This window comes from Gossypium hirsutum, chromosome A11 (genome assembly GCF_007990345.1).
Source record: "Gossypium hirsutum isolate 1008001.06 chromosome A11, Gossypium_hirsutum_v2.1, whole genome shotgun sequence".
Taxonomy (NCBI): domain Eukaryota; kingdom Viridiplantae; phylum Streptophyta; class Magnoliopsida; order Malvales; family Malvaceae; genus Gossypium; species Gossypium hirsutum.
Window position 1 is genome coordinate 32296604 of NC_053434.1, and position 72089 is coordinate 32368692.

At 33.9% G+C, this 72089-nt stretch overlaps 2 protein-coding genes across 3 annotated transcripts; one reads left to right on the forward strand and one right to left on the reverse strand.

Annotated features, from left to right (window-relative positions):
* Nucleotides 1–33655: 33655 nt before the first annotated feature.
* On the forward strand, nt 33656–37378 carry LOC107897900 (PI-PLC X domain-containing protein At5g67130). Of its 2 annotated transcripts, XM_016823498.2 has the most exons (9): nt 33656–33857; nt 33940–34029; nt 34127–34258; nt 34380–34517; nt 35293–35391; nt 35493–35796; nt 35957–36180; nt 36286–36372; nt 37035–37378. In XM_016823498.2, exons 1-9 carry the CDS (start codon nt 33852–33854, stop codon nt 37224–37226), a joined length of 1272 nt encoding a protein of 423 aa, XP_016678987.1. In that variant the 5' UTR covers nt 33656–33851; the 3' UTR covers nt 37227–37378. The 2 variants fall into 2 exon arrangements, with proteins under 2 accessions (XP_016678987.1, XP_040937517.1); XM_041081583.1 differs by lacking the exon at nt 33656–33857 and having other exon boundaries at nt 34444–34517.
* Nucleotides 37379–37868: 490 nt separating this feature from the next.
* LOC107897891 (probable serine/threonine-protein kinase At1g01540) lies at nt 37869–40976 on the reverse strand. Its single transcript, XM_016823486.2, has 7 exons — nt 40085–40976; nt 39891–39995; nt 39676–39798; nt 39410–39580; nt 39201–39330; nt 38853–39062; nt 37869–38347 (listed from the first exon to the last, which is right to left on the reverse strand). The coding sequence occupies exons 1-7, from the start codon at nt 40693–40695 to the stop codon at nt 38219–38221; spliced, it is 1479 nt and encodes a 492-aa protein (XP_016678975.1). The 5' UTR covers nt 40696–40976; the 3' UTR covers nt 37869–38218.
* Nucleotides 40977–72089: the final 31113 nt, after the last annotated feature.

The following is a 72089-nucleotide window of genomic DNA, read 5'->3' on the forward strand; positions in this document are numbered from 1 at the left end:
ATTATATTTTTTCTATTTTTTAATATCTAAATTTCTTATTAAAATTTAATAATATTTATATCTTTTATTGATTTAAATTTTTTATAATTTTTTCTAATTTTTAATAAAAGCAAGGGCTTAATTGCATTTCTTGAAAAAGTTTGAGGGTCTTTTTGATGTATTTTGAAAGTTCAAGTACCCAATTGAGTGCAAAAAAAGTAGGGGCTTAATTACTTTTTTTTAAAAGATTTGAGAGCCTTTTTGATGCATTTTAAAAGTTCAAGTATCCAAATGATGTAACACCCTCTAACCCATATCTGTCCCCGGAACAGGATTACAAGGCATTACCGGTCTGTACAGTTCAATTATAATCATTTATTAAAATAAATGTTTCTAACCCTGCAAATTAAAACTTCAATCAATACAATTTGCCAACATTCAAATAATCCAAATACACTTAAATATACTCAAATCTTACTAATCTAAAACATTTTATGACCTATCCAATGAATCTTTTTAAGTATATCACTTACTTTATCAATTATTTCAACTTCATACTATATACCATTGCCAACCATAATTTTCTTATTTCATCAATACTTTCACAACCTAAATAACTCTCATAAGACATCCTAGGTACATGCCATTACCATTACTCAACGTACTTTATCTCATTGAATTCGAGATCGGCCAGGGATGCTGATTCAACGGTCTAACCTTAACCTGTGCATGGAAACAAACCGGACGCTGAGTACACACTCAGTGATATTTCTATAATCTGAACACTTAAACAATTATAAAACATATTAATTTATATATATTAAACTATTCAGACTCAATGAGTATTCAAACATTCACTTTCCATGTAACAACCCGATTTTGGGCCTAGTCGGAACAGTGGTTTCGGGACCACTATTTCGAGGCCAGATAAAATTATTTTAGTATTATTTTATGTGTTATAATATAATTTTATAAGTGCATGTAAATTTTGGTAAGTTAATTTTAGCAATTTCTAGTCTAATTTCGAAAAAGGACTAAATCGCGTAAAAGGTAAAAGTTGTGTTTTAATACCTAAAGGTGTTAAATTGCCTTGTATCTTAAATTGCGGGTATTTAAAGTGAAATTAGGCCATTTAAAGTGTGATGGCCGGCCATGAGAGACAAAATTGTTGAAAAGTCAAAATTAGGTGAAATTTGGTCACCAATTTTGACTAGTTTTATTATTAACAAATCAAAAAGAAAAAGCTGTCATTTTTCTCTTCTCCTTCACCGAAATATGCAGCAAAGAAAGGGCTTTGAAGTTGGAAAATTTCAGCAACATATTTCCCTTTCTTGTAAGTGATTTTAATGTCTTTGCTTGATGATTTTTACATTTTTGGAACCCCTAAAGCATGAGCTTTCATATGAGGGGTCTATTTTGCAAAATAATGAAGAGTCTAGGGTTTTTACATGAGATTAAATGTGTTGTTTTCTGTGTTTTTATGGAAGATTATGAGTCCTAGTTGTCTAATAAACAACTTTTGTGAAAGAAATTGCATGAAAACACCTTAAAAAGGGCTAGATTGCTAAGTTGTAAAATGAGTTGTAAATGTGTGAAATAGTTGAAATTATGAGTTGGTATAGTTATGAAAATGGTTCATCTAGACTCAAGGAGTAAAGAAATGTGATAAAAATTATTTTACGAGCCTAGGGGTAATTTGGTAATTTTGGCAAAATATAGGGGCAAAATTGTAAAAATTGCCCAAGTGTGTCAATTGACTAATTTGATCAGTACATTGTTTTAATAAGTTGAATGTGATATTTTAGACGATGAAAATTGAGATTTGGACCTAGAACGAAAAGAAATCGATTAAGGGATAATTACGTCTTTTTTTCACCTTTGTGGTATCAAGGTAAGTTCATGTGTAAATAATGTAGCATAATTGTTATATTTAAGTTATTGGCGTTAAATATATGATATGCTGATTTTTATCATGAAATATATGCTTTGTGGTTATTTTCGAATAAAATACAAGTTATGTGTATTATCTGTTAAATATAAAGTGCTACCGAGTATTAGTTTCGGTATTTTACGGAAGATGGCAAGGAGATGTGTTCGAGGAAAATCCCGTTTGAACCTTAGGAATAGATTAGGATACAAGTGACATGTCACTAGGATGGTTGAGCATCCGAACTCGTTGAGTTGAGTCTGAGTTCACTTATGGATGCGAATGTTCGAACTCGTTGAGTTGAGTCCGAGTTCGTGAGATGTAACTAGGCATCCGAGCTCGTTGAGTTGAGTCCGAGTTCACTTATGGATGCGAACGCCCGAGCTCGTTGAGTTGAGTCCGAGTTCACTTATGGGCGGGTTACATGGTAGCTTGGCTACATATGTGGCACTTATGTGCAAACTTTCCATGTATCCGAATTATATTCCGATGTGTTCAACGGGTAAAATTCTACTCAAATAGAGGAATACTCGAGATAAAAGGGACGTATTGGTAAATGTTGTGAAATGGATACTTTGAACAGGTATGTACTTAACCCTTGGGTTGAAAACTCGACATAACAACAATATGGTAAGATGATAAATGAAAATGTGATATGAATGTCTCGGTGATGATTATACAAACGATATTGTATTAATTTTGTGAACAATGATCATGAATGAGTAATTTAGCCTTGACAGATTTGAGTTACTGCAGTAGTGTAACTTTAAAAATACACTAAAAATACTGGAAAATGAGTTAGAGGCAGAATAAAATATGAGATTAAAGCTTAATAGTCTATTTTCACATGAAAGAAACAGGGGAAGAAAAAGAATTCCATATTGTGTGATATTTGAATTCTTGTTGTCGAAACCATCTTCAAATCGAGTTTTGGAAAATGGGAATCGATTTTAAAAAATGAAAACCGGAGTCGCCACCAATCTTTTTAGGTGTGATTGGATCACCTTTAAAACATTTTTGTTTTAAAATCATTAGTTTTGGTCCACGAAATAAAAGAACGGGTTCGGGAGTCGGTTACGTACGAGGAAGGATTAGCACCCTCGTAACGCCCAAAAATTGGTACCTAATTAATTATCAAATGTCTTTAATGTCGAAAGAAAAAAAAATTAAGATGTAGTCCTCTTTAAAATATTTTAACTTTGAAAATTGGGATTCACTAGCGTCAAAGTATTGACATTAAGTTATCCCTTTTTTGAAATTCCTATCTCAAAACAGCAAAACGCTATATCCAATAAGTTAGGACATATTGCTTTGAAATTCCAATATAGTGGCTTGCATTTAGAAAACCTCTAAAAAAACTTAGAAGGGTACTTAATTATTCGAATTCAACGAGAAAAGTGGCAACCCAATAAGTTAGGGCACTGCTTTCTCGAAATTTTCAAACACCAAGCATTGCCTTATTTGCAAAAAATCTTATTTCGAGGTAACAAATAAATGAATAAAACGAATAAAAAGATAATAACAAATAAGCTAGGAAATATTCGGGATAAAAAAAACTAGTAATAAATAAACAATCATTATGTAAGACTAAAGTATGATAGTATAGTGAAGATAATAATAATATTAATAGTAATAATACAAATAAAAATTTTGGAATGATGTGTGAAATTATATATATGTATGTGAATATATAGATAAGTAAACAATATATATAGTGAGTGAAGAGTAAAAGGTAAAACAAGTGTATTTAAAGAGTAATGGGTAAAAATATAATAATAGTGTAATAGTAGTAATAACGTAATAGTATTAGAAATATACGATATATAATATTGAAGGTAAATACATAATATATACATATTAGAAATAATCATAATATTAGAAACAACTATTAATAATACTACATAAATAGATATATAGTAGTAGCATATACATGATATAGTTAAAAAATATATAAAGTAAGATAATATGGGAAATAAAAAAAATATATAAACAATATAATATTAGGGCATATGCAAAACAATAAAAATACAATATTAAAAGATATATATATAATGTATACATAATATAATATTAAAATATTTACATGGTATATACATAATAATGTAAAAAATAAACTATTAGTAATATTATAAATATATACATATAGTAGTAATAATAATATAAAGGTATTTCATATAAACAGGTATGCACGTGAAAAAAAAAGAGAAAAATAATAATTACAAAAGTATGAAATCAAAATAATATGTAGAAACATGTTTATTCTAAAAAGAATAACTGAAACTTAAGTGAGAGAAAAAACAAAATCCAAGAGATAACTTACAAGTAAAACAAATTATTGAAACAGAATTTTGGGCTAAAATTAATTGTGTATAAATGTCCGAGATCTAAAATTAAAAATGCCCCCAAATCTTAAAATACCTCGCAAAGGGGGCAAATTGAAATAGCATACAGACTGCAGGGCCAATTTAAAATAATATAAAACTTAAATATGACCCGATTGAAGGCTAACACAAAGGAGGGGACCAATTGCGCAAAATACCCAATTAAAGGTGACATGCATGGTCCCAAGCAAAAAAGTTGATTCCACTCCCCCATGCTACTTTGTTTTATTATTAATTAAAACTACTCCCCATACTATTTTGTTTTATTATTAATTAAAACTATTCTCCCATACTATTTTGTTTTCATTATTAATTAAAACCATTCCCCCATACTATTTTGTTTTTATTATTAATTAAAACCATACTTTATTTTCTCTTTTTTTTATCATAAAAAAAATCCTTTCTTTTTTAAGAAAAAAAAACAACAAAAAAAAGAGTTAAAACACCACCTTACCACCCTACATTCATTTTTCAAAATAAAGAGAAGGCTCTCAACTCTCTCAACCCTTCCCCTCCTCCGGTCATCGGACCAGCCATCAACCGTCATGCCGGTCACCAGCCACCGACGGCGGAGCTGTCGTCCACGGTTGGCAAAAAATCTTCCGAGGCCCTTTTTTCGCTTCTCTTCTCGAGTAGAGCCCGGATTTGGGGTTAAAACAACCCAAAAACCTTCATAAATTAATGAGAAACACCATAAAACTCAAGAATCCATTCAGATTTTGGCCACCGATCCTTGGCGGTGGCTTCCTCGGTCGTCCACAATGTTGGAAAACCGAACACCGGTAAGTTCCTTCCCTCTTTTCCTTTTTTTTATTTTTCAAGTTTTTTTGTGTTAAAATATTTGTAAAATAGATAAAATGAACGAATAGAAAGAAGATCAAAAATAAAAATAAGGACAAACACTTTTTGAACTTGTTTTCTCCTTTTGATTTCTCCCGAAAATCTCTGTAATACAACCCCCTTAATACAATCTCTTCTCTCCAAAATCAATCGATTCTTCCTCAAAATACCATCGATCCCCCCACCAACAATCGGTTCTAGTATGGCTTTTATAGCCATTTACAAACTTTATTATATATATTTGCTATCTTTTCTTCTTCTTGTATGGCAGGCAAATGGTGGTGGAGGCATGTGCCACTTGGTAGTGGTTGGAAGTGGGTGGTTGAGGCTTGCGGCTAGGGTTTCTAATTTCTGAAAATAGGTTGTGGGCTAGGGTTTCTAAGCCTTTAGGCTTCTTTTAGGTTTTAATTTTTGGGTTGTAAGCTTTGTTTGTAAATGGACTTTTAATGGGCATTTTGATTTTTTTCTTTATTTTTTTTTCAAAATTTGGTTTATTTATTTTAAGGCCCGGGCAAAATATGGGTTCTACAGCTACCCCTCTTTGCTCATTGTTGTGTTAACAGGAATAGAGCAAAGACTAAAAAGACCCATTTTTGCTCGGGCTTGCTGAGTTTTGAGTTCTTCGATCTGCTTCTTCGATCTGTTCCCTATAAACACAAGGATGCCAAATCTGCTATCTTCAACTTGTTCCCTATAAACACAGGGATGCCATGCTGAAATCTTCGATCTGCTTCATTGTAACTCAGGAAGGCGATATCTGCTATCTTTGATCTGCCCCTCGTCTACTACAGAGACGCCAAATCTATTTCTTCGATTTGTTCCCTGACGATACAGAGACGACAAATCATCTTAGATTTGCTTTCTCATAATCACGTGAAAGCCAAATCAGCTATGTCTTCGATTTGTTCCTTGTAAACACAAGGATTCCAAACCATCTTGGATCTGCTTCAGTGAAATCATCTGAAGGCGAGATCTGCTATGTGTCTGCTCTCCATCAAAGTGAAGATGCCAAACTTCGATTCGTTCTTTGACGATACAGAGACGACAAATCATCTTAGATTTGCTTTCTCGTAATCACGTGAAAGCCAAATCAGCTATGTCTTCGATTTGTTCCTTGTAAACACAAGGATGCCAAACCATCTTGGATCTGCTTCAGTGAAATCATCTGAAGGCGAGATCTGCTATGTGTCTGCTCTCCATCAAAGTGAAGATGGCAAACTTCGATTCATTCTCTAACGATACAGAGACGACAAATCATCTTAGATTTGCTCCATCGTAATCACGTGAAAGCCAAATCAGCTATGTCTTCGATTTGCTCCTTGTAAACACAAGGATGCCAAACTATCTTGGGTCTGCTTCAGTATAACATTTGAAGGCCAGATCTGTTATGCTGCGGCCTATTACCCTACTGCTTAAGGGATTAAGGCGCATCATCTTGTAGAATGATTATGCCTGATAATTAGGATGTCATGCTCGAAGTGAGTTAAATGTTCCTAATTAAACATGTTATGATGCAAAATGTCATGAAAATGACCCCTATCCTAGACGTCATCATTCATTCTTTCATTTGCCTTTCTTTTCTCAAAGCTTCTTTCACGCTCAGCCCGTAGGCCTGTACCCTTCCTCCAATGCTACGATCCGCTGAGGATTTTGTAAAACAATCTTTTCTTAAAATTGAATCATTGATTTTGTTCATTTTCCCTTTAGACTGGATGAAAGAAATTCCTTGAGTTCCTTCATCCTTTACTTACGTGAATTTATCGAACAATTGTCCTGTTTTAGTTTCTTGTATTGTCTAGAAATTTCAGAGTAATGCGCAAAAATTCGTTTGTAAACATATTTAATTCATCTATCATTATTTCAATGTAACATGGAAGATGAATAAATCTTTAAGAATAATTGGATTTGAATGAATTAAGAAGAAAGAATACAAAGGAAATTAATCTGAAGGTCTATCTTTAGGAAGGAATAGAATCTAAAGATGGAAAACAAGATAGAAGTTAGATCCTCCAGATATCACCGCTTGAGTGCCTATACACCAGCTCTATGAAGTCTTTCTTGAGTTCAAAATGTGTTTAAAAGATCCCAAGTACTCTGTTGATGCCCCAGTTTGTAGCATTCTTTGCTCTTTGTAACAAGATTACTGTGTACTCTTCAAAATTTGAGCTGCCCTTACAAGTTTTCAACTCAAAAACCTTTTGGTCACAAGGTGCCTTTTGCGGGTTTTCACCTTGGCCTCTCTGTTTTTAATTTTTTTTCTCAAGGTGCCCTTTGCGGGTTTTCACCTTAGATTCTCTTCTTCTTTAGACAAAGTATTTTTTAACTGAGTCTGAGTTCACTGGATTAGGTAAACTTTTCCCATCCATTTCTGCTAAGATCAATGCACCACCGGAGAAAGCTTTCTTCACAACATACGGCCCTTCCCAATTCAGCATCCATTTTCCTCTAAAATCTTTTTGTATAGGAAGGATCTTTTTCAGTACAAGGTCTCCCTCATGGAATTCTCTTGGTCGAACTTTCTTGTCATAAGCTCGCATCATTCGCTTCTGATACATCTGACCATGTCGAATGGCTTTTAGCCTCTTTTCTTCAATCAAGTTCAACTGGTCATACCGGGATTGAACCCACTCAGCTTCATCTAACTTTACTTCTGTCAAAATTCGAAGAGAAGGTATTTTTACTTCAATAGGTAATACTGCTTCCATCCCGTAAACTAACGAGAATGGAGTTGCCCCAGTAGAGGTTCTGACAGATGTTCGATAGGCCAGGAGTGCAAACGGTAACTTCCCATGCCAATCTCTATAGGTTTCAGTCATCTTCCCCATTATTTTCTTAATATTCTTGTTGGCAGCTTCTACCGCCCCATTCATTTTTGGACGATAGGGGGAAGAATTGTGATGCTTAATCTTGAACTGGTCGCAAACTTCTGCTATCGTTTTGTTGTTTAGGTTCAATGCATTGTCGGATATGATCTTCTCAGGCATTCCATACCGACAAATGATCTCCTTCTTCAAGAATCGACTCATAGCTGACTTAGTAACATTCGCATAAGAAGCAGCCTCTACCCATTTTGTGAAGTAGTCAATTACTACAAAGATAAACCAATGTCCATTCGAAGCTCTCAGTGATATTGGTCCAATAACATCCATGCCCCATATGGAAAAGGGCCATAGAGAAGTCATAACATGCAAAGGTGAAGGTGGTACATGAATTTTATCCTCATAAATCTGGCACTTATGGCATTTCTTGGTGTAACTAATGCAATCCCCTTCCATAGTGGCCCAATAATAGCCAAACCTCTTGATTTGCCTTGCCATCGTGAACCCATTTGCATGCATCCCGCATACACCTTCGTGAACTTCTTCTAGAATAAACTTAGCTTCCACAGCATCGACACATCTCAAAAGTACTTGGTCTTTTCGTCTTTTGTACAGGATATCTTCGTCTAAAACATAGTCGCAAGCTAACCTCCTCAAGGTTCGTTTGTCATTTTCATTGGCCTGTTCAGGGTATTTACGATCTCTCACGTATCGTAATATATCTTGATACCAGGGTTTATTGTCATTTCCCTCCCTCTCAATGTTACAACAATGAGCTGGAGCCTCGTAAACACTCATTTGAATTGGCTTCATTTCTTCTTCTTTATTTGCCTTGATCATTAAAGCCAAGGTTGCTAAAGCATCTGTCATCTGATTTTTGTCTCGTGGGAGATAATTGAAGGTAATGTTATCAAATTCCTCAAGTAACCCCAAAACTACCTTTCGGTAACTAATCAATTTAGGGTCCCTTGTCTCCCATTCACATCTAAGCTGATAAACAACCAACGCCGAATCCCCATATACTTCTAGAGTTTTTATACCTCGCTCTATAGCTGCTTGAAGTCCCATGATGCATGCTTCATATTCAGCCATATTGTTTGTGCAATCAAAGTCCAACTTGCACATAAAAGGATAATGATCGCCATTCGGAGATACCAAGACTGCCCCAATTCCATTTCTGACTGCATTAGAAGCCCCATCAAAATTGAGCCTCCAAGAAGAATTTTCAGTCATTGCTATACACATCAACTCCTCATTTGGAAAATCGAAGTGTAGTGGCTCATAATCCTCTAGAGCCCTACTAGCCAAGAAGTCCGCTACCGCACTTCCTTTTATAGCCTTCTGACTTATGTAGACTATATCAAACTCCGAAAGTAAAATTTGCCATCTCGCCATTCTCCCATTTAGAGCTGTTGACTCCATCATGTATTTCAACGGATCAAGTTTTGAGATGAGCCAAGTGGTATGGTATAGCATGTACTGTCTTAATCTTCGAGTTGTCCAAATCAACGCACAACACAACTTTTCGATTGGTGAATATCTCATCTCACAGCCAGTGAACTTCTTACTGAGATAATAAATTGCCTTCTCCTTTTTCCCTGACTCATCATACTGGCCAAGCACACATCCCATAAAATTACTGAACACTGATAAGTACAGTATTAATGGTTTATCTGGGCTAGGTGGAGACAATACCGGAGCATTCAACAAATACTGCTTGACCTTTTCAAAAGAATTCTGGCATTCCCCATCCCAAATACATTGATTGTGCTTTCTGAGGAGGCGAAAGATAGGATCACATTTCTCGGTTAGTTGTGAAATGAACCGAGCAATGTAATTCAACCTTCCTAGGAATCCTCGAACTTCTTTTTGAGTACGTGGTGGAGGTAATTCTCGTATGGCTCTGACCTTGTCTGAGTCGACTTCAATTCCTTTTTCACTGACTACGAAGCCTAACAACTTTCCGGTTTTGGCTCTAAAGGTACACTTTGTTGGATTGAGCTTCAACTGAAATTTTCTCAACCTTACAAACAATCTTCTCAAGACCTCAATAACTTGGCAATCATATCATCGACGTATACCTCAATATCCTTATGCATCATGTCATGGAACAAGTTCACCATGGCCTTTTGGTACGTTGCCCCTGCATTTTTTAGTCCAAATGGCATTACTTTATAGCAAAATGTGCCCCACAAGGTTATAAAGGTGGTTTTATCCATGTCCTCTGGATGCATCTTTATCTGATTGTATCCAGAGAAACCATCCATAATGGAGAACAATGAATATCCCGCTGTGTTATCTACTAAAGTGTCAATGTGGGGTAAAGGAAAATTATCTTTTGGGCTTGCTTTGTTCAAGTCTCTGTAACCAACACACATTCGTACTTTTCCATCCTTCTTGGGGACTGGCACAATGTTAGCTACCCATTCGGAGTACTTCACTTCTTGCAAGAATCCTGGATCAAACTGTTTCTTGACTTCATCCTTTATCTTCAAAACGATATCTGGCCTCATTCTTCGCAACTTCTGTTGGACTGGCTTACAATCTTGTTTTATCGGAAGACGATGTACCACAATGTCAGTACTCAATCCAGGCATATCCTGATATGACCAGGCGAAGATATCCTTGAACTCTCGAAGCAACTCAATCAGACCATGCCTTGTGTCCACGCCAATTAGGGTTCTGATTTTCAACTCCTTCCCTTCCTCTAGGGCTATATTCTCTATTGCCTATTTCTCATGTGGCATGATTTGTTTCTCCTCCTACTTAACCATTCTTAACAGATCGAGAGATACGTCACAATCCTAAACATTTTCAAAATCCTGAGGTTCCTCTAAACACATGTCTTGCTCGCCAGAGAAATTATGAGCTGTAGTATCAGCGCTCACATCATTGATATCTAAGGACCTGTGGGGGTATAAAAGAATATAGAAAGAATGAATGAATCAAAGAATGATTGTTTATGTGCTATGAATAAAAGAATAAGAATTGCTAGAATTTGGAGGAATATTGGTCGATAAAAATAGAATGATACTCGTTTAAATTGATAAGAAGTTGATGAACATAAGCCTATTTCACGAATATAATCTTACTACTCCTAGGCCCTAGAGTAACAGACATGTTTTGAGAATTACTCTGAAAAATTCCTAAAGACTACAAGAAGGTCTTCCGCAGTCCAATTATTCAGAGAGCTCCCATGTTCGTAAGAACGAATGCCCTTGAGGCTTCCTTGCTCCAATCCTTCATTGTGTACAGCATTAACTTGATGACTTTCCTTTATCAGCAATCCTCTTGATTTGAAGGATTTGGATATAGGTGGGAATGTCATCGGTTCCCACTCCACTTCTCTTCCATTCAAACGCACCTTTCTTCTCGCTTGGCGCTTCTCTATTTCCTGCCTCTTGTGCTTGTGGTCTGGCGTGAAGCCCAAGCCAAAGCGGTCCTTCTTCTCAATCATTTTTGGGATTTGAACCTCTCCCTGCAACTGTCTTCCTAGCCTTTTTCCTGGCAATGCTCCTTTCCCCATCATCATTTGTAGGGTCATCCTTGTGGCTCCAAACATTTTGGGTACCAGCACTTTGCTTCCCTCCAAAATAAAGGTGGCATTAATGACCTCTAAAGAGCGGAAAGAACATTCAATAGCCTCTTTATTTGCCTCAACATAAGGGGCCTTGCTGGTAACTGCTGCTATGATGTCCTCTTCCGCATTGATGGTTATTAAGCGACCATCCATCACTAACTTTAATTTTTGGTGCAATAAAGAGGGCACTGCTCCTGCCGAGTGTATCCATGGTCTCCCCAATAAACAATTGTAGGAGGGCTTGATATCCATTACTAGGAAATCAACTTCATATGTATTCGACCCAATCTCCAGAGGGATGTCAATTCGTCCCATTACTTTTCTTTCAGTTCCATCGAAGGCTCTTACCACATTATGACACGTTTTCATATGCGAACTGTCAATGGGCAATCTGTTCAGGGTGGATAGCGGCAGGACGTTCAAAGCAGACCCATTATCCACGAGTACACTTAGAAGTGTGTATCCTTCGCACCGAGTAGTGATCTGTAGGGCTTTGGTTGACCCTATGCCCCCAGGTGGAATTTCATCATCATTAAAATAAATGACATTGTTAGCACTAATGTTGTTTACTAACCGGTCTAGCTTGTTAACGGATATGTCATGGGTAACATATGTTTCGTTAAGCACCTTTAACAATGCATCTCGATGCACCTCAGAATTCAAGAGTAGGCTAACACTGATATACGCACCGACTGCTTGTGCAACTACTCGACCATGCTATACTCGCTATGTTTCAGGAATTTTAGAAACTATTTAGCCTCTTCCTCCTTTACTGGCTCATTGATGAGTACTTCAGTCTCCTTCTCCCTTTCAGCCTCGACATCTTTCGTCTTTGCGGGCTCTACTATGATATTCCCCCCGTCATAAAGTTTCTCACTTCGTGTATGAGAACCTTTATTTTGCGTGCCCCTGGATGCGCTAGCTATACTCTCCCCCTCAGGTATTGTTATATTGCAGTCATAGCTCTATGGCACCCTCCTGTCATCCTTATAAGGGAAAGGATTGGGTTTACGGATGACTATTTTGGGCCTAATTTGTGACCCTTCCTCATTATTCCCTGGCAAGGAAATAATAATTCTCGGTTGGTTGGTTCTTTGTCGTTCATTCTCCAGCACACATATTTGTCTTTCATAAAAACTACCTTCAGAAACTTGCAACTCTTTGTTAACTATAAGGCCTTGTACCATGACCTTGAACTTTTCACAATTTTGGATCATATGACCCACTTCCCCATGGAACTCACAATGGTTCTCTATTCCATCTCCTCCTTTTCTAGAGGTCTGTATACCTCTCTTCACCATCTCCTCCCATATTACCTTCATAGGTGTCTTCACCTCAGAAATGTCTTCCTTGATTTTTCTTTTCTTTGTTTCATCAATGGCATTCACTCCTTGATTGCCATGATCTGGTAACGGATTTTTGGCATTAGGGGTACTGTCAAATTTCACAACCCCCATCTTGATAAGCCTCTCCATGGCCTTCTTGAATCCTGTGCAGTTTTCGATCAAATACCCCGGTATTCCCGCATGATATTCGCACTTAGCATTTGCATCATACCATCTGGGGTACGGTGGCTGTAGTGGTTTCAAATGAAATGGAGCAATGGCATGTGCATCATACAAGCTTTGATAAAGCTCATGATACGTCACAGGGATAGGCGTAAATTGCATTCTTTCCGAATTCTGTCTTATGCCCAATTCCTGTCTTTGGGTATTTTGTTGTTCGACCATAGTTGCTTTGGGTTGACCAACTGTGATTGCCCTCGAGTTGAAACTATTCACCTCATTATCCTTTCTCTTTGGGGCCGATCTTTTAGCCACTTCCGCCTCGATTTTACCGCCTCTCACGGCATTCTCAATCATCTCACCCGCCATAACTATATCCACGAAACTTTTTGTGGTACTTCCAATCATATGTGTGATGAATGGCGCCTTCAAAGTATTAATAAATAACATGGTGGTTTCCTTTTCTAACAATGGTGGTTGTACTTGCATTGCCACTTCCTTCCATCGTTGTGCATATTGCCTAAAACTTTCATTAGGTTTTTTCTCCATGTTTTGAAGTGTGATCCTATCTGGCGTCATATCAGTCACATGGTTATACTGTTGCATGAAAGCCTGTGCAAGATCTCTCCATGAACTGATTCTTGCACGGCTCAACTGATTGTACCACCTAGCCGCCGCTCCCACTAGGCTGTCTTGAAAACAATGGATCAATAGTTGATCGTTGTTCACATAACCAGTCATTCTTCTACAAAACATTGTTATGTGTGCCTCTGGACAAGTAGTCCCATTGTACTTTTCAAACTCTGGCATCTTAAATTTATGAGGAAGCACCAAATTTGGAACCAAACTTAAGTCTTTGGCATCAATCCCATGATGATTGCCAGTGCCTTCTAAAACCCTAAACTTCTCCTCTAACCACCTGCAACGATCTTCCAATTGTTTTGAGGATTCAGTGGCCATTCTTTCCTTCTCCATTAAATCCAGATCAAGAGTAATAGGGTTGATCGAGCTATCACCCAAATTATTTCCCAACCCAGATGGGAAATTTATGGGGATTTTAGCATCCACTGGCCCATATTGAGGCCTTACTGTGACAGATGGCCTTCTAGGGGGTGCCTCGGTTTGTAGGGGCACATGAGGTGGAGTAAAACCCAGAGGAGGACCTTCATTATCCTCTTCAATGATCGCCATGGGAGCTTTTCCTTTATCAGTGGCTCTTAGCAGCTGAGCCATTTCGACCATCATGTTTCTCTGAGCCTCTAGCATCTGCTCCCTCATTTCATTCTGTATTTTGGCTAACTGCTCTTGCATTTGATCTTGCATATCTTTTTGTAATTGCTCAAACCTTTGATCCATGTTCTTAGTTTTAGTACGAATGCCGTAAGGATGTGTGATTTCCAGATTTTCTTTTCTACCTCTCTCTTTTCTACCTCTCTGGAAAGTAAACTTTAACTAATTAGGGTCTTTTTATAACTTTGAATGCAAATGATGTGATGAAATGTTATGAGATGCAAATGCATGAATGCAAAAAGAATATCGATTCTGGTTCAACTTCATTTAGAAAATTTTATTTAGAAAAAGAATATCTTTACATATAAGAGGATTACAAATACGATTTCGCCCTAAGGCCCAAAGTTTTAACTCTATCTAATAAAAGGGCTAACTTTCATCCTACATCCGACGATGATGAATACATCAGACTCAATACGTCAGCTCGAATTGCCAAGTCTTACACATACTCAGCAACCTCTCGAATCTGAGCTATGGCTTCACCAATGACATGATCCCTTTTTCTGACCTATTCTTTAGCCTGATGTAGCTCTCCCCTCAGATAATCCTTTTGCGCCTTGAGCTGCTCAACCCGGAGTTCACCGTCATGTAATGCCACCTCCAAATCTTCAACCTTGCTTCTTAGCTCCTTTAACTTGACCGTAGAATTATGGTTTTGGTGCCAACGCAGTGATCTTTCAAGTTCCATTACCTTGGTCTTTAATCCTTTATTCTCTTCCTCTAATGCCAAATTCTTCCCCCGCATTTCTTGGAATTTCCTCTCCCAGTACTCGGCTTTATCCTTTTCTTCTTGAACCTCCTTCTGCCACTGATTCGAAGATCCTCCTACTCTCGCCCTCCTTAAGGCTACTTGTGCCCTTTTGTAATGCTCCCTTAGATCATCTCGATCTTCCTCAATCTTCCTTTTTTCTTTCCTCTCTTTCTCGACTTCCATCTTTTGAAGATCAACGTCCAAACTTAAGTACATCTTTTCTTCTTTGAGCTTTGCTATCCTCCTCTCGAACTCCAAGCTTTGTCTCTCGAACTCCTGTTTCATAATTTCTAACTTTGAGGGCCTTACTTGCAAATATTCCTCCATTGGTCGAGCTCCTTCCATACTTGGCTTAGGGATATTATCATTAACTCTTCTACCTCTCCATTCTATGTATTCCGGTGTCGTAGCGGGGCTAATAGCTTTTCCTCTCAATCGACAAGTCTTCTTCCAAGCACTAGAAACTTCACTAACCCTCCTCTTGTAATCGGCTTCTCTATATACAAACTCGCTTTGAGCCAAACCCTGAGTCGCTGGTATGAACTGTCTCAATCCATGCTGCCTCAGTACGAGCAAAGGGGCATAGCCAATGGCACCCCAAATCCCCAATAAGGGTACCCAATCAAAACTAGCGCATCGGTAAAGAACCTCAACAGGCATCATCCAGGGAGCCCTCCACTCGACATCTTTCGACTGAAGGTTCTGAAGTAACGCTATCCAATTCTCTTCTGGAACATCAACTCTCCTGGTTGAAACTACTATATCTTTCAACGGTGAATAATCCTCAAAGTAAACCCGACAAACCACCCTATCTATCAACCGGAAATGACTGTAAAACCAAGCCAAAAGCAGCTGAGCACACCCTATAAACCTGCCAGCACCAACCCTCCTACATGCACCTAAAGACCTAAATGTTTCCGCCAAAATTGCAGGGACAGAAGTGACCTTTTTACTGAGTCAATGAAAAAGATCCGTGGTTGCCTCATCCACATATCCCAAAGCCCTAGGGAAGACCATCAATCCATATAAACTTAGGGCAAAAACATCTATCTTCTTTGTCTCATCAGGGTGTGTCAAAATCAAATCTTTCAAAGCATCCCACGAAATGCACTTGCACTCACCCTTTTCTTTAATTCGGGCTGTGGCCCACTGCTCGCTCATCCCCGTAATAATTATCAATTTCTTCCAAAAGGTAGGGACACAAGGAGCTCGGGAATAGATCCTATCATTTTGAAACCGGGGACAATGAAGTAAAGTAGTGTACTCTTCCACAGTAGGTACCATGTCTACTTCCCCAAAAGTGAAGCAACTGTACGCCAGGTTCCAAAACTGAGCAAGGGCTCTGAATAAGTGCTCGTCTATCTGAACATCAAGCAAGTAAGGTAAGTCTCCATAGTTACCGTAGAATAATTGCTTAGTCTCTTTGCCCCACTGATCCCAAATTTCCTTGAGCTCTTGGAGATTATTCTGTGTGACACTTATACGAGTATAATCTGGCAGTTCCGACACATATCCTATAGCTATACTGTCTCCCTTTTCTAGTTGAGTTTGCTCGGACCATCTGTGGACGTTAACGTTTCCTTCCACTTTATCAAGAAGTTCGTTCTCCATAATAAAACTTCCTAATTTAGAAACTGACCATGAACCGATATCTTTGTAAATGTAAAATGACATGCAAGCAAAAGAAAAGAGATAGTCAGTATCACATAATATCAATAAATTTCAACGATAACTTATAAGGGTAATGTCTAAGTTGGGCTTATACGGTCCTTCGACATGGGTTGGTTCTAAAGTTTGAGGTACCCGAACCAGCAGATTCATCGATCCTCACCCATTATAGGCTCATTTGAATCGAGTTCAGTTCAGGGGAATACATTTCCCTATGGCTACACGGAGATGAAAATCTCACGAAACCATAGGTACGGATGTATCCCGAAAGTGATCCACTATCCTGCACGGAGGCGAAAACCTCACGAAGGCGTAGCTTCTCACTCCCACTTAAGGGTGTGACCACAACGGTCATGCAAAATGCAATGCGATCAAAATATAGCATGTAATAATACAAACACATGTAATGCAAAGAGGATTAAATTTTAAAGTTTTTAATTTCCGACATTAAGACGAGAGATAATCAACTACATGGTCTGACTCTCTTATTACGTCCCCAGTGGAGTCGCCAAGCTGTCGAAACCATCTTCAAATCGAGTTTTGGAAAATGGGAATCGATTTTAAAAAACGAAAACGGGAATCGCCACCAATCTTTTTAGGTGTGATTGGATCACCTTTAAAACATTTTTGTTTTAAAATCATTAGTTTTGGTCCATGAAATAAAAGAACCGGTTCGGGAGTCGGTTACATACGAGGAAGGATTAGCACCCTCGTAACTCCCAAAAATTGGTACCTAATTGATTATCAAATGTCTTTAATGTCGAAAGAAAAAAAATTTAAGATGTAGTCCTCTTTAAAATATTTTAACTTTGAAAATTGGGATTCACTAGCGTCAAAGTATTGACATTAAGTTATCCCTTTTTTGAAATTCCTATCTCGAAACAGCAAAACGCTATATCCAATAAGTTAGGACATATTGCTTTGAAATTCCAAGATAGTGGCTTGCATTTAGAAAACCTCTAAAAAAACTTAAAAGGGTACTTAATTATTCGAATTCAACGAGAAAAGTGGTAACCCAATAAGTTAGGGCACTGCTTTCTCGAAATTTCCAAACACCAAGCATTGCCTTATTTGCAAAAAATCTTATTTCGAGATAACAAATAAATGAATAAAACGAATAAAAAGATAATAATAAATAAGCTAGGAAATATTCGGGATAAAAAAAACTAGTAATAAATAAACAATCATTATGTAAGACTAAAGAATGATAGTATAGTGAAGATAATAATAATATTAATAGTAATAATACAAAGAAAAATTTTGGAATGATGTGTGAAATTATATATATGTATGTGAATATATAGATAAGTAAACAATATATATAGTGAGTGAAGAGTAAAAGGTAAAACAAGTGTATTTAAAGAGTAATGGGTAAAAATATAATAATAGTGTAATAGTAGTAATAACGTAATAGTATTAGAAATATACGATATATAATATTGAAGGTAAATACATAATATATACATATTAGAAATAATCATAATATTAGAAACAACTATTAATAATACTACATAAATAGATATATAGTAGTAGCATATACATGATATAGTTAAAAAATATATAAAGTAAGATAATATGGGAAATAAAAAAAATATATAAACGATATAATATTAGGGCATATGCAAAACAATAAAAATACAATATTAAAAGATATATATATATAATGTATGCAAAATATAATATTAAAATATTTACATGGTATATACATAATAATGTAAAAAATAAACTATTAGTAATATTATAAATATATACATTAGTAGTAATAATAATATAAAGGTATTTCATATAAACAGGTATGCACGTGAAAAAAAAAAAGAAAAGAGAAAAATAATAATTACAAAAGTATGAAATCAAAATAATATGAAGAAACATGTTTATTCTAAAAAGAATAACTGAAACTTAATTGAGAGAAGAAACAAAATCCAAGAGATAACTTACAAGTAAAACAAATTATTGAATCAGAATTTTGGGCTAAAATTAATTGCATATAAATGTCCGAGATCTAAAATTAAAAATGCCTCCAAATCTTAAAATACCGCGTAAATGGGGCAAATTGAAATAGCATACAGACTGCAGGGCCAATTTAAAATAATATAAAACTTAAATATGGCCCGATTGAAGGCTAACACAAAGGAGGGGACCAATTGCGCAAATTACCCAATTAAAGGTGACATGCATGGTCCCAAGCAAAAAAGTTGATTCCACTCCCCCATGTTACTTTGTTTTATTATTAATTAAAACTACTCCCCCATACTATTTTGTTTTATTATTAATTAAAATTATTCCCCCATATTATTTTGTTTTCATTATTAATTAAAACTATTCCCCCATACTATTTTGTTTTTATTATTAATTAAAAACATACTTTATTTTCTCTTTTTTTTATCATAAAAAAAATCCTTTCTCTTTTAAGAAAAAAAAACAACAAAAAAAAGAGTTAAAACACCACATTACCACCCTACATTCATTTTTCAAAATAAAGAGAAGGCTCTCAACTCTCTCAACCCTTCCCCTCCTCCGGTCATCGGACCGGTCATCGGACCGGCCATCAACCGTCACGCCGGTCACCGGCCACCGACGGCGGCGCCACCGTCCACGGTGGGCAAAAAATCTTCCAAGGCCCTTTTTTCGCTTCTCTTCTCGAGTAGAGCCTGGATTTGGGGTTAAAACAACCCAAAAACCTTCATAAATTAATGAGAAACACCATAAAACTCAAGAATCCATTCGGATTCCGGCCACCGATCCTTGGCGGTGGCTTCCTCGGTCGTCTACAATGTTGGAAAACCGAACACCGGTAAGTTCCTTCCCTCTTTTCCTTTTTTTTTTATTTTTCAAGTTTTTTTTGTGTTAAAATATTTGTAAAATAGATAAAATGAACGAATAGAAAGAAGATCAAAAATAAAAATAAGGACAAACACCTTTTGAACTTGTTTTCTCCTTTTGATTTCTCCCGAAAATCTCTGTAATACAACCCCCCTTAATACAATCTCTTCTCTCCAAAAATCAATCGATTCTTCCTCAAAATACCATCGATCCCCCCACCAACAATCGGTTCTAGTATGGCTTTTATAGCCATTTACAAACTTTATTATATATATTTGCTATCTTTTCTTCTTCTTGTATGGCACGCAAACGGTGGTGGAGGCATGTGCCACTTGGTAGTGGTTGGAAGTGGGTGGTTGAGCCTTGCGGCTAGGGTTTCTAATTTCTGAAAATAGGTTGTGGGCTAGGGTTTCTAAGCCTTTGGGCTTCTTTTAGGTTTTAATTTTTGGGTTGTAAGCTTTGTTTGTAAATGGACTTTTAATGGGCATTTTGATTTTTTTCTTTATTTTTTTTCAAAATTTGGTTTATTTATTTTAAGGCCCGAGCAAAATATGGGTTCTACACTTGTGAAACAGGGTCTGAATGAATTCGATATCCCCTGTTCTGACTTTAGAAATTCACCAAAAATTGTAAAAAAATTATTAAGAGTCATACCTTACATGCATGGATTTCTTATTGATTTTATTTTAGGGGAAATAAACTCCATGGTCGTTGGAATTTTGTACAGGGAGAAATTTGGTTTGTAGGGCACAGTGGTCAGAGTGGTCATACCCTGAGACAGGGGAGACTTTAACTAATAAACTGTACTAATTGGCAAACCAAAAATTCTAGAAAAAAATTAGTAAGTAGACATATGAGTCTAGTTTCAAGATAAATAGACGAGAACATTATTCGAGTCTTGTACTATGAGATAATTGAACTTTAGTACAGAAGGGTCAGAACTGTCAGACAGTGAATCAGGGGTAACTTTGAGGAATAAAATGCGTTATTTGGCTTAACAAAAAATTCTGAAAATTTTATGGAAGAAAGGAAAATAAGTCTAGTTTCAGGAAAAATTAACGTAACTTAATTCGGAGTTTCGTAGCTCCAGATATAAATAATTTAGCGACTGTTGCTCAGAAAGACAACTTGTAGTAAACTTGAGAATATATTGTAAACATTGATAAAACAAGTGAATGAGTGCTTATTGTTTTCATATGAACTTACTAAGCGAAAGCTTACCCCCCTCTTCTTTCCCATGTTTTCTAGAGTTTCCAGGTTAGCTCGGGTTGGAGGCCGTCAGAGTTATTATCACACTGTCAAGCTAACGCTATTGGTGTAGTGATTTCAAGTACTTTGAGCCTATAGCATGTATAGGAGTTTAAATATTAGAGTATGTGATATGGCTTTAACCATATGTGTTGGCCTATTTTAATTATGGGGTTGTAAATCTATTTTAATTATGCATGCATGTGTTATGGTATTATGTGATGAGTTTATAATGATTATAGTATGAATGTGGTAAAGATGTGAGTAAAATCTATGATATCTATTGCATGTGAAATTGCCATAATCATTACATGTTAGGAATGTTTAAGTACCTAATTTTGCCATGTTGTATGTTATTGTATAAGTATGCGTGTATCTATTGTGAGTGTGACAAAATGGCTTGGAAAATAGCCTTATATTTGTCCAGGTTTTTGGACACGGGTTTGGGACACGGGCGTGTCCCTAGCACACTGGCGTGTGCTCTATACCCACACGGGCGTATGAAGCCTTGATGTAAGAGATTTTCTAAGTTTTTCATGAGTTCTCGGTTGGGTCCCGAACCACTCCGGATGTATGTTTTGGGCCTCATAAGCCCGTATATGGGACAGATTGTATGTGAAAATAAAATTTTTTAATTATTTGAGATTTCATGGCCCTGCTTAGTATAGAAGTGTTAGTAAAAGTCAGGTAGCACCTCGAACCCCGTCCCGACGTCGGATGCGGGCGAGGGGTGTTACATTCCAACCAATGTTTTGGTCTACTTTAAATTCAAAATCATTTATTATTTTTCAATAGCAATTAATCAATCAGTAATATTCATTAACAATCAGTCAATCAGAACAATTATTTATTCAGTAACAGTCAGTTATTCGGTAACAATCAATTATTCAATAATAATCAGTTATTTAGTATCAATCAATTGATCGATTATCCAGTAACAGTCAATTATTCAGTAAAAATCAGATATACAGTAACAATTAAATTATTCAGTAATAGTCGATCTTTCCAGTTCCTTTATTTACCCCTATTAACATGACTCGGACCTAGACGGATACACGGATCCAACCAACACACCAGTATGGCACATAGCGCCTCATCGGCCGAAGTCGGAACAGTAACAGTAGCAGTGTGTACCTCATCGAAACAAATCTGAAACAATAACAGTAACGATAACAGTAACAATATTCGACACACAAAGTGCCGAATCGGTAACAGTAACGATAATAGTAACAGTAGTCGGCACATAAGTGCCTGATCAGTAAGCTGGAAAAACCCGTACTCTTCCGTTTCTTATGGCATGCCAACTATATCCGACTAGCCCGACTAGTTAATAGGGTATCTAATTCACTGTTCAGTTTTCAATTAATTCATATTTTAATTAATTAACTATATATTTTCAATTCAATATAATTTCATTCACTTTTCACTAATAAATATTCAATTTCCCAATAATCACATTTTTCTATCAATTTCATCACACTTCCAACCACATATATTTTCCATTATAACAAATATTTATTATTCAATTTCCACATCAATATTCATTTCAATTCAAACATTCACATATATTCATAAATCAATTCAATATAATCAATATTCAATCCAATTCAAACAGTCATCTCAAAACACCTACTACATATATATATATTAAATAATAAATCCAAAAATTTAAGTATTAAGTTCGGATTATAGAAATACAAACCGCAATTTTCGAGCTAACTCCCGTTGTCTTTGTCTTTTTCCTTGCTTAGCCGAGATTTCTTGAGACAACATTAGCTACGGGAATTAAATTAATTATACCATTAATTTTCAGCAGTCATTATAACAAATAATTGAATTTCTATTCAATTTACACCTTATTTTCAATTAGGTCCTAACTAATTCATTCACTTTACTAACTTAATTCATACTCTATTTCTATTCAAGTTCCATCCAAACTCAAATTTAACTACTAAATTTTCAGCTCATTTCACTAGTTTCTAAATTTCCTCAAATTAGCCCTTCAACATAAAACTTATGAATTACTTTACAATTCAATCCTTATTTCATTTCTAACTTGAATTTCTATCAATTTAACCCTTATTTCATCATTTTACTCAACATGAACATTACCTAGAAATCTAATAACTTTCAAAATATCAACTTAATTTCATCAAAATCTTGTTCAAAAGCTTCTAAAACATTAAAATTAAGTAAAAAAGGCTAAATTGACTTACCTATTAAACTTCCAAGCTTTAAAATCTCTATTTCTCCTTTTTCCTTTCTTTCCTTCCCCTGCTTTTCGTTCCACATTCTGTTTCATTCTCTTTATTTCCTTTATTTCATTTGTTTTGTTTATATATATATATATATAATATAATAACATTAATAAATATCTATTTAATAATCAATTATTTCTTTTACATTTGTATACATATATATTAAGACACTTGTATCAATTTATTTCTATAGACTTGTCTTTATTTAATTTATTTATCATATTAATATCTTATAACATAATTATTTAATTAATAAATATCTTTTATAAATAATAAATATCTATTAATACTTAAATACAAGTATTACAAGTGTATGTATTTTTATTAATACATTTGTATCCAATCATTACCATACATTTGTCTTACTTTTATTTATTTATCATATAATATCAATTTAATAATAATAAATACATTAATACTTACTTAAATAATAAGTAAATACGTACATGTATTACAAATGTATGTACATTATTTATCACACATGTATTTTATTTTTATCACACACTTAATCCCCTCAATTTTCTTTATTCTATAATTAAACTTTCACACTTCATTCAATTTAATTCTTTTATCCATTTATCCTTAATTAAGCTAAATTCACTTCATTAAACTTTAATTAACCACTCACTTAACTTCGTAAATATTTTTAATAAATATTTACGAATCCATTTCAGAAATGAAGACCCGAAAATACACTTTTCCTGTAACTGTAAAGTTCAGGTCATTACAATGAGTGCAAAAAAAGCAGGGTTTAATTACTTTTTTGAAAAAATTTAAGGGTTTTTTGCACCTTCAAAACTATATATGTAAGTGCGATTAGTGCATGTTTTCAATACGTGTTTTGTTAAATTAAAAAAAAAGAGTTAATGTTTAGTTTAAAAAAAAGATATAAAAAAAGGTCAGTGGAAAGAGAATATTGTATTCATTCTCATCTTCCACCGTTCGAAGCCATTGAAGGGGAATTTGGAAGGTCCAAAATTTTTACAAGTTTTTGGACTTTGCATGTAGTGTAATTGAGTTTTGTTTTTCGTAATTTTTATATTTTTGAGATCGTTGTAGTTTAATATAACTAGTTCAGGTACTAAATCGTAAAATTGTTAAAATTTTGAAAAGTTACCATTATTGAATTTTGAGGTTCTTGATGTTATATGGTTGGGTTTAAAGCTTTGGTGGAAAATAAGACTATTTTATAAAGTGATTTTTGTTAGTTTTGTGTTTAGGGACTAAAATTAGAATATATTGAAATTGACATGAAATCTTTATAAAATATAGATGTTGGAGTATAAGGATATTGAAATTGACATGAGTATAAGGATGTGTTTGAAGTAGGATTTAAAGTTTGGGGATTAAAAATGAATTATATGCTTATTTCGATTTTAGGAACTAAATTGAACAAAAAGTAAAACTTTAGAGAAATTATGAAAAATGAATAAAAGATGTCATATTCATGAAAGAGATGATTTAAAGTGTTTGAAACTAATAATTGGAAATATATTATTGTATAGATCAAGAATCGATACATAATCGAAGAAAAGGTAAAATTACAAATTAGTCCTTGACACTTCTACTTTTGTTGTTAATCCTTGGTAAGTTCATACAGTTTAATCATTATATATGTTAACTAATTGTGTTATAAATACTTATATATATACTTAATGAATCTTGAATGAAATAACATTAATATAAAAGTTGAGTTTGGACTTAAATGAAAGGTATTTAGATATGTATGAGATAATTAAACTTTGTGTAGAGTATTGCACGATTTTGAGATGAATTTAATACATGTTTTAGCACTGGAAGTGTTGTGATAACATGTGTAACACCCCTAACCCGTCTCTGTCGTCGGATTAGGGTTATGAAGCATTACTGTACAAAACAGAATATTTAACACCGAAATATAATTTACATGAAATTTATATATTAACATTTGATAACATAATTAAATTATAGCATAATTACTTTTGGGGGCCTATAACAAATCATAAATTTCAGGCTAAACTTGAGAATTTTCAAAAATAAGGGTCACATGGCCATGTGACATAGCTCAGGCCGTGTGGACATTCAAACTATGGGACACACGGTCGTGTCCCAGCCCGTATGTCAAACCGTGTAACTCACTGACTTGGGTCACACGACTGTATGCTAGACCATGTAAAACATGCACCTAAATTAATATGACACACAGTTGTGTGATAGTCTGTATGCAGCAAAAAGTGCCCCTTAAACAAGACTTTTCAAATTCAATTACTTGCATACCAATGCACACCATATCTAACCTATTTCACATGGTTATAAGTACATTCAAAGCATAAAAAAACATGTCAAATTCTCATCCAACCTATGACTAACCAATATTTCATCAATAGACTCTCAAATTCACACTCCAAAACCATTCATGAGCTAAATTACAATATCATATCTCAATCATAAATCATGAATACCAAAAGACCTTTTCTTTTCAAATTTTACCATCAAAACTAACCATTTTAGATAGGTAAAATTAAAATGACCATATCCATAAAAGTTTAAACATATACAAGCCAAATCAAACTATATATATATATACTACTAGACACAAGAAGAGCCAAAATACACCATGTGATCAAACTAGATAAGCGTTTATTACATGCCAAAGCACATATATCATTTAATCACTTCAATGAACCAAACACATATCAATCAACCATTTCTTTCCTAATTTTAAAAGACCATGCCCAACCAATAACAAAAGATATTAAAACATACCAAAGCTTGACACAACCCTACGCATACCAATTTAACATACAACATATACATACCATTTATAACCATAGGTTAAAACATTTAAAAACCACCAAAATGGATAGATGGATAGTGAAATCGTGCTCTGACGATGTTCCCAACTGATTGAGCTTTTTGATGACCGACAAAGAAATGAAATACCTAACATAAGCATTTAGCTTAGTAAGCTCATATAACATGAACTTAGTCTTACCAAACATACAAAATTTAAACCATTCAAACATGAATTCATTTATATGCCAATTGTACATCTATCATTTCTATACCATTTCTATACACACACGTTTCAAAGGTTAGCAAATGAATCAATAAGACATATAAATACAACCAATCTTGAACGTGCGTAATAAGCTTTACCTTCCAAATTCCATTCAACACTTAATTCACCATCATCAAATTCTATATCAATTCTTCACAACATTAATTTTTAATTTACAAATTATAACCTTGTAACCTTCCATACATATATTTATATTCATTCCATTAATCCTTGCTTACCCGATGTACCTAATTAAATAACATCGAATACTTAGAAAATACTCATATATCCATTTTACTCTTTAAACCCACCACAAACATAACTAATTAACATATTTAAAAACTCATGAAACATATAATTACAACAATGCATTTATATTCATCACAACTATATTGGTCAAACATTCATCTAATATTCCTACTTGTGATACATATCTCACACAAAACATGTTACCTGAATAGTGAACGATTGAAGGATGAGATATTGACCTTTACGTTGATATCCTTTTCGACCTTTTCATTTATATCATTTTCAACCTTCTTTGATGAATCATTTATACATCATCAACATGGATGAATCTGTTATTGGCACCCAGTGCCCAACGGATAAGTCATAACAAAATTTTTACGCCTAGCGCTAGTCGGATAAACCGACGATAGGTGTGCCCTACACTAGTTAGATAAACCGACAATATTTTGCGTCCAGTGCTAGTCGGATAAATTGACAATATCAAATGTGTGCCCAACACTAGTCGGATAAACTGATGATATCAAATGTGTGCCCAGCACTAGTTGGATAAACCAACAATGATTTGAACCTAGCGCTAGTCGGATAAACCGACAATATCAAATGTGTGCCCAGAACTAGTCAGATAAACCGAAAATGATTTGCACCCAATGCTAGTTGGATAAACCAACAAATACATACGTAATTTCATCATTTCACAATCCTTCAATTCATAATTTAAATCCTTTACATTGACCTTCTATATTAAATTTCTATAATCCATTCCATAATCATTTGCATATATATATTTCCATAACATTACATTTAAAATACTAATCATTTGAATACATATAATTGACTATCAAATTAACTAATAATCAGACTAATTAAATAAACAAAGTTTGAGTTTAAGGACTACGAACTTACCTAAACTCAAAAATGACTTTTAACATGAACCGACTACTATTTCGCTACTTTGGCTTTTTTGCGATTTGTGCCCATTCGAGTTGTTTCTTAATCTAGATAAATATTTTTATTCAATTAATCTCATTCTAGTATTTAAAATAATTAATTCAAGCCTATAACCCTTATCTTTATGAATTTACTAAATTACCTCCAATATTTTAATCTTTTTTACAATTTAATCCTAAATCTCGAAATTCATGAATTATCTACATTTAATCAAAATACCAGCTAGCCCAGTTTCATATGATTTATAATGAGCTCATATTCATTATCAATTCCCAATATTTACATGAAGTTTTACTATTTTAATAAATTAATCCTTAAACATTAAAATCATTAAAAATCACTTCACAGAATAAGCATATCTAACAATAAAGCTTCCAACAAAACCAATAAGCATTAAAGACATTCAAAATCATCGATGGTAAATTTCTAAATGTTTGACGGTTTCACAAATTAATCCTTAATTTAGCTAGATATCAAAACAACCATCACAAATACATAAAATTCATGAAAAACAAGTCAAGAAATATTTGCATGCAAAGAAAAATAGAAAAACCAAAGCTCTCTCCTTCCTTCAATGGTGTTCAGCTAAGGAAATAAAAGAAAGAAGAGGATGGACGCTTTTGGTTGTTTTATTTTATTACTTTAACTTTTGTTTTATTAATAAACATATATTAAATTATTAGATTTTTTCTCAATTCCTAGATCCACTAACCGGCCATAATTCATTATTATGGTCTAATTGCAACATAAATCTCCCAAATTTAATTATCTAATTTATTTAGTTAAGATAAATCTATAATATGTTACCTTTTACTTTAATTAAATAAACATATTTTAAATTTAAAAATCAAAAGCCAACCACACTTACCAAATAATTATGGCTTAATTGCCACATAAACTCTTGTAACTTTAATAATTTACCAATTAACACCTTTTTAAATAATAAAACTCACTTTTACAATCTTTACGATTTAGTCCTTTTTAATTAATTAACTAATTAAATGATAAAATCTCTTAACAAAACTGTAATATGACTTTAATAACACTCCGTAAATATTTTATTAAATATTTACGGGCTCGTTTTATAAAAAAAAGGTCTCGATACCTCTTTTTTTAAAACCACTTGACTTTAGGATTTACCACTTGAACCTAATTATTCGTTCAAATAATATAAATTATCAAATAAAAATTTATTATAATACTATATTTGGCTCGTAATTATTAAATAATAATATTTATGAACCCACTCGTCGAATTTGTGGCCTCGAAACCACTATTTCTGATACCACCAAAAAACGAGTCATTATAACATGAATGTCCTAAATTTGAATAAGTGCTCTTGATAGTACTTTTGTACTGCACATTTGTGCTTTTGTTAGCACTATGGTGCTCCTATAGCACATTTGTGCTTTTGTTGGCACTATGGTGCTCCTATAGCACATTTGTACTCTTGTTAACACTACGATGCTCCTAATAGCATATTCATGATCTTATTTTCATTATGATGTACTGACTCTACATTTGTGCCCAGTTATGCACTCTAGTGCCCTGTTTGTACTCTGATGCTTCTATATGCACTTTCGTATTCTATTTATCACCTCGGTGTATCTTAATACTATAACCGGTGTATCTGAACTCTTTTACTATTGTTCTTCAAGTTGTCTTGATTAATAAAAGAAGTGAATAACTTAACGACTTGAATATGTATTGAATACTTGGATTAATTTGATTAAAATATGTTATCAATTGTCCTGCTACGTAAGTATATGAAAGACTCACATCTTTCTTGTGAAATGAAATATCAGGATTGGAAATGTCATATATACATAGTTATATAACTATATTTTTGGTTGGTAAGGTAAGTTAATGTACATGTTAATTTATGAACTTACTAAGCTTTCGTAAAGCTTACTTGGTTTTGTTTCTTGTTTCTTGTAGTTCATATTTTGTGGAAAAAAGCTATTGAATCAAATATAGAGCTCACTCTATCAAGCTTTAGTATATGTAAACTTTGGGATTGTTTTTATTTTGGTTATGTGGCATGTATATAGTCTTGGTTGTGGTCATATGTTTTAAGTTCAAGTGATGATATTACAAAGGTTAAGAAATGGTTATTATGTAAATGTTGGTTTTGAAAGTGCATATGGTATACTTGGTTGAAATAAATGGTGTATGTATGTCTAGTGGTTGTTGTTGATGGTGTTGGTATATTTATTTGGTATATGTTCAATCTTGAATCATGTATAAGTTTGACAATTGGTAATGTTTGAATGATAGCTTGAAACATAGGTGGTAAATGATAGTTGAAATGTTTGGATCTATTAGGTTAAGTTGGATTTGTTATATGGTAAGTTTTGGCATGTTTAAAGGTAGTTGTATGCTTAAGGCTTAAAGATCAATTTTGGTTTGTGTAATGGTAAACATAGGCAAGTTTACTTTGATGTTATGTGAGATTGAATTAGAAGCACTATGTTTTGTAATTGAAATGATGTTTGGAAATGTTTTACAACTTGGTTGTGATGGTGCCAAAATGACATATTAGTTAGGCACTATTAGGAAGCTTTTGTGATATGTTTTGGTTGCAGCATTGTGGTGTTTTGAACATGGTTCCAAGTGTTTACAATGCATTTGAAGTTACATTAATGGTAGGTTAGAATTAAACTTATAAATGACATGTTTTGGGTTCACATGATTGAAGACACGACCGTGTGCCACTAGAAAAAAGGTTGTAATTAGGTTACATGGTCACAGTTGGTTACTGGCCCATTCGCATGGTCTTGTGACTTATGTTGGCTTTTTATACTTTGATCCACATGGTCTTAGTAAGTTACACGGCCTAACCACATGATTTACTCAATGTTACATGGCTTCAACCTGTCACATGGGTGTGTGACCCTTGTTTCACAATTTTACCTTTTTTTTAGAAATATTTAAATCTAGTCCTTAATCGTTTTCAGATTGATTTTAGAGCTTTTGTAAGCTCGATTTAGTCTCGATCTTATTGGAAATGCATAATTTATATGATGTATGAGAATTAATGATTATAACAAAAAGTTTGATGTAAAAATCTCTAGTTCTTGTTCTGTTGTTTACTGTAGCATCTTGTAATCCGTTTCCAATGACGGAGATGAGTGAGGGGTGTTACAGAAAGAATGAGTACAAACTATTAAGTAAGTAACTAATATTCCATTCGGTTGGGTTAAACTGGCATAAAAGTATTTAGGCAACAATGTTTCATTAAAAGCATGTATGAAAAGATCTTCGAGAATCTATCATAATTCAAAAATTAAATTTCATATCATAAACATATATAAGCAAAAACAAAATTTCTAAGTGTATATACATAATTATATGTGATACAACTTCTTTTACAAGCTATGGTTATCTTTACCTCGGTGACAAAGGTCGAAAACCACAATTACCCTAATGGCATGGGTCGAAATTATACAACTGTTCTAAATTGATGGTGCGATTAAAACCGATTTCTAAAAATGGAATGTATGTTAACATGACCATCATTTAACCTCCACTTGCAGGACCAGAGCATAACATATCAAGAGAAAATTTCTAAATACAGAAAGATTACACGTATCTTAACTTATACGAAACATATGCTACGTACAAAACATATTTTCAAAAGACATAATGACTTGTTTGACCCTCCAATTTTACAAAAAAAAAGTTATTTTAGCCATTCATTTAATTTTTCTCCTCTTTTAGCTTTTGGATTTGCATTGTTTGTTAAATTACCCCCAAAATGAAGAGAAATGTTAACGTATGTTAACTTTACTAACGTGGCATCCAATGTGGTGGCCCACATGTATCACATGTATTCCTCGTTTGCAATTAATTAATTTTAAAAAATAAACATATTTAAAATATTTTTAATAATTTATAATTTATAAAATTATTTTTATATTTTTTGAATTTTTAAATTTTATAAAATTAATTAATTGGCAATCCATATGTATTCCATGTCAGTAAAGTTAACAAATGTTAAATTTTCCATTTATTTTGGAGTGATTTGACAAACAACATTTCCAATTTAAAGGTTAAAATAAGTAAAAAATAAAATGGATAAATAAAATAACTTGTTTATAAAAAAGGTCAAACAAGTCATTATGACTTTCCAAAAGCATATTTCTTAATACATGCTCCACATGCCAAAACATACTACAATAGCATACGTGTTCCTAAAGGTTAAAGTTTACTACAAGTCCTTGTATTATATCATAAAGTTCATTTTAGTCATTATATTATAAAAAGGAACACTTTAGTCCCTGCACATCTGGAATGCTAATATTTTAGTCCCTACACATTAACTTATTATTAATGGGATGGTGTGGCTTAATGGTGGTTAATGTGGCATTAAAAAAATTAAATCAAATTAAAAAGCTAAATATTAGTTCCTATTAAAACAATTCATACCATTTAAAGCAAAAAGAATATTTTGTTATCAAAGAATATAACTTGCATCTCATATTACTAATTATCAATATAAAATAAAATTATATAAAAAATAATTACAAACTAACCTTACAAAATTCAAACTTGATTTTTAAAATCTAAAAGGAAAAGCAAATATGTTGATCTTCAATTTTGATTTCTAAGAGCTCTTTTTTTCTTAATCTTTTTGTTAAATCAATTTTATCTCTTCCGTATTGCTAAACAATTTTTTTCTCTCTATATTTATGTTATCTCTTGTTTTGCTAAACACAATTTTATTTCTCTTTTTTTTCTCTTAAATAGACGAAAATAATATTTTGGTCGGGGCTGCAACATTATATAAGGGGTTGGTGCCACCAAACAATTTAGCGGAACCCAGATTTTCAAATCGGTGCCGCCGGACACACCAGCAACATCTTCTAACATCGTCAAATTTTTTTTTGTTTTTTTAACTTTTTTTTCTGACAGGCTATTTAAAAAAAAATTAAAGTGGTGCAATTGACACACTAACGGCACCAATAATTTTTTTTCTTTTTTTCCCACCATAAAAATACATGTATTTTCAAAAATACATATCGGTATTACATGACACAATGGCGGCACTAATAAAAAGTTATTATTTTTTAAAAATGTTATGATAGTAGCATGATTGGAGAAAAGGTTAGGTGGTGCTGCCAATGTGTAAGGTGGTAACAAACACCATATTTTCGTAATTAATTTATTCTCTATCCCATCCTTATATTTTATTAATTTTAAATATTATTTATATATATATAAAAAAAGCCCCTTTCTCATTCATACATTAACACACTCATCAAAAGTTGCACAATAAAATTAACTTTTCAAACAAAACCAAAATTGAATGTCAACACATTTGTTAAACATTTTTATCTTGCTTTATTCCTCATTTAATAAATAATTAAAAAGATTAGTATTCTACGAGTAGATTTAAAAAAAATCATAATTTATCTTTTTTTTCTAATATTGTATTATACTAACTTCAATATGACAAACTTTATTATAAAATCTAAAAACTTACTAACAGTATTTCAATTAAAAATATAAAATTAAAAAAAACCCTAAAAACTCCGAATGGGGGAATACAGAAGTTTTGTAGAGAACGTCTCCATGGGAATTTTCTATGCTTTCTAGAAAGGTTGAATAAATGGAATTCCAAATTAATTTTCTAAACTGGAATCCAAAACTCCTTCCCTTAATTTTAATTGAGGTGATATATCATGTCATTAAAGTTTAAAAATATATTATTTTTCACTATTTTTTGATAATTTAAAAATTAAAAAATGTGAAAAATTAATTTGGGATTTAAAAAAATATTATTACGCCTTCTAAAATATATTGGTTATCTTTTATTAATGGACAAATTTTAAAATTATAAATTAGCTTTAATTTATTGTATAATTTGATACATGAGTTTAGATTTAATATAATTATACACATAAAATTTTAAATGTGATTCAAATGTATAAATAAAACTTTAATTTAATTTAATTGTACACATTTAAATATATAAATATACCAATTCATTTTTATTTTAAATAAATATAATTATTTGTATACATTATATAAATAGAAAATAAAATTATATAAATAATTATGTTAGTAATTTTTTAAAATTAAATCAAATCAAAATTTTATGTATAAAATTACGTAAAATCAAAGTTGATATATAAAATTAAAAAATTTACTTGTAATTTCATTATGAAATATTTGGTCAATAAAATAGTAATTTATGTGTGAATTATTTTATAAATTTATTTTAATTAATTTAGTATAAAATAATCATCAGGATTGAAATAGTTTTATAACTATAAAACTTAAATGTTCGAGAACATTAGGAAGTTTTTTTTTTTTTTTTTTACTATTTTTTTAAAAACTTTAGCTTAAATTGCAAAAGAAAAGAAACAGAAGGAGATACATTGACAAATAAAAAGAACCCCCGCCTACTGCTGTAGGCATCATTCAATAAACTTCCTTCAACGTCCTTTACTGTTTCTTCTTGTATTCGGTTTCTCCATTGCCAAACTCTCCCTCAAAGCTCAATCACTTTTTTCTTTTTCTTTTTCTTTCAAACGACAGAAATGAAGGTATGTAGTTCTAATACCCTTCTTTTGCATAAACCCTTTTTTAGCTGACGATCTTCTTCTCTTTTTTCAATCTTATTTGCAGAGTTTGAGTCCTTCAAATAATTTATATTTCTTCCTCCTCCATTTTTTTATTATCACAGTTTATTTCGCCTCATTGTCTTTCAGTCTCAAGGTAATCAAATCAAATACTTTGATTTAACATTTTTCTTTTTTCTTTTTTATTTTCATAAACCATGAATTTTAACATTTTGTTTATAAACTTTAAACAGATCGGGGAAACATGTTCTTCTTCTGGTAGTAGTAGTTCATGCGACTCCGGCTTAACATGTCAAACTTGCGCCGCAAATGGAAATACCCGACCCAGATGCACTCGGATTCAACCACTCAGCCCTACATCAAAGGTAAAGGCAGCCCTCAATTTCGTGTTATGACTTGTTCCTTTCTCTCTCTCTTTTTCTTTCTTTTTTTTAATGTTTAATTTTATTGAGTTTTTACATTTATTTGGATTTGGTAAATGGTTAGGTAAAAGGTTTGCCATTTAACAAATATTCTTGGCTCACAACTCACAACTCTTTTGCACTCAAAGGGGTAAAGTCTGAAACTGGATCCTCTATTATTGCACCCACTAACCAGGAAGACACCATCACCAATCAACTTAAGGTAAGACTTAGTAAATTATTTATTTTTTATTATTTTTTTCATGATTTTCTCCTTGTTTCAAAACATCAGTTTTTTTTAATGAAAATAAATGTGTCATGTTGCATTGGTCCATAGGTTACTTTCAATGACATATTGTTTTTCGGTTATTTTATTAAATGACTGAAATACCCTTGATAATAATAGATTATTGCTCTTTGGTTTAATTATTGTGAACTGTGTTTATAAGGGTATTTTCGTCTCTTAGTGTAGATAGCAACAGAAAGATAGGAAAAAGAAATAGAATGACTATTAATGTAAATATAAATTTAATATAAGAATGATATATTGATGATGTATTATGCCAATTTTTACACACTGGTTAATTTGTGTTGTGGCAGTGTAAAGTGTATACCCAGCTGTGCCTGTGCTTTGATTGAAAATTAAGCATAATTTTATATGATTGATGAGTTGTTAAATGTCTTTTGATTAAAATATAAGCTTTCCAGCTAAATCCTTCCCCCTGCATTTCACATTTAACATGCACTATGATTAGTAAGGACCCCAGAGCATAAAATTCCCCACCATCACGTCACGACAGATTATTTTGCTTTTTTATTTTAAATTTATTTAGTTTTATTTCTTTGGACTGAATCATCAATTTGTTTTCTAATAGACTTGATTTGAAAGTCCAAGAAGATTTAACTTAGATTTTGGTACCCTTTTCTAGCATTGCTTTTATTTGATTAAAGATTGGATTGAATTGGTTTAATTTACTAAGAAATGGATCTTCTTCTAGAATGGGGTTCGTGGACTTATGCTGGATATGTATGACTTCAATGGTGATATATGGTTATGTCACTCCTTTGGTGGCCAATGCTTCAATGCCACAGCATTTGTAAGTTCGATTGGTGCTTAAATTTCTTATATATTTCTAGAAAAAAATAGTTTATAACTTTTTTAGCTGATTGTCAATGATTTGTTTTTTATTACCTCCAGCAACCTGCCATTAATGTGCTCAAAGAGATACAGGCGTTTCTAGAGGCAAATCCATCTGAGATTATCACCATATTTATTGAGGACTATGTGGTATCCCCACAAGGCTTAACAAAGGTTTTCAATGCATCTGGTTTGAGGCAGTACTGGTTCCCTGTTTCAAAGATGCCTAAGAATGGTGAAGATTGGCCCACAGTGGACGAAATGGTCAAGCAGAACCAACGACTTGTAGTTTTCACTTCCAAATCAGCTAAAGAGGCTTCTGAGGGGATTGCTTATGAATGGAGATATGTTGTAGAAAACCAATGTGAGTTCCACTTCTATTTCACTTTCACTGAATCGGGATTTAGTTCAGTTGGTTCATGCAGGTACTCATAAGAGCTGACATTCAGCAAGTTTAGGTTCGAATCTTAGCAAATTTTACGTTGTGATTAGATGTAAAAGGTCGTTTTGATGTGAAATTGCAGATGGAGATGATGGGATGAAGGCTGGTTCCTGCCCAAACCGTGCTGAGTCATCTCCTATGAATACAAAATCAAGATCATTGATTCTTCAAAACTATTTTCCTACTAATCCGAACGAGACAGCAGCTTGCGCAGAAAATTCAGCTCCACTGGTAAAGATGCTGGACACTTGTCATAAAGCAGCTGGAGATCGCTGGCCAAACTTCATTGCTGTTGATTTTTACCAGGTTCTTCAACTGAAACCTAATCTTTTACAACCTCTTTACTAATGATTCAGTAAGTTGTATCTGTCTTCAAAACCGGGTTTAGGAACTTCATTGATTTTGTTGCAGAGGAATGATGGTGGAGGAGCCTCGGAAGCTTTAGATGTCGCCAATGGTCATCTCACTTGTGGCTGTGACAATATAGCCTATTGCAAGGTATGTAAACAATTTAATAAAGCGATGTCAAGGTGAGTGCCTAGGCAGGGCAAAAAGCCATTACTGCTTCAGTCACCTTAGGCAAGGTGACTTCAATCAGGCTTTTTGGGCGCCTTTGCTGCAAAGCCAAGCGCAAGAAAAGCTCACTTCACTAAAGAGTCGTTCTATTCTCCTGTATATTGCGACTTTTAAAAGAAAATTATAATAAATTGCTTTTTTCATTAACTAGTGATCTAATTTTGTTATATAAAAACCTAGTTAACTCTAAAAACTTTTCAATATAACCTTGCAAACAAACAAATCCTTCTTATACTGTTTTATTTTACATTACATTAAGTAAATTATTAAACTTATACTATTAAACAATGTTTTGAAATTTATAAATTGAACTATATTAAAATTTATCCCTTTTTACTGATTAATTAATACTTATTAGGTACATGTGTTTTTGTATATATATACACACTTGCGCCTTGGCTTACTAGGGCAAGTGTTCTTTTGCACCTTGCGCCTCCGGTTATATAAAGGTCCTAATGCTTCGAGTTCGCCCAGCACACTAGACAGCATAAATGCAGCTTAACTGATGATTCTGAATACACTCTTTGTTCCTTTATCAACCCTTTTTATCATGCACTTAGACCATTGATTGTTGTATTTGGCAGGCCAATGCTACATCCGGCACCTGTGAAGTCCCTCCAATGTCACCTCCTCCACCGGCTGCCACCACTCAAACCACCACAGAAAATCCTTCAGCGTCTAACTCCAACATTGCTAACACGGATGCCAGACCTCTCCAATTGCGGTGGTTATTGGCCACAATTTTGACCAAACTCCTATTGTTACAGTTATGGTAAATCACCAGTTTGCCTGTTTAAAATTTATTTTTAGTTTGTAAGATTCGAGTCACACGGCTGTTGTTTCACAGAGCAACTCCTGAGCGTCTTCTTTAGGTTCTTGTTGTTAATGCACCTCTGCTTCTCATTTGTTATATAAAATAATATTAATATATTGCTCCAATTTCATTTGACATTTTTATTAGCTTTGTTTGACTTCTTAATTCACCATACCAACAATGCGACCAAAAGATACAGGGTCCAGCTGTAGGAAGAAATTCAGGCTTGTAAACATGTGGACTGTCTGAGAAGCATATATATGAAACCATTATAATGTTTTGTCCCACCATTATTAAGGCAATGCTGCATTTTTGGCTGCATATATGAATATAAACAATACTTTAAACGCTATTATGGCATGGGACAATAACACCTATAGGATCGCCTGAGCTAATAGGTGGTCCGGCTATAGGCTACAGTTTTCTTAGGTTCCCTCTATTCATGAAGATTGGAGTAATAAGATGTGTTAATGTAGGGACCTTAGTTGTATTAATGATAGGACCATCCAACTACTGCGACTCAATGTGCAAAGCCTATGGTCATACTTCATAAATGGGCTCAAATAGCTAACAAAATGGCAGTAATGATTTGGTAGATGGGTGCTGATAATAATCATCCAGAATTCAATTTGTATTGTTGAAAATTCAATCGTTCAACAGCAATTTGATTCTGAATAACATGCTTAAACTTAATGTTCACTGCCCCTCCTACAAAACAAACTTGATCAAAATGATTGATTTGGACATCCTTCAATTTAATATCGGTTATCGCACGGAAGCCATTCACAGGGCAAGAAACATAGAAGAGCAATTTACCAAAAAACAAAAAACAAAATGGATCATGTAATTGCCATTTCAATATATAAAACAAGCAACTTAGAATCTGCGATTCACCTGAAATGGTTTCAGATTATATTCAGGGCTTTTCTTCTTTACATTCCCAATGCCACGAACTCATGATTGTGCACTGTTAGGATGTATTGCATCTTCATGGCCATCTGAGTTGGCTACCTTTTTCTCGTTGGATTCATTCTTCGTACTGTTACAATGTGCCTGTCCTGCATCCCTTCCGGCTCTACTATCCTGAAATAAGTTGCTTAGACAAATGAATCAAAAGGGTTCCTTTAGCTTCAAAATTCAATTTGAATCAGGTGACCATGTTCCTCTCTACATCTAACGGTCACAACTTTCAGCATCATGAAAAAATGCGTTATAGTTCATGATCGCAGACCAGAAAATATAAGCTGTATGAAGAGGGAAATTATAAAATATATCCATAGCAAGGAAAAAGGAGCAACTGTTCACTAAACATACATTCTGCCCTTCCAAAGCCGATTTCACATGAACTCTGCAGCCACCTTTGATGTTTGTATTACTCATATTGTGAATTTTAGAGAACACTTCTTCAACAGTTTACTACACATGCATTTTGCTCAAAATTCTTTTATGGAAATAATCACATTCGCTATATTTTAAAACTTTTAAGATGCGACTAAATTCATTAAATTTGTTACGACTGCATTCCTTATATGCAGAAAGTGCTACACTGAACTCGCTTGAAACATATTTGCAGATATTGTGCACTTACATCTTTGAAGGGGGATTCTTCAGCTTCGAGCATATGTATGATATGGCCCATCTTTGGTCGCTTTTGCGCATTTGCATCTACACAACGTAAAGCTACAAGTAGAGCTCGCTTCAGTGCTCTAGAAGTGGGTTTCTCAGGTAGCTTGGGATCCAATACTCCCTCTGGATTCCTGTTAGCAACCATCTTCTTAAGCCATTCAATTAAGTTCACCTGGAAATTCTTGACTTTCAATCAAAAAGCAACATGGGAAAGCAAGAAGGAAGCCTAAATAGCATTTCTTTTTTCTGATAAAACAATCATCTTTTGCATATTCAACCAACAAAATGATATAGGATACATGGTACAAACCTCTTCTGGAGGCCGGCTGTAATCAACTGGGTTCCTCCCGGTAATTATTTCCATAATAAGAATCCCAAAGCTATACACATCACTTCTTTCGTTCAGCATGCCGGTGCTAGCATATTCAGGAGCTACATAGCTACAAAAACCAAAACTATGTGACCAAATACACAAAAATCACACCAGCAGGCAGAATGAAAGGGAAGCATTTTACAAACCCAAATGTCCCCATGACTCGAGTTGTAATGTAGCTGCTCTCAGAGCCCAAGAGCTTGGCTAGGCCAAAGTCTGAAACCTTGGGGTTCCAACCCTTGTCGAGTAGGATGTTGCTTGATTTAATATCACGGTGAACAACTTTAGGCTCAAGTCCCTCATGAAGGTAAGCTAACCTAATAAACAATTCAGTCAGAAGAAATTAAACAATGTAAGAAGAAAACAGCATAAATAAAGCGGAAATGAAGGTTTCATTAGATCTCGATCAAACCCTTTCGCTGTTCCCAGGATGATATTCATCCGAATGTCCCAAGTAAGAGGGCTGCAAGGTCCTACATCCCCATGAAGCCACTGCTCTAAATTTCCATTATTTACATACTCGTATACCAGCATCCTAACAATAAGGCAAACGAAAAGGTAAATGCCATTTAGTTACAGAGTTATAGAAAGGGATGCCGAAGCACTGATAGGCAAAAACAGACTTACCTGTGAGCTCCTTCAGCACAGTAACCTAGCAACCTGACTAAATTCTTATGCCTAACTCGTCCAATTGCCTCTACTTCAACTTTAAACTCCTTCTCAGCTTGTCCCCTGCACATTACCACATGCTTCATTTCACTAACAATGCCACTAATTTCTCCAATACGTAGGGATACAAACAATTGATTAAATAAAATCACCTGTTGTTGAGCAAGTTCTTGACAGCAACCTGAGTGTTATCCTCCAAAATACCATGGTAAACAATCCCATACCCACCCTCACCTATCACTTTCTCATCTGCAAACCCATTTGTTGAAACCTCAAGCTCTCTCAGGGTATACCAATGTCCCCATCCCAAATGTGAAACTTCAGGCGCCGCTCCTGCCACGTAATCAGCACGTGCCTCGCCACTTGTCTGTGGAGATAAACCTGGGTAGGAAATTCTATGATCTTTTCCAATCTCAATGTGAATTCCATGATAACCAGTTGGACTCTCCTCTTCAAGAGGCAGAAGCAAGGCCTGTCTCTCAATACCAGTACTTGGGTCAGGGTCGGCTTGAATTTGAGTCCTGTGAGGCTTGGGTGGGTCGATTTTGATCTCCTGGATCTCTTTGGAAACAACTGGGATTCCTGGTTTCGAACAAGGCTTACGTTTAGTTCGTTTAGAAGCAAGCCAAAGTGAAATTAGGAAAAGGAAGAGAACAAAAGCTGCTCCTACACAGACACCAAGAACTACCCATAATCGTAAACCGAAAATCGAGGTTGTCTTGGATAGTTGGTCGGCCATAAACCCAGTTTTCCGACCAGACATCTGAGACTGATCCTACGTTCAAGAGAACAAATGTTGCAAACAAATCCGATGCATGTTAAAGTCACTTATAGGGGCTATAGCAAAGTGGCTACAGAGGGGGAGAGAGAGAGTAAAGGGAATGAAAAAGATTAGTAGCAGGTGGCATGATGGAACCTTTTACATAGTGGAATCGAATAAAATGAAAAAGGAGCCGGTTATATAGGTAAATAAATTTTGGGATGAGGTTGATTTTAAGTGTGTTAGAACTAGGAAGTACTGCAAGAAGTGGTAGTCCAAAAAGGAGAGTAAACCCTCAGGATGAACAACGCGTTTAAGTAATAATTTTGTACATAAAGATTTTCGCTTTTTCTGAATCTTTGCTAACGTTCTACTAAAAATACATCAGTTTCAAATCAATGGGGGTTAAATTTAGGAAATGAAGGTCAGTTTTATTGCTTTTTAAGCATTTTTTATCCAATAAAAGAAAATAATGTATTTGTCTAATTTAAATTTAGATAATACTTATCCAATAAAGCATATCTTCCTTTCCATAGTTTTCATATGCGAGCTAAGGTGAAACTTTAACATCTATAATCCAAATAAGTGTCTAGATTATGTTGTAATATAGTAGTTTAAATCTATTGGTTTAGGAAAGCAAAAGATTACCATGTCTGGTTACTATCCAACAACATTAAATATTGGTTGAAATGAGGGTGTGGGTGGTTAGATTTTGGACACACTTGACTAGCACAGCATTGTCTGAGACTTGTGGAACTGTGCTCCATGGGTTGTCCAGCCATCCCATCAGTAATCAATATACTAAGAAGGAACCTGCTTCTCCAATAGTAAGATGATTTTGGAGCCATAATCTTGGATCTTTATCTTATTTCTGCTACTAATAGAATCTTACCGTTTAAGATCTCGTCTGTTGTTTTTCACGCCCTTTCGGCGGAATCTCTATTTACTATGTTACTATTTTTGGCAACCATCAAACAATGTAATACACCCAACGCAACTTCAGCTTAGCCCAAAGCTTCCAACTACAGCCAATCATCTTAACTCGTAGTAGGGCTATTGTCAAAGCCCAATCGCAAATATTTACAACAGTTTGGTTCACCTGAATAGTACAGTAAAACCAATGTTTGGTTGGAATGAATCTCATTCCATGGAATGACCTATTCCCACTTTATTACATGCAGTGTTGTAATAGTCATTCTTTCGAGGATATCTAAGAATGGCTATTATAGGTCTCCACCGAATAGAAAAATATATATACAATTTTATCCTCATAAAAACCAATCACAAGCCCAACAAAAAAGATAGAGAAAAGGATGAAGAAGAGAAGAGAGGCTGACTCTGACATTGGAGACAAAATTCACAGGAGAAAATAATAATAATAAAGTTTTAAACTCCCAAAAAAATCATAAAAATTACCATGCTCTTCAAAACACAAGCATGCAAACATCTCAAAAACATGCATGTTCCTCAAAACACAAACTCTCGTATGGTGTTATTACAACCGACGGTCATGTGGATCTTGTAGATGAAAGAAAAACAAAGATAGAAAAAGAGGGAAATCTTCATGGATTTTGGTTGGATTATTCAAAAATAATGGGGTAATAGATTTCTAGATTTTTTCGAAAAGGAGATTATGGGTGAGTTTGGATGAGCGATTGAGTGTGGCACGTTTAGCTTAATTTTGTGTAACACCTCAAAAATTTGAATATTTGGTTTGTTAAATTTTGTCATAAGTGTCTGTTTTAGTGGTTAAGGGCCAGGATTGTGTGTTAGAGGTCTTGGGTTTAAATCTATCTTTTGAGAAAATTCAGTTATTTTTGCTCATAGTTTTACCTTTGTTTATTCGGCTTAAATATTATTTTCCTTCAACTTGTGATAAAATGATATTGTTTTAACTGGTAAGGTATTAGTTTACCTTTTGGTCTTAAGTTCAAATCCTTATAAGAGCAAGCAAAAATAATTATTGTTATTATTCAATCTGTTTCACATGGTTAAATTTGTTTGGTTGACTTTTTTCTTTTGCTTTGCTGCAAAGCAAGATCTTTCTTAATGATGAATAAGATTCTGAGATGGTTGTTTTGTTGGATTTGTAATGTGAAGTGAAAGCTTTATTGTTATAAAGTGGGATTGTCAAATGGTTGCTACTTTTGGTTGGTTTTCTGGTACGAAATAAAAAACTTTCTTATTGTAAAACAGGATTGTGAGTTAGTTGCTACTTTTGTTGGTTTTCTTATATAAGACCAAAGCTTTCTTGTTATAAGATAGGATAATGAACGATTAATCTTAATTGTTTAGTTTGTTTTCATGTATGGATCCAAAGCTTTATTCATGCAAAGAAGGATTATGAACTAGTTACTTGATTGGTTATGCTTAAGCTTGAGTAAGTTACAAGATTTCCTGTTGCATTTAATTTGAGACTTTTGGCTCAAAATATTATAAGGCATCCACGAAGGTGGATATCATTGTGGCAAAAATAAAAAACCATAACTTAAGTTTATTGAAATATTCTAAAAGTTCTAGCTAGAGCTTGACATGTTAAGGTGGTTGAGTTATGATTTTTACTCAATTCCCACGAATGATGCTAATTATGTTGGAAAAATCTGATTATGAATATGGTTTATTGTTAGAATAGACTTTACAAATTTTCAAAACTGATTTAGTTTGTGATATTTATAGTATTAAACATTCTTGAAACACCCCTTACACGACTTGACCGTCGGGTCCGAACTACAGGATGTCACATTCGTTGTTGGATAAACTACCGTCAAACACACCGTAAATAAATCATTCAAACATTCAATCATATCATAAACACGTTCACATTATGTTACACAGTTAAATTTGAACCTTAATTGTAACACCTTATACTCGATCTGGTCACCTGAGCTATAAGGTATTACAATTGTTAAACATCATTATCATACAATAAATCAACATAAATAATCAACTACATCATAAAACATTAATAATACAAGTAATATATCATTTTTAAGCAAAGACCTAGCCTTAATTGAGCTTATAAAGCTCTTAAACCAACTTGGGAACAAATTTGGACTAATCTAAAAATTTTATGAAAAGATACGTGAAAAGCGAAAACAAAGGTCACATAGCCATGTGGCTAGGCCGTGTGGTGCTATGACATGGTCTTGTTGCCTAACCGTGTAACAGACTGATGCCGTGTAATCCTGAGTCACATGGTCGTGTAACAGACTATGGCCATATGGATCAACCTGCACCTAAATTCAACAGACGACATGGTCGTGCCCTGCACCTGTGTATGGCACACAGCTGTGTGGTAAGCCGTGCCACAAATCATGTGCACCTAAACATGCCTTCTAAACTAAGCAATCACACCTAGGTTTACTTATGCCATATGTCATGCAATACCAATCATTTTAACCTATTCAAATGCACCAAGAACCTGCCAAAATATACTAAATAACATACAAGAAACATCCAACCTAAGTGCCTAACCAATATACTGTCATTGGCACCACAATTCAAACATTTTCATTAACTAATCAAGCATAAACATACCTAACATTTCATACTTATTAAATCATCAAATCAACATCACTTTCTCATGACCACATTCATCAAACAAAGATCACCTATTAAGCAAATACACAAGCAATGATTCATAACCAAGATAACATGATAGATACCAAATAGGCTTATACCAACACAAGCTACCAAAACAATCATTATAACTTACAAACTTGTACACTTAGTTCATATACCAAATGGCACAAAACATAAACAAGTACTTGTAAACATACATTTCCAAAACCCTATTTATATGCCACTTATAATTGGGCCAAAATAAGTAAATAGCTACCAAAAGAGTTGGTGAATAATGTGGTCCCCAAAGACGATTCAATCGATAGCTCGAATATGACAATCTACATGGAAGAAAACAAAATGAGGTAAGCTTACTTAAAGCTTAGTAAGTTCATAAAAATAAACATCACTTGCCTGTCATCTAAGGCATACCGTTTAAAATTTACATATAGCTAGTATTCCTTGTTTCACATTTCCTACCATATCAAATGGTTAGATATGAACATATAACATCATCAAGATCTTAAGCTAGCATCACTCACATGCCAAATAACCATCAATAAGAATATAACTTTTCATACTATAGGATTTCATTTCTATTCATTTCATTAATTATTTTACCTGGAGAACTATAGTAAATTAACTTTGGATACACGAGAAATAATGCTCACACAAGCTGCCAATGGGGACATTAACCATTACTCGATGTTGCTCACACAAGTTATTAAGAATATGCAACAAATGCTAGATTCTAGCATCAGTGTGGTATATTGCTTGATAGTATAACATCGGCACAAAGTGTATGATAACTGTAACATCGGCACAAAGTACCTAATAACCATAATCACCAGCACATAGTGTCTGAAACACCCTAATAACATGTCATTTGTATCCTAATCATTCACTAAGATCACACGGGCCTTAACTTATATATCACAATCTTTTCATCTTTATAACATAATACCATGTTCAACTTAATCATATACACTTCATATGTTTATACAATTCAATTCATACATATACATTTACCATGCTTTACAAATCAATCTTTCATTTTCCATTTTCATTACTTACCTGAAAACACCATGTCAAATATATGTATATTCACGTATGAAATTTGAATTCAAACAATCAATAACCTAATAAACCTAATACAAACTTACCTAAACAAAACAGCAACAAAAACCACACTGGGGATTACTCGACAACTGTCCTTTATTTGATGCTATCAACTAGTTGATTTATTTCTTGATCTATATATAATAATTTAGCGCAATTAACCAATTAAAATATTTTAAAATATCCAAATTCATATATTTAACCCTTTAACAACATTTTACATTATTACCCTAAATGTTTGCCTTTTATTCAATTTAGTCTCTAAAACCAAAACTTACACATTTATTAAAATTAAGCCCAAAACTCTTGTGTCAAATTCTATATAGTCCCTTAACAACTTATAAATAATTAAATTTTACAATAATTACATGTAAAATTAAATATTTATCAATTTAGTACTTGAACTCAAAACTACCTAAAATTTATTTACAAATAGTCCTATTTAGCAACCAAACTCTTAGATTTGTCATTCAACTTCATAAACATCTAAAAACCCTTAATGAAAATTTTCAAAACCTTTAACAATTTTACAAAATAGTCCCTCAGTTAGCTAGATTAAGCTATAAAAATCTCAAAAACATAAAAAATTACTAAAAACGAGCTTCAAAAACATACCATGCAAGATGTAAAAGCTTGGCCGAAACCTAGTGTTCTTTATCAATAGAGAAAACGGTGGTAAAAGGTTAAAGAGGATGAAAATAAAATGGCTACTAAACTTTATTTTAGTCTTATTACATATTAACATTATTTTAATATAAATTAACTTAAAATTTTATGTAAAAATTAATTAATAGCCATCCACTTAAATTACTTAAGGTTTAATTACCTTTTAAAGCCCTCACTTAATGTTTTTTATAACCATTAGGCTCATATAAACTAATAGTATTTAACTTTTTCATCTTTTTATGATTTAGTCCTTTTTACTTAATTAACTATTCAAACACCAAAATTATTAGACCAAATTTTAATATGACACCCTAATGACCTAAAAAATATTAAATAAATAATATTTACTAACTCACTAGTCAGAATTGTGGTCTTGAAACCACTGTTTTCGACACCACTACAAATAGGTTGTTACATTAATTGAGCTTACGAAAGCTCATTTATTGAACTGAGCATGAAATAGGACCAAATTGTAAAGTTTTGAATGTTAAGGGTCAATGTCGTGACGTCAAGTCCTCTACGTCGTGATATCGCCAAACAGTTTGTCACGTCGTGACCTAAGGACACTTGACGTCATGACGTGACTCACTATCGACCGACCTTATGACAAAGAATGTCGCTCGTTGGGACGTGGACTCTGTATTTGGTAGAAATGAATCATTTGGTACCTATTTCAAAACTCACAACTAAACCTATTAAAGAACATCTCATTTGATCACTCAAGAACATGCCAAATACATACATTTCCTACTGAAACATGTCATTTACCAATTCAAAATGAGTTCAACTATTACAAATCATATAAATGTCTTCCAAACCAACCAACACGAAACTTATCTATGCCAAATTCATATTCAAACATGCCTAATAGTTCAAGCGTCATTGTTCATATCCTTAACAAGTGAATCATCACATTGCTCACCATTCAAACCTAAACAATTCGATATCATTTCATCTAACAATTTGGCTATGAAACTCCAAGCATTACCAATGCTACACCCTATCAAAACATGTCATTTCAAACACCATACATTTCTCAAACATATCAACAAAAAATATGCCATTTCAAATAGGCACCGACCATTGCCAAATCATTCCTTTGAATCATATATCAAGGTAACATTTAAACTTCAGTTCAAACATACTAGGTACTGGTAAAAAAAGCTTACACAAGTATACATATTCACATATAGATACATACACTTCAAGACACCTAAATACATGCGACAACTCGGGACTTAAAATGATAAAAAAAACTACCGGTTCAAAAACGAGATAGTGTGAGCTTCAATGTCGATCCGACTTGACTTGTTCCACAAGGTGATCTACGAAAAAAAAAAGGAAGACAACAAGGTAAGCATATATGGTGCTTAGTAAGTTCATATAGGAGCTAAAACTTATTTTGATCAATTAAACATAATAATTATTCAATAAGCTATCAAATTGTCTTTCCTTAGCACTTGAGTATATATCTATACATGTAACAACATTTCAAATCGAAAATGTTAGATACAATCTCAAATCATAATACCATCAACATTTAAAACATAATCACTTAGCAATCTGTATATCAAATTACATCAATACCATTTCATTTTCAATTCATAATCTAATTTCCATTTTCAATCATTTTGTCACATCCCAAAATTCGACCTTGTAGTTTTAGGTTAGTGAACTGGGTTTTGTCGATTTGGGGAGAGATTAATTCTCAAAAAGTATATCTAAAATTAGGTTCAGGAATTCAAAATTAAGTAACCAGAAAATATTTTCCTTAAAATGGCTTTCAAAATAAAAAATAAATTTTAAAATGAAATGAGGAAAAAGCTTTTAATTAAAAAGGACTAATTTGAAAATAAGGCAAAGTTGGGAGTTGCCCACAAGTAATTTGACCAAAAATTAAAAGAGTTGGGATTTGGCAGAATTTTTACGCGTGAGCCACCGTTCTTCCCTCTTCATTGTTTGATATTTGAAAATTTTGCAAACACCAAAATTTTCTATTCACTCTCAATTTTAACGAAAGTTATAAAAAATGTCACCAATTTCTTCATTATTTTTCTATTGGATTGTCAAAAAATTCAATCTTCGGTTCATTTTTCTTCACCAAGCAAGGTAAGACTTTGTTTCTTGACTACGTTTTCGTGTATCATGTTTTTACAAATAAAGGTTTGATTCTTTGGAATGAGTTTTTATTAGTTTAATGGATTATATCAAAAATTGAAGTCAATAATGGTGAAATTCAAAATTCCAAACTAAAATTTGGTTTCTAAGTGATTTTTAACTTATTTGATTTGATTAAAAGGTTTCTAATCTTACTTTTACCAATCATTAAGAGATTTGAAAGATTAACGATTTTTCTTCAAGATGTTCATGAATGTCGAATTTTTTGAAAATTTTAAATATAGATTTCTAGGTATTTTAATGGTTTGGATTTGTTCTAAAGTGACTAATTAGATATATAGAATCGATTTCAAGCAACGAAAACAATATTGAATTAAGAAATAAAAGTTTTAGCTTAACTAGTCAAAATCTTTGGATTAAGAGGAGCTAGATCGTATCTGCGTTTTTATTTTATTTTGTGGTGTTCGTGGCTACTAATGACATATATGTAATTTGTGTATTATGTATGAGAAGTATCAGATCTGTCGAAGCCCTCTACGAGCAAGTCAAAAGGCAAGGCAAAGCTTATTTAAGCTTTCAGCTAGCAAGTGAAAGCAAGATCGGTGAGTGTTCCAGAGTCACTGCTAGTATGTGCAATTCATAGTGTTAATCGGCGGACTTAAGATTACCTTAAACCCCTATCCTAAATTCTGAAAGTAAGTCTTTCCTATACATTTTTCCTTATTTGTAAAATCATGCCTAAGTAGGATGAGTTGTGATATATGATGCTAATGTAAAAAGTAATATGTGAAAATATATTAATCTGATATGTGAACTACTGATTTTTAGTGCACACCTATGAGGTTTGATATATGATAGCTCAATGAGCACTACTGTGGCACTTGTGAGTGCAATTAAATGTGTACCCGATAAGCATGTGTTGTGTATGAGGTTGTGATGTGAAACTGATGAATATGAACAGAGGTTATGTGTATTAAAAAAGTAAATAAATATGTGTAATTTTGGATATTTTGGCATTGTGATCTCTTGAAGCCATTAGGTATAGTTGGCATGTCATAAGATTGTAAGTACTCACCTTTGTGTTTTGTGATCAAGCGATTGAGGCCTTGGGATAGGATAGAGAGATGAGGCCATGTTGAGTTATGCTTCATTCAACTGGACATGTTTGGTTTGTTGGAGAGTGTTTAGCTTAATGCTACACTTATTGAGACATGTTAGACTCTTTGAGTGATTGGTGTGATGGAGATCTGTTTATCCAATATGTGGTGATTGAGTCCACATATATGTTTCATAGTCTCAAGATGTCAATTTATCATTATTTGAAATATATGAGCTATGACGTGTGTGATTATATGTAAAAATATATTCTAACCTCGTGAGATAATGAAGCATGAAAATGATTTTTTGACTTGATGAAAATGAATTTACGAATGTGGCTTAGTATACTCTTGCTTAACTTATGCTATTGTGTACACTTAGTAATAGTTCTGAACATTCACTAAGCTTGTTTAAGCTCACACTCTTAACTTAAATTCTGATGATAGGTAGCACATTCGAGGAGTGTGAAGCGGCTAAGAAAGTGATCCATTCAAGGCATAGCATTTGAATATGTTTTTTTTGGTTCAAACACTTGAAAATAAATGCAACTAGACCTTTTGAACTGTTATTTTGGATTTGGAACTAAGATTTGTGTTTATTTTTGTTATGGATGATGCACATTATGCTTGCTTGATATACTTATTTTTAAGGAGGCTGTGAAGTGGTTGAAATGTGATTTAATGGATAGAATAATATACTACAACTTTTAGCATGTTTCAATTGACCAAATAGTTCAATTTGTGCATATAGGTTCTTTAGAAAAGCATGGTATGTCAGTTTGGTAAGTTGAGTATTTGCTTTTGAGCCTAAAGATATATGCAAGTATGTATTGTTTCTTGGTATGTCAAATTATGCTAATATATGATATAGTATGTTTAAACCTATTTAGAATATTGATTGAAACGCAATATGACTTGTGTGGACTGAGTTTAGACCTTCAATACACGAAATGGTAAGTGAGGAACCTATCCCAGATCACGTCATGGCGAGGTAAATCACATGTTCACGACGCGACTCATTGTTTGTTTTGGGTTATTTTGCTTTCTTTGCAATCTAGTCCTAAACTTTATGTTATGAAATTGGATGGCCAAAATGCTATAAAATTCTTTGAAAATATGCATGATTGAGATTTATATGCTTAATTTCATAAATTTATGTTTAATTTTATGTAAAGATGTTCCAGATATTTCACCAAATTTACTAATTAGTCCTTAAATCTTCGTTTAAAAATCAAATGAGCTTTAGTTGACGGGTTTAACTGATTCTTTTAATTTTGTCTCTGTTAAAACTCGATTGTAAGTATGAATGTCTAGTTTGATGTTTTCCGAGCAATCACATGATAAATGTAAAATGAAGGAATTACCCCTGATTGATGTATTTATGTTTGTGTTAAAGAGCATGACTCTAAGTTTACTTTCTATTGACGACTAATTGTTAAGCATCTATTTGTATGGTGTGATTGATGGTTTTATGATATGATTGATGGTTGGTGAAGAGACTCACGCAAGTGGTTAATGTGACGTTTCGGATTCGGGCCGAACTATCCCAATCGGATTTCGGGCGCAACACATTTAAACTTCGTCCAGTGGAACTATAGTAAAACAGAATCAGATACACGAGAATATAATGCTCACACAAGCTGACATTCTCACACAAGCTAATAGTATAATATCGAGATTGTAACACCCCTTACCTGTGTCCGAGGCCGGGACAAGATACGAGGCATTGCCGGACTAAAACATACACAATCACATAAAATCGGGCCATAAAATTTCATTCAAATCAAAAATATCCATACTTATGTATAACATCCCTTAAACGGGCTTACGAGGCCCTAGACATGCATCGGAGATGATTCGAGACTAAACCGGATACTTTGAAAACTTTTGGGAAAACTTAGAAAATTTCATCATGAAACAAGGTCACACGCCCGTGTGGGTAGGCCGTATGGTCACACACGCCCATGTGGCTCGAGACATGCCTATGTCCTCAGCTCGTGTAACTCTCTATTTATGATGTCAGCAACAAAATAGATTCACACGGCCAAGTCACACGCCCAGGTGCTAGGCCGTGCCCTCCACACGGCTGAGAACACGGCTGTGTCCCTGCTCGTGTGGCCAAGAAAGTGGCTATTTACCAAGCCATTTGGCACCCTCATTTGCACATACTTAAACATAACTTTAATGGCACTTATCATGGCATAATTGAGCATTTAAACATCATCAAATAAGTCATGATCATGACAATTTCATATCAATTTATTCATGCATAAGGTACCATACTTTGCCTAGTTTAAACTTATCAAACTTTCATGCCATGACTATCATTAACCCATTCTCTTATTTCATACTTATGCCAATTATGTCATCAACCAATTATCAAGCACCTAAACCATAGCCACACACCCATCCATATTAAACAACATTATCACACCACATGACCTTTGGCACATGCAAGTACATATAATTAGGCATTACAACCCAAATAGTCAATATAAGCCACATCTCATGGCTATATATACAAAATGAATCAATATATCATCATAAGCCAATACATTTGACCAAATCAAATGACACATACACAATTGGCTAAGCCCCTATACATGCCATAAACTCAAGTGCTTGAATACTTATACCCCAAATGGTAGCTTGATAGTGTGATTGAATCTCCAGCGATCTCTAACCCGAGCTAGCTAAATAAACCTATAAGAGATGGGAAAGGAAGGGGAGTAAGCTATATAGCTTAGTAAGTCCATATGAAAATAATAAGAAACTTATTAACATGCTTTTGCCAAATTCTAACAACATGTTTTCAAGGTAGCACAATCATAATTGAACATAATTCAGTCAAGCTGTCTACTCGAGTAACAGTCACTAAATTATTTCTAACTTGAGTTAAATATTTCTAAATTAAGATCTGTTAATGTTTTTTGAAACTAGGCTCATATATATTTCTACCATAAAATTTTCAAAATTTATGGATTATCCAATAAATACAGTTTATTATTCAAATTTACCCCTATTCTACTATTTGACAGCTTCAACCTTTCTTTACTTAAAATTAATTATCTCCACATAAGAGATTCGGATGATGTTCCCATTTGTTTCTTTTGAAAATAGACTCATTAAGAATTTTAAGAATATAAATTATGACTCATAATCATTTTTTTAAAATTTTTAATGATTTTCCTAAATCAGAATAGGGGATTTCGAAATCATTCTAACTCTGTCTCACATAAATTCAAATATCTCATAATATAAAATTCTTTTGCTTACACCGTTTCCTTTATATGAAAATAGACTCAATAAGATTTATTTTCATATCTTATTCAACCATTAATTCGATTTCTACCATTTTTATGAATTTTCAAAGCCGGACTGCTACAACTGTCCAAAACTGTTTTAGTGTAAAATAATGATAACAAAGTTAGTAACACATTTACAAATCATTTCAACCATCATGGTATAAATACATTTTATACAACATAAGCATGGAACCAAAATCACAACGTCATCACAAAATCATTCTCATAGGCATGACTTACTTATTTACTTCGTTACAAAGATGCATCATAAACCGAAATCGTTTCTCATGAGTTTTGCATACATACCTGTACCGATCCTTACCATTTCATACATACACGTAATGCCGTTGCATCTTCGCTATCTCGCACACTAAGTGCCTTACTTAATATCTCGTACACCAAGTTCCATTCTCAATATTTCGCACACTAAGTGCCACATATATAAATAGCCGAAGCTATCACAAATTGCACACCAAGTGCCACATTTACCCGAAGCTCAAATCGCACACTAAGTGTCATTCTTAGCCGATATGTCGTTAAACATAACAAGAATCATGTATATACAATTTATACGATACCAAAGCATTAAAAGCATAAATTTAACAATGCTTATTACATATGAACTTACCTTGGTCGTTAAAACAACGGAACGGATCGATTAGTCCGATACTTTGTTTTCCCCCGTTCTAGATCCAATTCTCGATTATCTCAATCTAAATAATATCAAATTTTACTTATTTAATCAAAATTTCATTCAATTAAACACAATTTACACATTATGGTAAAATTACATTTTTACCCCTATTATTTCATATTTTTGCAATTTAGTCCCTAGACTCGTAAAACAAAATTCATTAAAATTTATCACAACCCAAGCCTAGCCGAATATTTATCATGCTTATAGCAGCCCTCAATTTTCATTTATTTGTACTTTTAACCACAAAATTTCATAATTTCACAAATTAGCCATAATTTGCATTTTTACTCAAAATCACTTTGTAAAATATGTAAAACTATCTTCTAACTTCCATATTTCATCATCAATCATAAAAAAGCATGAATATTCATCAATGAAATCTCACAAAATCATGAAAAATTTTGAAATTAAAGGTACGGGCTAGCTAGTACTCAAAGTAACGATCATAAAAACGTAAAAATCATCAAAAACCGAGTCAAAACACTTACCAAATTAATCATGCAAGTGCCGAACCCTTAAGCAGCAAATATGGATTTATTCTTTCTCAATATTCAGCCAAATGCAAATAAAATGGACAAAATCCCTTTTTTGTTTTTATTTAATACATCATTTATTAACCATTTACCAAATACCATATTTAACCTTAAAACATTAAAACACATAATGGTTGTCCATTATTGTCCACTCATGTTACTAATGGAATATTTACCATTCAAGGCCACTATATTATAAAGCCAAGGCTATATAACTCCTTTAACTAATAGAATGCAACTTTTACATTTTACGCGATTTAGTCCTTTTTGCTGAATTAAGCATTGAAACGGTAAAATTTCTTTATGAAACTTTCACGTAATTAATCTATCATGCTGTACACCTTATTAAAATAATAAAATAAATATTTTGACTTCGGATTGTGGTCTCAAAACCACTGTTCCGGTTAGCTCCAAAAACGGGTTGTTACAGTGGGCTAAATCTACAATATATATAAAACTTGAGAATCTAAAACAAAATCTAGATATCATTATAACACATAAAATCCCTGATTTACTACATGTATAACCTTAATGGTATGTTATACTTATTTTAACCTTTTAATAAATTTACACGAGCATCATTTTTGTATTATATCATTACCAATCTCTATAATTATTCACAATTTAATCATATATTGTAAAATATCATAATATTCATTTATGAATTATAAAATAAATCATTGTTCGTATTTACTCTTGGTCCATTTCAATATAGTCAAAATTTATATCATTTACAATTCAATCCATTTTAATACCTAATTGCCAAATTTGCTAATTCTATCCAATTTGAATATATAAATAAATTAAAACCCAAATCAACATAAAATAAAATAAAATTATAAGTTCCATATGAATTTACTTGGCAAAACAACAAACAAACAAGTTTTTAAGGACTACTAAGCATTTTTGCCTTTTCCTCGATTATCTTCGGTTTGGTTCAATTCCCGATCTATACAATAATTCGGTTCAATTTATAAATTCCAAAAAATTTATAACATCTTATTATATACTTGAATTAGTACAATTTCATTTTTTGAATGCCCCTAAAGTTTTACATTTTAATTAGTTTAGTCCCTAAAACTGAAATTCTTATATCTTTCAATTTTGAACTTCGGTTTCAAAACTGATCTCAATTACATCCTTTTATGTCCTTCTATTATCTATTATTACAGAAATTTCACATCAATTTTATAATTTATACACTTTGGTCCTTTTGAAAAAAACTAACAATTAAACTTTACAATCTAATTCTTTTTCACATCTAAGCTTAAAATCTATCATTTTAACACAAATTTCTTTAAGAACTCATCAATGGCAACTTTCAGAACCTTTAACAGTTTTCCAAATTGGTACATAAGCTAACTAAATCAAACTCGTTAGACCTCAAAAACAAAAAAATTACAAGAAACTAACTTAATTGAACATACCAATTTGTTGCAGAAAGTTTGAAAGCTTGAAACCTTATTTTCTTTCTTTTAGAATCAACATAGAAGATGAATAAAAAATGACATTTGTTTTTATTTAATTTATTTATATATTTTATCTATAAGTTAATTAACTATAATTAATTAATTTAAACTATAATGGAATAGTCTTAATCAAGATTTGGATTTTCATTAACATCTACCATCGTTTGAAGCAATTAAAAAGTAACACCCTATACTAGACTTTATCGCTAGGTCTGGGTACCAAATGTCACAATCAAACCATATCACTTAACAACCTTTCTAACTTGATTATTTACAACTTAAACAACGCTAAATTTCAATCCTTATTTACCATACAACTTTTTTTTTATTTCTTAGATAACAACATGTTTCAACAATTAAACTTCAAATAAACTTTCTATTATACAACTATTAAGGTTCTTACAAACATTCTGCCTTATTGAGTATGTATATATATTTATAGAGACCTGGAACTTAAAATTTGTATAAAATTTCGCTTATTCGAACCCTGAGGCATAGCCTCTAAGGGTGCCCCTCTACATACATGATATAGCTACGACACCATTTGCATGGACTTGGCAGTGTCTGGCTTGGTCCCTCTACATGATCTTTGAGTCATTCATTGACCTTGCAATCAAGGTAAGAATTTGACCACCTCTGGACATACCAAAGTTCAGAATAGAAATCCAGTACAAAAGATGTGAAAAAGCGGCATCCACAAGTATATGGGTCAGGTTGTAATATAGTTTCAATGGAGTAGGTAAGTACTCCGAGAATCGTACCCAAAGGAGACGAGCACTAAATTAATCCTAATCTAAGCATAAATAGATCTAATTAATACTCTAATTGAATTATAGTACAAAGAAGTAAAAGAAGGGTTTTTGAATAAATTATAAAATAATAAGAAAGGAAATAAAAGTAAATAGATGAAAACAACAAATCAAATAATCAAATATGAATCAAATTTGGGCATGGGTGATTATCTCGCTTTGGTAGTCATAGTCAACTATTGTCTCGGGATCTTCTTGTTCAATCAAGTAGTTAATACCCCAGCTGTAACACCCTAGACCCGGCCTAGAAATTTATACTGAATCACGAATGTTACATTGATCATCGAAATGATCATAGGTAAATTTTTACAAATGAGTTATCACATCAAATCAAAACATTTAATCGTTTAAATTCAGTCAGTAAAAATTATAGTTAAGTTTATTATAAAACTGGAATTAAATGAACAAATAAAAATTTGAAACGGAGCTTGTACCACGGTTTTATAAAATCTTATAGTCCAAAAACCGATTAACAAATAGAAACTAGAAATACAAACTGATAATTTATTTTTCCTCGAGACTGTTTGAGACCTCCGCATACCGAGCCCCAGCATCAGAATTTAGAAAAAGGTACCTAAAAGGGGAAACACTAAGAGGGAGTGAGCAACATGAGCTCAGTGTGAGTTCGAATCAAAATTAAAAACAGAATTACAGAATTCAATTCAATGGCGCAACAGATCTACAAATATTCACTGAGTCAGAAAGTAAACTTGGAACTAACGTCCCAATAGAACATAACACTCAAGTACATCAAATCACACACAGACAGACAAAATACATTCAAATAGTCTATCACCTAAAACACACAAATAGATGCGTATGAAATGCGCTCAAGTAATAAAACCCACCCATCCAACCAACACATCTCTCCATCCCCCGATCACCCCCTATAAGAGCTATTTAAGCTCATCCAACCAAAACATACCACATAGGACCTCGAGGGCCTATCTAACCCTACACGCCATATATGTGGACTAATTCACTTAGCTATTAATACATAACAGAGCTGGCGTATATGCTGTACAGTGCAATGTGGTAATTCACTGTATAGGCACGTTGTAGTTTTAATTGCCAGACCAGATAATAGTACGCAGCAAAGCTGACGCACATGCAGTACAGTGTGATAAATTGCTGTACAAGTAAATTGCAGTAGAACTACCAGATCAAATCAGAATCAGAATCCCTTCTCTTTGCAAACCCACCCAAAACTTTACTTTATGTAAGTGGCTCCTTCGGGTTAGGGTATTGTTTTCTCATAGCTTCCTTGGGTTCCCACGTGGCTTTTTGGACCCCGTGACGTTGCCACAACACTTTCACTAAAGCTATGCATTTATTTCTCAATTCTTTAACCTCCCGAGCTAAAATTCTAGTCAGTTCTTCGTTATACGACATACCAGGTTGAATTTCAATCTCTGCCAGGGAAATTACATTCGATGGATCTGATCGATACCGTCGCGACATCGATACATGAAATACATTGTGGATCTTTTCTAACTCTAACGGTAAAGCTAACCGATACGCCACTGGCCTTATTCATTCAATAATCTCATACTGCCCGATAAATTGCGGACTTAATTTACTTTTGCAACCAAATCGAAGAATCTTTTTCCACGGAGATACTTTCAGAAATACTTTGTTGCCAATCAAAAATTCAATGTCTTTTCATTTCAAATCTGCATACGATTTCTGTCGATCTAAAGCTGCTTTCAGACTATTTCAAATTACTTTCACTTTATCTTTAGTCTCTCTAATTAAATCAACCCCGTGAATCTTTTTCTCACTAAGTTTGGTCCAGTACAGAGGAGCTCGGCATTTACAACATATAAAGCTTTGTACGGTGCCATTTTTATACTCGATTGAAAATTATTGTTATATGAGAATTCAACCAATGGTAAGTATTTCTCCTAGTTGCCTTCAAACTCTAAAACACAACAACAAAGCATATCTTCGAGAATCTGAATTACTCTCTCAGACTGACCGTCAGTTTGCGATGAAATGCAGTACTAAAATGCAGCTGCGAACCTAAAGATTCTTGCAATTTCTTCCAAAATTATGACGTAAACCTCGGATCTCTATCCGAAATAATCAAAACTGGCACCCCGTGCAATCTAACAATATTTGAAATGTACAATTCAGCCAATTTATCAAGCGAATAGTCTGTATGTACAGGAATGAAATGTGTTGATTTCGTCAGTCGGTCAACGACAACCCAAATAGCCTATTTCTTTTTAGAAGACAAGGGAAATCCCTATACGAAATCCATCGTAACAGTAATGCCTCTAGTTTTTAAATATGTTTCTATAATTTATTGTCACAACTGTGTATCTGCTTTAGTGGTTAAGTGTTCTGGGTGTGTGTGTGAGGTCCCAAGTTCAAGCCTTAGTTTGGGCAAATTTTGACTTTTTAATAAATAAAGTCCCACTCTAGTTCAGTAGGTTTATGACTAAAGGTTGGTAAAATTTTACCAGAATGGGCTTGCTGGTCTAGTGGTTGAGTAGAGTGTTTGATTGCATAAGGTCCTGAGATCGATTCCTGGCTTTGACTTTATTTTTGCACGATTATGGGGAGGAGTTTGAGTCGCGATAGAATTCTGAGTAGTGGGAATTTGGTGTTACACCTCCTACCCGTATTCGTTGTTGGAATAAGGTACGAGGCATTACTAGAGTTTACGAATTAATTTTTTAACTCAACATAACCTTTATAAATACCTAACCTTCCCTGCAATTTTAAACCGAGACCAATCCATATCAACCAATCCAATTCAACATATTTTTAAGATAGATTCATGCATATTCATAAGATAACCTGATCACATACCAAAACCAGGATTTGTTAGCCATACCAATGGCTTACTTTACATTCATTGCACCTTAAATTTTACTTTATTAACTTATACATGCCATTGATTTCCAAAATAAATTTTCTTAATATTCCAAAATATTGAGGTTGATAGTGTGATGTGTCTCTGACCGAATCCAACCTCCGAGCTCTTAATACTACAAAACAAGGAAAAAAGGAACAGGGTAAGCACTTTGTGCTTAGTAAGCTCATGTAACAAGAATCATACTTACCTAATATTTTCAATACAATGCAAGAACATTCAAATATCCATTCAATGCATTATTATCCTAACATGCACAAACTCAATATTCAAGTTTGTACAATAATTTCCATGTATCAATAATATATACCATGATTGATGAGCTCATAAATACCATGATTTCCATTCCCTTGTTATTTTTTCCATATTTATCCCATTGAATTTCTCAGAATTTCGATGGATTTTACAATTCCAGGTCTGTCAATTCATATTCATGTGTGCACATTTCCATTTCTGAGAGCACACTCATGCTAACCTCATCCTTACAGCGGGATCACCAGTCTAGGCTAAATCCCCTGTAACGACAATTACTCTAATGAGCTTGGATCTGAATTACCAGTCCAGGCTAAATTCAGACCCTAATTCGGATTACCCATCCGAGCTAAATCCATTTTACACATATTCTTCGGGAGGGCTATATCAGGATAGGATCACCCGTCCGCGCTAGATCCTTTTTACCGTCAATTCTTTTTCAGAGATCCATCGAATTTTTCTTTCATTCAACCGGGATTTCTTCCCCTTTTATCAAATATATCAATATTTCATCAATTTTCATACAATGAACATTCAAGTCATATTCACATCAATAACATACATTTCAAGCATTTAAGAATATAATTCAAGTTACACGAACTTACCTCGATACTTGTTTGTATACAAAAATATACTAATCCTGAACTTTTTTCTTTTCCTCGATCTAGCTTTGTATTTGAATTTTCTGGATCTAAATAAATAAATTTAATCATCAATTTAATACATTTCATGTTCATATCTAACATTCTCTATAATTCTACTATTATTTATAGTTCATTCAAAGTTGTCTACTTGAGTCGTAGTCACTAAATTATTTATATTTTAAGATACAAAACTCCAAAATAAGATCCGCTAATTTTCCCTGAAACTAGACTCACGTATCTTCTTACCAAAAAATTTTTAGTATTTTTGGTTTAACCAATAAGTACAGTTTATTTTGTAAAGTCACTCCTATTTTGCTGTCTGACAGTTCCGACCCTTCTTCACTAAAAATTAATTATCTTTTCATACAAGATTCGAATGATGTTCCCATTTGTTTCTCTTGAAAATAGAAAATAGACTCATTCAGGATTCTAAAAATATAGATTTAAGCCCCTAATTATTTTTATTAAATTTTTTATGATTTTTCAAAGTCATAACAAGGGAACCCGAATTCATTCTGACCTTGTCTCACAAAATTTATTATATCTCATGATTTACAATTCGATTGCATACACCGTTTCTTTTATAAGAAATTAGACTCAATAAAATTTTATTTTATTTTTTTTCATCTTCTAATTCAATTTCCAAAATTTATGGTGATTTTTCAAAATTAGTCTACTGTTTTCGTCCAAAACTATTTTAGTGCAAGATGTTTATTACCGTTTTTCCCCTAAGCTTTTAATAAATAATAATTTCGTCCCTACTCAATTAGTCTCTCAATTGAGTTGATTTTTCTCAATTAACACTTTATTCTATCACTTTAAACTACTTTATAATCTTTGGGAATCAGAATTTCAACACTAGACTTTAATTCCAAATATTTTCACAATTAGGTCCTAAAAATCAATTTTTATTAAAATTACCTAATAAAATCATCTCATAAACAAATTAAAGATTCGATTTTATGTTATTTCATCATAAACTTACAGCACTAAGCCATGGTGACTTTCAATTTCATCCATGAAATAAAAAACTAATGAATTTAATAGTAGGACCTTGTTGTAAAAGTCTTAAAAATACAAAGATTATAAGAAAAAGGCAAGGATTAACTCAGTTGGTGAAAAAACTATGAAATACCAGCTTGAATAAACCCTTAGGACATTTTTTGCTGATGATAATGAAGAGAATTCTAGATATTCCAATTTGGTCCCATTTTTATTTTAGTAAATTTTGTTATTTTCCAATTTTGACCTTATTTCACCATTTCTCCTAATTTTTCTCAGCTTATGCTGCCCAAAATATATCCTTTTGGGCTTATTTGCAATTTATGTCCTTTTAGTAACTTTTACACCCTTTTCAATTTAGTCCTTTTTACTGAATTAACTACCCAAACGTAAAAAATTTCTAACGAAATTTTAATACCATATTACTAACATTTGATAGATATTTATAAAAAAATTTTTGACTTAGTTTTACGAGATCAAGGTCTCGATACCTGGGTTTTACCTAATTTTTTCAATAATTTCTTTTTCTAACTAACCACAAAATCGGTAAAATTTTTCTATCGATATTTTCATACGATTTTCTTTTCATATCAATATTCATGCAAAAATATTAAAATAAATTTTCTTTAAATTGGATTTGTGGTTACGAAACCACTGTTCCGATAACCTTGAATTTAGGCCATTACATTTGGTAGAGAGAATTAAAAGGGAAAAGGTTAGGGGGCTATCAGAATATCCCATTTGTTTTCTTTTTGGGAAATTTTGGTAAAGAACTCTTCTCTCCCTTTCCTCCATTCTGCTGAAACTCTGCCCTTCTCTTATCTTTTTCTTCTTTCATTCTTTTCCTTTCGATTCCCTTGTGCATCATAGACTACACATTTTGGTATGTAAGTTTTGTGCTTTGTAAGTTGTAAAATACTAAGTGTTTGATTGGGGAAAATTATGGACGTTTTGATAGCAGCATATTGTAAGAATCGAGGTTCTTCTCGTGCTGATTTGTAATCGACTGATTCGAGGTGTTGTGGGTAAGTCTTCGTCGCTTTAATGATGGGTATCCCAATTCAGGTTCGATTTTAAGTTCAATGATTAAGTGATTAATGTAATGAAATTGGTCAATTATAGGTTCTCGAGTGCTCGGGGATCGCTTTAGCATCAATCGATACTAGGTGTGTACTCGAAAACACAGAAAATGATTTTGTCGATGCCATACGAGCGTGTGGTCGCCCGTGTGGTAGGTCGTGTGGCAGTATACGAGCGTGTGATCGATGAGCCAAGCCATGCACGCAAGACATGGGCGCATGACACGGGCGCATGACACGGTCGTGTGACGGCCAGTGAGGCCGTGTGCGAGACACGGGCTTTACTAATTGGGCCATGTGGGCCACAAGCGTAACAGCTGATTTAAACCCTATTCAGAATGGTGTTTCGGGACCATGAATTCGAGTCAGGTAAATATTTTAAAATTATTTATGTGTTTATTATGTGTGAATTTATATCTTTGAAATTTTCGTGTTTTAATTTTATCGTTTGAGTGCCCGATTTAATAAAAAGGGTTTAATCGCGTAAAATGAAAATTTGATGGTTTAATGTGTAAGGGTCGAATTGTGGTTGTATTTATAATTGGAAGTGTTTAAGTTGTAATTAGACCATAGTTAAATGTGATGGACAGTTGTGGCCTTAATGTATAGGTTTTATTTATAAAATTATAAAGGTTAAAAATGTAAAATGTAAAATAATATGTATTATAATAAAACATAAATTAAAAGGCATTGTGTTCATCTTTTTGGTGTTGACCGAATAACAAAATAAAGAAAGAAAAATAAATCTTTTAAGGGTTCGACCAAAGACTAGCTTGATTAAGGTTTGTAACTAGCTCGATTTTTGATAATTTTTACGTTTTTGAGATCGTTGCAGTGTAATGTACAAAACTCATGCTTGAATTTCTGATTTTGATGAATATTTTGAGTTATGCCATTGATGAATAATTGAGCTTTATGATGTTAGATGCTGAATTATGAAAGATATGTTTTGGATTTATAAGTTTTATATTGGAATTTTTGATGATTTTGAGTAATTAGGGCTAAATTGCAAAAATAATAAATTGAGGGACTAAAATGTGAAATAAATGAAATGTATGGACTTTTATGGGCATAAGGAAGATTCGTCTAAGCATGGTGTGTGCAAATTTTGCATGTTTTGTGTTTTGTACAATTAGGACTAAATTGTAAAAAGTGTAAAATGTCAGAGGCAAAATAATAATTTTTCAATTTTTGTGTTTTTGGACTAAATTGAATGGAATTATGTTTGAATTAGTTTAATTTGAATATGTTTAGATCAAGAATTAAAGAAATCAGATTTGGATCAGGGGAAAACCAAAGTTGTTGAATAGTCGTCTCGTTCCGATTATCGTTGTCCGAGGTAAGTTTATAAGCAAATAGATGTTATAAAATTTAAATAAATACGAGTTATATATGCTGAAATGAATTTTATGAAAGTATATATGTTGTAGCCGAATATGTATATGCTTGAGAGCTATGTTTACGAATTCAATTCGACAGATTTATGATGTTCGAAAGCCCCTTATGAATTGTAGGAATAGCTAGGATATATATGACATGACATAAGATTTTGGATATGTGTTCTCGTGTAAGGCCACGTCTGGGACGTTGGCATCGATATGTGATTACATGTAAGACCACGTCTAGGACGTTGACATTGTACGATATGTGTGATTATCCGAGTATCCTATTCAATTCCAAATGGTTCAACGGGCAATAATAAGTTAAGACCGAATGAAAAATCAAGTTAAAAGGCTCAGGTATGTATTCATACTAAGTTATGAAATTATGGTAAGTTGGATGTTTGAATTGATGATATAAATGTTACATGTTAATGTGAACTATATGTATGCATGTGTGAAAGTATACATTCGGTCTAATGATGTATTCATGATGCAAATGAAAGTATATATGTATATGAAAATCTATAATTGGCCAAATGTTAAGTATATGTGACCTTGTAATTGTAATTTATGTGTATTCATTTATGAAATAAATATATTCGGCCAAGGTATATATGTGATCTTAGAAGTGAAAAATAATTACGTTATTAACTACATGTGTATTCAATCTATTTAAATTTGATGCATAGTTATATGTTTGATAAATGCATTTTTGCAAGTTTGAAAATGTATATGAATATGATAGCATGATTCAATTTTGTTGTATTGAATTATAAATGTTATTGAGTTGTTAATTTTCTTATGACTTACTAAGCTAAGATAGCTTACTGTGTATGTATGTTTGCCTTGGTTTTATAGATTTTGGAGTCAAGTTACGAGCTTGGGGATCATCAGTGAAGTTTATCACACCATAAACTATTTCGGTATTTTCATAAAGTTAAACTTAAACCTATGGCATGTACAAGCTAACTTATGTTTATGTTTGACTTTGGGTTATGTAAATATGAGCCATGTGAAAATGGCTTTTTTATTATGTTAAGTTTGGTTTTGATGTTTCAACCATTATATATTTATATGTGAATCATGTTTGATATATTTGCTAATGGTGGTGAAGTTATGTCAAAGTATATGAGTATGGTATATTTGGTATGATATGAACTTTGTGGTTGGATATTCTTGTTGAGTGATATGCATGATATACAAGTGGGATGTATTAGGTAAATGGCTATGATATGAAATATTGACAACCAGTTATGTGATGAAGTAGATATGGATAATAATTATATGTTTTTGATCATTGGTTGTAAATGAGACTTTGGGCATAATGAATAGCTTGTGAAATGACCATGTCTTGATTCGGCAAACAAGGTGAATTAGCATTCAGTTAATGTTAGATAATTGGTAAACATGTATTTGTGATTTGAAAGTGCGTTGTTTTGGCTTGTAAGATTAAATTATTATACATATATGTTTTTGTGTATTTGGTTATGTATTGGTTTATTAATTATACATTAGTTGAGATATATTTGTAATATGTTTGTCATGACATAAATTTTAGCTATATGTATATTTATGTGCTTAGCCGAATATATGCTCATTGAATTAGTCTTGAATATGATCTTTATTACATTGCATGATAAGTAATATTAGCATTTTAAATTCAGTTTTGGTATGTTAAAGTGTTAGACAAATAGTTGCTATGTATTATGCATAAATATATATTGATGATACGTTGATATGAAAGGCAAAATATGTTTGATTTATTGGTTTAGTTCTTTGAAATGTTTAGGCGTGTAAAATGATTGAATAAAGTTGAAAATGGACAATTGTTAAAGCACAAGCATTGAACATATTCGCATTCGGCTAAAGCTTAGAAATTGACCATATGAATAGTAACTTATGCTTTTATTAAACAAGATTGTTTGATGCAAGTTTAGTAAGTGGCTTTGTTAATTGTGCTTTAATTATTAAAAATATGTTATATGACATTTTTGTGTGTATACATGAATGTCCGGAAGATGTGTCTCGTTAGGTAATACCTCGTAACCCCATTCTGGTGGCGTATACGGGTTAGGGGTGTTACATTTGATTGGTATCAGAGCTACGGTTTAGTCAATTTTAGGATTAACGTAGTGCGTGTGAGTCTAGCTATACATGACATATTTTATATAGTGATAGTGTGATAACTCATTACATTTGAAAATGTGTTTTCGTATAGTAAATGGATGGATCCCGATAGAGCCATAGCTGATGATGTTGAGAGTATAGCGTCTGCTCCTGCGCAAGGGATTGATTCTCGACTGACTTCGAGTAACCAAGAGGGAGAGGCTAAACAAGCCTTTTACCAAATGATGAATGACTAGTTTACTCAGTATATCTGGACAAATTCGGCTGCACAACAACCTCCACCCCCGACTAATCCTCCTCCGACATCTGTTATACCTCAAGTGATTGATCCGTTGAGATTACATAATCCTCCTATTGATAAAATAAAAAAACACAGGGCTGAAGAATTCAAAGCCACAGATGATGATGATGCTGAGCGAGCTGAATTCTGGCTTGATAATACTATCCACATGTTTGATAAGCTATCTTGTACCCTGATGAGTGTTTAAAATGTGCTATATCCTTGCTACGAGACACCACATATCACTAGTGGAATACACTAGTATTGGTGGTTCCGAAAGAACGAGTGACTTGGGAGTTTTTTCAAACAGAGTTCCGTAAGAAATACATCAGCCAAAGATTTATCGACCAGAAATGCAAAGAATTTCTAGAGTTGAAACAGGGTCGTATGACCGTGACAGAGTATGAGTGAAAATTTTTGAAACTTAGCAGATATGCCCGTGAATGTGTATCTACTGAAGCTATAATGTGTAAAAGATTCGAAGACGAGTTAAATGAAGATATTAAACTACTAGTTAGTATTCTGGAAATAAAGGAGTTCGTAGTATTGGTTGAGCGAGCATGTAAAGCTGAAGAGCTCGGGAAAGAGAAAAGAAAAGCTGACTTTGAAGCTAGTGATTCACGTAAGAGACCAACAAGTAAGTCATTCCAGTTGGCATCAAAGAGATTCTGAGGTGATTCTGGTCGTTCAAAGGCTACTGTGGGTTATTCTAGACGTGATCGGGATAGACCACCTGTGAGTTCAAAAGCTACCTCAGTAGCTAGTGTTGGTAACATTAGATCAAATCAACTGGAGAGCAAACATTGTGGTAAACGACATCCCAGCAGTTGTAGATTGCTTGATCGGGCCTATTTTAAATGTGGATCGATGGATCATTACATTTGTGAATGCCCTGAGTTGGCTGAACAAAACATAGTACAGAATGCGAAATCGATTAATATGTCTGCTCGAGGTAGACCACCCAGAAATACGGGTAATGTGTATAGTAGTCAGAGAGGAACTAAAGACACAGCAGTTCGATCTATGGCCATGCATCTGCCAGAGCTTATGTCATTCGAGCTCACGATGAGGCTTCATCCCCCGATATTATTACTAGTACATTCATTCTCTATGATACTAGTGTAATTGCATTGATTGATCCTGGTTCAACTCATTCTTATGTGTGTGAGACCTTAGTACTCAGTAAGAATTTACCTGTTGAGTCTACTGAATTTGTGATTAGAGTATCGAACCCTTGGGCCGGTGTGTTCTGGTTGACAAAGGGTGTAAGAATTGTCCTTTGATGATTCGAGATTTGTGTTTTACGGCTGATTTGATGTTGTTGCCATTTAACGAGTTCAATACAATTCTGGGTATGGATTGATTGACTTTGAATGATGCTGTCGTAAACTGCAAAAGAAAGACTATTGATTTACGGGCGTGTGGAGTTCTGGGCCAAGCCATGTGATCTACACGGGCAGACCACATGGACATGTGAGCCCAATTTTCTGAATAATCTATAAGGTTGCACGGGTTGCCCAAGTCGACTGTGACCTACCGTAGGGTCAGTAAGCATTACTTAGACCCCTAGTTCTATGATCTGACGATGAGATATATGTATTAAGCATGTTACTCTTAGCATGTGTATCTGACTGATTGTATGATCTGTTAAGTTGCATTATAGCATGCCATATTTGTATGATGCATTGAAAAGGGTGGGGTTGGTGTTATGATAGAGGAAGTATTCTGAAAGGCTCTTAAGCCTGTTATCTGGCAGCTCAGCTGCAATTATCTGATTATGTGCCACATTTCGGTAAAGCACAGTGTGTTGAGATGGGTGAGATTTTATCCCCACATAGTGTGTTAGGTTGGACGAAGTTGGTGTGCAGGGTTGGTGGGCATGATTTCTGTTACTCTGCACTGTTATGCATGTTATATCTGAGATGGGCTAGGGCCCAGTTCATATCTGATTCTGTATCTGAGTGTACTAAGGTCCAAACCGATTCTGTAAAAGGTTCAAGCCAGAATTATCTGTTATTTGGATATATGACTGACTTTTACTACTGTGTATATTTTTCTGTGGGGATTACACACTGAGTTTGCGAAAACTCACCCTTTTCTGTTTAATCTATATAGGTAATCCCTAGATTTGACGGATCGATGCAGTGGAGGGCTCAATGGTGACCACCACTATCGAATTGCTTATTTCTTGTTGGTATTTTATGTATGATGGACTTTGGGACTATTTTGTTTTAATTTGGGATTTTGAGCTGTTGATTATGGATTTATAAACTGCAACGCAACAAAGTATGGTTTTCCTAAAATAAACTAAGATTTTCGTAAAAGAAACAGTTTTCAAAAATTATTTGGGTTTCAAAAGCTTCCGCGTAAAAGAATGTTTTAAATTAAATCAATTAGAACACAGTTTCCCGAACTAAGTAAAAGTTAATAATTTAAAAAGATTTTAAGGTCAATGCATTTTCAAAAACACTCTTATGTGACATCACCAGATTCGGCCATAACGTCCAGACCGGGTTTGGGGTGTTATATTTAGTGGTATTAGGGCCAGGTAACAAAATTTGACTGTGTATTTGGATTTTAAAGATTGATTTTAAAGAAATAATTTGTAAATAATTTGAAATATTTTTGGAATAAGTATGTGGTACACCAAGTCTCCGGCGCCGATTCTGTCAGTTTCTGAAACTCTGTTAGAATTGTCTGAAAGTATGATTAGAATATACTGAAACTACTTTAGGCAGTATATTACACGCAAAACACTCCAGGTAGTGTAAACTGAAAACTGTAGTGAGACTACTACTCGCGATAACTGACTCTGAACAATCTGATACTGTACTGCATAAAATATCTATTAATAAATATCGAAAGTGTTAACTAATGCATAAAACTATTAATACAGATAAATTCTAAAATTCACGATAAGCACAAGTGGTACTCATGGACGGGGTATTAGAGGCCGTGGCAGAGGCTGCAGAAGGGCTCAAGCGGGGTTCTCATCATCTGAAAATCTGCCTAATTTGGACACTAGCGAGACGTCGGTGTAGTCTGTTATAGAGACTAGGTCTAGGTCTCATGATCGTGCGGCTAGGGATGACGCATTGTCCCAAGCCATGCTACAGATTTTGGAGAGGGTCGCTAGGCCTAATACTGGATTTAGGGGCCGAAGGTCGGTTACGGAACTACTTCGGTCCAATGGGGCCAAATTATTCAAGGGTGTCACTGGAGTCACCCCTAACATGACCAAGTATTGGATAGAGGCCACGAAAAGAATTATGGATGACTTAGACTTCACTGCTGAGCAAAAGCTTAAGGGGGTTATTTCTTTTATCTGTGACGAGGCATACCAGTGGTGGCTGACGGTTAAAGAGGGCACACAGCCTGACCGATTGATTTGGGATTATTTTAAGACTACGTTATAGAGTAAGTATATGGGAGCCAGTTATATTGATGCTAGGAGACGTGAGTTTCTCAATCTCACTCAGGGATATTGTTCAGTAGCCGAGTATGAGGCCGAGTTCCGAAGACTGAACTGTTATGCGGGAGGCATGGTGGCAACCGAGTATGTGCACTATGTCCGATTTGAGGATGGTCTTAGGGACAGTTTGCGAGTCTTGATAGCTCCGCAGAGGGAGCATGATTCTTCTGCTCTAGTTGACAAGGCAAAGATTTCTGAAGAGTTAAAACGCACCGAGCGCCAAAACTGAGATAGAAGAAAGAATATGAGGGATTTGAAGCCCTCGAGTTCTAGAATAAGGCCTAAAAAAAGGCCAGGTCTGATGGGCCAGTAAGAGTTAGGCCTCTTGTTGCACCTACTGCGGTGGCGCTTTGTAGGCACTATGGTAGAGGCCATCCGGGTGAGTGTTGGAGGACTACTGGGGCAATCTGAGATGTGGGTCGATTGAGCATCGTGTTAAAGACTATCCATTGAGAACTAGTTAGATGTAAGCTTCAGTTACTGAAACTGCACAACTGCCAAGAGTAGTTCAGCAGCCACCTAGGGGCCGGGGTCAAGCCAGTGACGATAACAGCATGGGCCGAGGATAGAGAGCATCGAACAGAGGTGCAGGACCGACTGAGACGAGGCAACCTGCTTTGTTCTATGCTACTCGTCATCGTGAGGACATAGATGCTTCGGGCGTCATTACGGGTACATTTTTAATATTTGATGTACCTTATCTTGCATTGATAGACATAGGCTCTACCCACTCATATGTAGCAAGTATTGTGTTTGAAACTTTGGGGAGGGTACTGATAGTAAGGTAACGATGTTAAGTCCTTTGGGGCAATTCATCCGGGTTAGTAGATTGTATAGAGATGTTTCGCTAGAGGTCCAAGGGACAGTATTTCTAGCTGATCTAATGGAGCTTCTGTTTGGGGAGTTCAATCTGATTTTGGGGATGGACTGGCTGGTTAAACACCGGGTGAGTCTGGATTGTGTGATGAATAAGGGTTGTCTTGAAGCTGAGAAAGACAACAAGGTAGTTGTGATTAGGGAATGACAAGATTATTTGACCAATGTGATTTCTGCGCTGGTGGCAGAAAAGTTAGTGAGAAAAGGATGTGAGGCATTTTTAGCCTACGTCAGTGTTTCTGAATCTGGGGACTCTTCGGTTAAGGGCATCAAAACCGTGAAAGACTTTCTAGATTTTTTTTCCTGTAGAACTACTGGGGTTGCCTCCGAGCCAAGAGGTAGAGTTTTGGATTGAGTTGATTCCTAGTACAGCTCCAGTATCTATCGCCCCTTACCGGATGGCATCGAATGAGCTTACAGAGCTTGAGGCTCAGATTCAGTAACTGTTAGATCGTGGGTTCGTTCGTCCCAGTATGTCTCTGTGGGAAGCAAAGAAGAAGATGGGACAATGGGGATGTGCATCGATTATCAACAGCTGAACAAGCTAACGATAGGAATAAATACCCACTTTCAAGAATAGCCGACTTATTCGATCAATTCAGAGGGGCTTCTGTGTTTTCTAAAATCAATCTGCGTTCGGGTTACCATCAGTCGAGAGTCAAGGAGGCTGATGTGCATAAGACGGCATTTAAGACTCGATATGGACATTACAAGTTCCTAGTTATGCCCTTTGGTTTGACTAATGCACTAACGGCATTTATGGACTTGATTAATCGTGTGTTCCAGCCTTCTCTAGACCAATTTGTGGTGGTATTTATTGACGATATCCTAGTATGTTCTATGCCTGAAGACGAGCACGATGAGCATCTCAGAGTAGTTCTACAGACTCTTCTTGAGAAACAGCTGTATGAAAAGTTCAGTAAGTGTGAGTTCTGACTCCAAGAAGTGACCTTTTTAGGACATGTGGTGTCTGCTGAGGGGATTCGTGCTGATCCTCGTAAGATTGAGGCTGTGTTGGATTGGAAACAGTCAAAGAATGTGTCTAAAATTTGTAGCTTTCTAGGGCTGATAGGTTATTATCGACATTTCGTAGAAGGGTTCTCTTTGATCGCAGCTTCGATGACTAAGTTGTTGCGTAAGGAAGTTCCTTTTGTTTGGACTGATACACAACAGAAGGTTATTATCGACATTTCGTAGAAGGGTTCTCTTTGATCGCAGCTTCGATGACTAAGTTGTTGCGTAAGGAAGTTCCTTTTGTTTGGACTGATACACAACAGAAGAGTTTTTGTAACACCCCATAACCCCAAACCGTCACCAGAATAGGGTTACGAGGCATTACTGGACATATACACTAGCATTTATACAAAATCGAGTTATAAATTTTATATTCCAGATCAATTCTTTTCAAATTTCATCATAAAGTCCCTAATATGGGCCTACGGGGCCTAATACATGTTTTAGAAGTGGTTCAAAATTAAACCGGCAACTTTGGAAATTTTTCCTTGAAGATAGGGGCATACGCCCATGTAGCCTAGGACATGGCCGTGTGGCCAGCCCGTCGGGTTCCCATGGCCGTGGGCAGATCTGGCTTGCACACGCGGCTATGGGAACAGCCCGTGTGACATAAACAGAGAGCCACACGGCCTGAACACACGCCCATGTGACTTGGCCATGTGAAAACATGATTTTTGACCATTTTTAAGCTATTTTGGCATGCTAAACACAACTAATTCACATCCAAACATTTACTTATAGTTCTTAAATCAAATATCATTCCTTATGCCATTCAAGCTTAGCAAATATTCATTCATTCACTTTAATACCTCTTAAGGATTATATACCACAATTCATATCAAAATTATACTATATTATTATACTAGTCAAACTCATATAAGTTTAACTTCCAAAATATGCATATTTCATACCATGCTTCAACAACTTTCATGATTATTCACTATCATGTACAAATTAACACTTTAACAACCTAGGTACATGCCATTTTACCAAAAGAAAGGTACTTCACCACTT

What these genes read in the sequence shown, in the direction of transcription:
- LOC107897891 (XM_016823486.2), bottom strand. Translation starts at nt 40,695, where the DNA reads ATGTCTGGTCGGAAAACTGGGTTTATGGCCGACCAACTATCCAAGACA. An exon ending in ATCCTGGGAACAGCGAAAGG is followed by an intron (nt 39,581 to 39,675) that starts GTTTGATCGAGA and finishes ATTGTTTATTAG; the next exon opens with GTTAGCTTACCTTCATGAGG. An exon ending in CGAGTCATGGGGACATTTGG is followed by an intron (nt 39,331 to 39,409) that starts GTTTGTAAAATG and finishes TGGTTTTTGTAG; the next exon opens with CTATGTAGCTCCTGAATATG.
- LOC107897900 (XM_016823498.2), top strand. An exon ending in CCATCACCAATCAACTTAAG is followed by an intron (nt 34,518 to 35,292) that starts GTAAGACTTAGT and finishes ATCTTCTTCTAG; the next exon opens with AATGGGGTTCGTGGACTTAT. An exon ending in ATATGTTGTAGAAAACCAAT is followed by an intron (nt 35,797 to 35,956) that starts GTGAGTTCCACT and finishes GTGAAATTGCAG; the next exon opens with ATGGAGATGATGGGATGAAG.